Consider the following 72,089-nt stretch of genomic DNA (forward strand, 5'->3'; position numbering starts at 1 on the left):
CATGCTGTATGCAAATAAGCATGTATGGGAAGTCACCTGCAAGTGGAGGTCACTATTCTTACATCAGTGCAAGACAAGGAGTACCTTTCAACAATACAGAAGTGGACAGTAATCTCTTTTTTGCTAATTAGCTGATTTACTTTATTGTCTTAGTTGCTATTTGATCATAATATACATGTTATAACAACTATAATTGTACATTTTTTGTCCACACTATCCAGCTCTTTCTAATGTCTCCTTACACAATCTCTGTGGTGATGTGGTAGCTTCATTGTTATTTGTAACTATTTTACTAAGTCAGTTATCTAAGTAGACTTACTGTAGGATCTGTACATTGTCAATAAGCTTAGACATTGGATTCTTCTAGGATACTTGATACTGCATGCTTGGCATGTGAAATGGTTAGTCAGTAAGCAGTAATGTAGAAGTGAGACTGTATGCTGCATACTATACGCTAATCTCTTTCTGTTGCTCTGTACTAGCATGGAAAAAATATTCACAAACACATGTAGCAGCAGTGAGGCTACAATTCAGGCAGCCTCATAAGAAAGATTCACAGTCATAGTCAACACGAAAATGAATAACTACAATCGTAAAACCAACAAACCAACTTGGGAATTGTGCACAGCATGAATTCAAGAACTTTCACACATTTCGCATCCCTACTGCCCTCCATTCACAATTTATTTATTTATTTTTACACACATAGTTCTGTAGGACCAAATGGAGGAGCAAATCTCCAAGGTCTTGGAACGTGTCAGTGCATTAATTTACAACATAAAAGTTATCACAGATAAAATAAAATGTTTATGGACCCAAAAAAGATAAGCCATAGATTTATGAAAAGATAGTCAACAATGTACCACAGGAATCAGTTCCTCACCAGAATATCAGAAGTGTCACATGTGGAAACTCTTCAGTTTTGATTTGAAATCACATGGATTGTTCCCAAGATTTTTGAATTCTTGTTGTATCTTATTGAAAATGGGTGCAACAGTATACTGTACACCTTTCTACACAACAGTCAAGGAATTGCGGTCCCAATGTGGATTTGATTTCTGTCTGGTATTAACTGAGTGATAGAGTCTAATTCTTGGGCATAAGGAGATCCCCTGACTAGTGAACAGGGGATGACATGAGGTTCATGAACTTACACCATTTATTCCCCAAACCACTCACTCGTTTCTGAGCCAAAAATACGCTTTGAGAATGTGGAGAGTTACCCCAAAATGTAACACCATATGTCATAAGTGAATGAAAATAACTAAAATAGACCACTTTTTGTGTCTAACTATCACTTACTTCAGATACTGTTCGAGTAGTAAAAATGGCAGCATTAAGTCTTTGAACAACATTCTGAATGTGAGCTTTCCATGACAGTTTACTATCTATCTGAACACCAAGAAATTTGAACTGTTCAGATTCACTAATCATATGCCCATTCTGTGAAATTAAAAAGTCTGGTTTTGTTGAATTGTGTGTTAAAAAATGTAAAAACTGAGGCTTACTGTGAATTATCATTAATTTATTTTCTGGAAGCCATGGACTTGTACCATGAACTGCACTATTCGAAACAGTGCCAGTGTTGCACACAACATGCTTCCTTACTGCCAAGCTAGTGTCATCAGCAAACAAAAATATTTTAGGATCGCCTTTAATACTAGAGGGCATATCATTTATATACATAAGGAACAGGATAGGCCCCAGCACTGATCCCTGGGGAAACACCTATTTGACTGCACCCCATTCTGACCCCACATCACAGCCATTCTAATCACTGTGGATAGTGATTTTTTGCTGTCTGTTGTTAACATAAGAGGTGAATCAATTTTGAGCTAATCCCCGAATACCATAATGGTCCAACTTCTGGAGAAATATTTTGTGATCAACAGAATCAAACGCCTTAGTTATATCAGAAAATATGCCTGGCATTCAAAACCTTCTGTTTAATCCATCTAGTACCTCACAGACAAAAGAGAAAATGACATTTTCAGTTGTTAAACCATTTCTAAAAGTGAACTGTACATTTGATAGCAAATTATATGAAATAAAATGATCAATTATCATTACATATACAGCCTTTTCCATAGGTTTAGCAAACACTGATGGCATAGAAATACGTCTAAAATTGTCCATATTATCCTTTTCTCCATTTTTACAAAGGGACTTTACTACTGAGTACTTTAATCGTTCACAAAACTGACCATCCAAAAAAAAAAAAAAAGTTACAAATATGACCAAGTACAAGGCTAACACATGCAGTACAGTACTTAAATATTCTGCTAGGTACTCCATCATATCCTTAAGATCTCCTGCTTGTCTGATACACAGAGAAGTATCTCAACCGTCAGGCTCAGAAAGGCATTTTTCAAGAGAGTTATATGATTTGCTGGAGAAACTAAGTTTTTAAAAGTTTTGTCTATGGCTGTACTACTGTTCCTTTGCACCCTGTTTGGATAAAACACACTCTGCATCAGATCATATGAATTTAGGAGATCTTCCAACATCCATTTTTCTTGCACAATCACACACAAAATTAGTACTGAACTCACCACTTATATCCAATTTTTGATACTTCCTATAAAGTGAACCAAGAACCCTCTGGGGCTTAAGTAGAAATGCTCTGAAGTCAGAGTTAAGGGACCTATAAACAACAACAATTAGCAGTTTAGTTATGCTAAATTCAACTGCCCCTGCATAACCACGCAGTGCCGAGAATATTTCTACAGACTCAAATGGAATACCGTTTCTTACACACTTTCACCTGTGACAGGTTTCATTAGTAATTTTGATATGCACTGTATAAAATCTTCCACTTGCGTGACCCTGGTGCTCCTCTCAAGTAGGTTCCCTAAGCAGCTGCTACTAGTTGTAATATGTTGGTTGGTTGGTTGGTTTGGGGAAGGAGACCAGACAGCGTGGTCATCGGTCTCATCGGATTAGGGAAGGATGGGGAAGGAAGTCAGCCGTGCCCTTTCAGAGGAACCATCCCGGCATTTGCCTGGAGTGATTTAGGGAAATCACGGAAAACCTAAATCAGGATGGGCGGACGCGGGATTGAACCGTCGTCCTTCCGAATGCGAGTCCAGTGTCTAACCACTGCGCCACCTCGCTCGGTGTTGTAATATGTCCCATGTAGAAATCTTACAGCTGTAGTGCCTCTATTGTCCCTCTCAGCTTGTCACCAAAGCAACAGTTTGTGTTGCTTAGCCAGTTGCTGTGGCCGAGTGGTTCTAGATGCTTCAGTCCAGAACCGCACGCCTGCTACGGATGCAGGTTCAAATCCTGCCTCGGGCATGGTTGTGTGTGGTGTCCTTAGATTAGTTAGGTTTAAGTAGTTCTAAGTGTAGGGGACTGATCACCTCAGATGTTAAGTCCCATAGTGCTTAGAGCCATTTTTAACCATTTTTTTGTGCTGCATGGGCCTTAAACTGGTTCTGAGGCCACTACCTACTGAAATAGCCATAGCTACACAGATTACTGAATGCAGCAAAGTTTAAGGAAGTCAAGTTGTAGCGAAAAGTCACAATTTCCTTAACTCGAGTGAAGGTGTGGTGGTCCCTTCTGATGAGATTAAGAATAATGATGAGGCAGATAGAGATGGGGATTAGTAATCATGATGTCATGATAATGATTTTGGTTACTAAAGTTGATAAATCAGACAAGAAGGCTATAAGAGTATTTCTGCTAGAAATAGCAGATTGTTAACATCCCACCTACACAATGAATTGGCATAATTAAGTTCCAGTACAATGGATGTAGAGGAATTATGAGCAAAGTTTTAATGGATTGCATATCATACTCTGTCCCATCTAAGTGGAGTAAAGATGGAAAAAGTCCACCATGGTTTAACAATGAAATTCGGAAATTGCTGAGAAAGAAAACGTTGTTGCACTCTCAATTCAAAACAATACACGCCATTGATGACAGGTAAATGTTAATACAACTTTGATCGTCTGTAAAAAGACTGATACGCAAAGCTTACAACAACTAAGACCAACATACATTTACAATAGAGCTTGCCGAGCAGCTAAAGAAAATTCTGGTCCTACATAATATCATTAAGGGGACCTAAGCCTTCAATCCAGTCAGTCATTGACCAGAATGGTGCGGCTGCAGAAGACAGCGGAAGTAAAGTTGAAGTTTTAAATTGCACATTTAAAAATCATTCACACAGGAGAATCACAGAAACACACTGTCATTTGATCATTCCATGACGTTGGTGGTGGGGGCTGATGCGGGGAAGGGGACCCAATAGTGAGGTCATCAGACCCATGAGATAGAGAGGATATAGTAATGAGCATCCATGGTGTACAGAAATAACTGAAAGAGTTGAAAGCAAATATGTTGCAGGTCCTGATGGAATCCCAGTTTGGTTCAACAAAGAGTACTGGTTCAACAAAGAGTACTCTACAGCATTGACTCCTTAGTTAGCTAACATTTATTGTTAACCTCTTACCCAGCACAAAGTCCCAAGTGACTGGAAAAAAGTGCAGGTGGCTCCTGTATATAAGAAGGTGAACAGAACAGACTCGCAAAATTAGATACCAATATCATTAACGTTCATCTGCTGCAGAATCCTTTAACATATTCTCAGTTTGAACGTAATGAATTTGCTTGGGAGGGGAAAGCTTCTATCCACAAATCAACATGGTTTTAGAAAGTATCACTCATGTGAAACTCAGCTTTCTCTTTTCTCACATCGAATCCTGTGGCCCATAGGTGAAGGGCAACAGGTGAATTCCATATTCCTTGATTTCCGTAAAGCATCTGACGTGATGCCATTCTGCTGACTGTTGGTGAAGGTACGAGATTCCCAGGTATGTGAGTGCCTTGAAAACTTCTTAAGTAGCAGGACCCAGTATGTTATCCTCAACAGCATGTGTTCAAGACATGTATATCGTCAGGTGTGGCACCAGGGAAGTGTGATAGGACTGCTGTTATTTTGTATACAAATAAGTGATTTGTTGGACAAGGCAAGCAGAAATCTGCAGCTGTTTGCTTATGATGGAAGGTGTCATCTTAGAGTGACTGTAGGAGGATACAAGATGACTTAGACAAAATTTCAAGTTGATGTGATGAATGGCACCTAGTTCTAAATCTTGAAGAATGTAAGTTAATGCAGATGAGTAGGAGAAACAAAAACCCATAATGTTAGAGTACAGTATTAGTAGTGTGCTTCTTGACACAGTCACATTGATTAAATATCTAGTCATAACACTGCAAACCAGTATGAAAGCGAATGAGCATGTAAGGACTGTAGTAGGAAAGGCAAATGGTTGACTTCAGTTTATTGGGAGAATTTTTGAAAAGTGTGGTTCTTCTGTAAAGGAGACTGCATGCAAGACAGTAGTGCAACCAATTGGTGGGTACTTCTCGAGTGTTTGGGATCTACACCAGCTCGTATTAAAGGAAGATGTTGAAGCATTTCAAAGGTAAGCTGCTAGGTTTCTTACCATTAGGTTTGAACAACACAAATATTAATGAGATGCTTTGAGAACTTAAATTGGAATCACTGACTGAAATGTCACATTCTTTAACGCTATTGAGAAAATTTAAAGAACCAACATTTGATGTTTACTGGAATGATTCTGCTGCTACTAACGTACATACTGAATCAGGTCAATGAAGATGAAAGTAGAGAGATTAGAGCTCATAGGGAAGAACATGGACAGCTGTTTTTCCCTCACTCTACTTGCAAGTGGAACGGGAAAGGAAATGACTAGTAGTGGTACATGGTATCCTCCACCATACTGTGGCTTGTGGAATATGTAGGTAGGTGTAGATGTAGATGTAGAATTTCTTATATACTGCAGGCATATGGGCATTAGGCCATATTCTAAGGTGTGTTCCTGCACCTAACGTTTTGCCTCTCAATATTGGAGACATCATCAGAAACTATAAAGATACAGTCAGTAGTTTCAAACACCAACAAGCTCTGAAAGCCAAACTGTTTATACATAACTGCACAACAGTTGGGTTGTGATGTCATCCAACTGCTGCTTGAGACCATGGACTTAGCCAATTTGTATTCTCGGACTTGTACTCCCAAAAAGTCAGCTATGTTTACTTTATTTAGCAGTAAGTTCCACGTGAACTTGTCACTGGAGACTGGCAACAGCTAAACAGCTTTCTCTAGTACAATAGGTTTATCAAGGTGCAATCATAGCTATGCTGTGATGTAAGGAGAGAGACAATAGAAATTAAAAATACGCAAAACAACTTTAAAATGAAAGAAGAACGATTCGACATCAAGAGAACTGCGTCAACTCTTCCAGTGTACAAGCTCCAGAACACAGATTGCCACAACTCTGTGATCATAGGCAATTCAGAAGCTTAAAACCTTCAAGTATAGCTTCAGATCAATCATAACTTCCACTCTAGTAACAAGCAGGTCAGTCACATAGAGTACTGATGGTACAAGAAAAGGAGGCTACACCACAACAAAGATTGGCACAAATTACAGCAGAATGTCAAATTGCTAACACCACTATTGTGACCACTAAAAGATAAATGCTATATTCATAAATAAAAACATGGAAGAGAAAATCAAGAAATCATCAGAGGTTTCCATGCTTGTTTTGTGTAATGAGTCTAAATTTGACCCACCAGAGAAACAAGGGAATGTGTAGCCTGTTGGAGAGAAATAACCAGTCCCTGCTTGGGAACATCAATTGCCATGTGTCTGAAATACCAGCAGCAAGATAAGATGGGAACATACAAAAATTATTAACCAACTGGTTCCCATACTTCAATTTAATATGAATGGGATCAGGACACAAGTGGATGAGCTGAAATTATTAGTATAGGGAAGGCATTTGTGCTTACGCCTACAAGAGATGCAATTTAAAATGAATGTTACCACTATGTTAGGAATATAAAGCCTCCATCAAAAGCAAAACTTCACTGTCAGCAAGACTACTGTTCTGTGAGCATATTTAACAACAAGGAAATCCATTACTTGCTTCTCCTCCTTAACACTAACTTGCAATTAGTTGCTGTAATGGCAAGTGTGCCATACAGAGAGACACTACACTCTGTACACAAGTTCTCTGTATAAGAATTATGAAGTGACTTTATGGAATGGTTCTCTTCAATTTGCTTCTTACTTTTAGGATTTGAAGATCAGTGCCCAGTCATCAGTTTCCTAAAGAAATTCTCAAAAAATCAAGAAAATCGTTTTTGAATAGAAGAAAATTTCCAAGAATTGGCAAAAAATTGAACTGTGTTAAATCCATCAGCTGTAGCTGAGTGCTTAGCATGTAAGTCTCATAACTCCAGTGTTACTAGTTTTATACTCACAGGCAGTATGTTCTTCTTTCATTTAAGTTATTTATTTATCATCCAGTCAAAATGTTTATTAACCAACATTACTCCATATTTTGTTAATAAAAACACATCTTTTTACTCTAAATACTAATTGAATGTAAACTCCAATATTCACAAAAAAATTAAAATTTGATACAAAAAGTGAAAAGAAAATGTCACACTTTTTTTTATTACTGATTTGTACACACACACACACACACACACACACACACACACACACACACACAGAGCATTTTGCTTATGTGTATCAACTTTTTTTTTAATTATATGGTGTAGAACTTTGCTTCTGCCGTTTTTTCCCAACATTTGAGTCTTTAATTAAACGAACTGGCTACACATGTATCATTCAAAGTACTTTCCATCGCTGGTCACTACTTTCTCCTATCTTTCAGGCAGTGTACAAATCCAATGTCGTAAAAATTGTTCATCTTTTGAAGCGATCCACGAATCGATCCAATTTGTGACTTCTTCATGAGATCGGAAGTGTTGGTCAGCCAGGCCATGCGCCATTGATTTAAACAGGTGATAGTCAGAGGGAGCAGTGTCTGGAGAATACGGGTTGGGTAGGACTTCCCATTTTAACGTTTCCAAGTACGTTTCCACCTATTTTTCAACTTGGGGTCGAGTGTTGTCATACTGCAAAATCACTTTATCCTGCCTCTCACTGTATTGCGACCATTTGTCTTTTAATGCTCTGCTCAAATGCATTAATTGCGTTCGATAACGAGCACCTGCGATTGTTTCACTTGGTTTTAACACCTCATAGTACACAACGCAGAGCTGGTCCCACCAAATGCAGAGCATGATCTTGGAGCCTTGAATATTCGGTTTGGCTGTTGACGTGGAAGCATGGTCGGGATATCCCCATGATATTTTGCGTTTAGGGTTGCAATAGTTAACCCATTTTCCGTCCCCAGTCACATGCGATGCAGAAATCTCTTCCGTTTTGGCCTCCGAAGCAACGGTTCACAAACACAAACGCCGTTCACCGTCTCTTGGTTTTAGCTCACACGGGACCCAAGTTCCTTCTTTCCGAATCATGCTCATAGCCTTGAGACGGTTTGAAATGGCTTGTTGTGTCAGTACCACTAATCATGCCAATTCTTCTTGAGTCTGACGCGAGTCTTCACTCAGCAATGTCTCCAAATCTGCATCTTTAAAACATTCTCTCTTCCACCACTATGCTAGTGTATGACGTTAAAATCACCGTTCTTGAAGCGTTGAAACCACTCACGACACGTTCTTTCACTAACAGCATCCTTACCATACGTAGTTGAAACCATTCGTTGGGGCTCAGCTGCTGTTTTCTTCATATTGAAACAAAACAGTAACACCTCCCGCAAATGACGAGAATTAGGCTCATAAATTGACATTTTCAATCAAGAACAACTCTATGATGCAGGCACAAATCGACTAATGTTTGAATGAGGTTGTGTTGACCAAGGTCCAAGCTAACTGCATGACGTCTGCAATCTGTTTCTTTCGACTGCTACTTAGGCCGTGTTCTATGTGAGCGACAGAAGCAAGCGACTTCTTGATATGTGACACTCCAACGAAAAGCAGCAGCATTGTGCGAAAAGCTTGGGTGTCCTGCATGCGAGCGACCATGTCGCGATACAAGATGGCTGCTTAGAGCCAATCAGCTGTTTCTATAAAACGGTGTCCCTAGCCTGTAGAATTCTGTAGTGGGAGAGTAAGGCTACAGAATTACGTTTACTTAAGAAAATGAAGCGAAAAGGAATGCCGTGCATGAAATTAACAAAGGGAGGAATTTCCATGGAAAATTTGATAAATATCATCAACTGCAAAGATCACCAGACAAATTCTTTGATTACACGTGAATGAGCAGAGGAGCATTCGACTATCTCATCAATAAATTAAATACGAATGTTTTTTACATTATCAAGAATTTTTAACCGTCCAGTAAATTCGGAGGAATGACTACTACAAGACTAACTATGCTAAATACAAGTATAAGTACACAGATTGATAATACTGACCAATAGCTAGCTATGGTGTAGGGTTGGTGCATAAGTTTGTGATAACGTGTTAGGGAACGGTCCTCTGTTCGATTCCCCCCCCCCCCCCCCCACCCATTCTCATATTTTTAATGACTCAGTTACAATTCTCTACACTAAGTTTTATGTATACTGCTTACCCTGCATCGCTAAATATATTTTTAAGGTCTTGGCAAAGAGCTTTATCTTCACACCTATCCCAGTATATCACACACATTTAATTTGTAATAAATTACAATGAACCATGAAATTTTACAGATATCTGATGTTTCGAACGTAATTCATCAGCAGTCAATGTTAAGGCCAAGCCTTTAAATTACTCTAATTAGTCTGTAAAAGTAAACCTTACAAAATTTTTGAAAACTAAGTCAAACGTTTTGTGTAATGATTTGTCTAAAAGTGTGAAATAAAACATTAGGGAAATGTTTAGTGCACCTCATTTTCTGTTCATGGTTTCGAGCATCAGTCAAAGGTACATAGAATGTTTCTCTGATCCACTTATTTCTTTTACACAAATCATTTCATAAAATATTTGACTGATTTCTTTCATTTTTCAGTTCCAAGTTTTATTCCGAAAGCATGATCTTAATGACTCATCGCTTGCCTTCCTAACGTACTTGTTTTGAAGGAAGCCTTTTTGACATTTAAATACCACACCAAAATATCATTTTAGGTGCGGAATAGCTAGGTCTTAAACAGATGAAATTTTTGATAGTCCAGCAGCAGCTTTTCATGAAATATTTCAATATTTCCTCAGCTTACTAATGAAGTTTTCGTTTATTACCCCAATTACTTTCAAGCAGTTAAATATTTTCATGCCAAAGTAGACCTCATGCTGGTCACTTTGATGTCCTGTTTACCTGTTCCTCTCCCTTTGTTTGGCTATGAAAATGTAGACAAAACCTCATGTGTAAGTTATAGGGAGTCTTGTTTTCACTCTGCTCACGTGTTTACAAAAACGTTTCGAGTGTTAATCATATGAGAAAATAGTCCTTTCTGATTGCTGTCATATCCAAAATTCGTCGTTTCGATATCTTGAATCTTTTATGAGATACGACAATTTTTTACTACCTGAAGTGCAGGAAAGGTTCGGACGCAGCGCGAGCGACCCGTCTGCTGATATAACAACCAATATCTCAAGAATGAAGAGAGATATCATTCCGGTCTCAACTTTAAAAACAATTGAGATATATTGGTTACATTTCATACGCAATAATGTATGGTCTTAGATGAACTATATGGAAAGTCTACACAGTGTGACTTTACCTCAGCAGATTCTTAAAAATTTCGTGCAGCCATGTAGGGGAGAGTGGGGGAAATACACACACCTAAGGAAAAACCGATGTGAACCATTCGTTACATCATTAAAACCTACGAAAATAAGTACACACCATACAATGGACATTTCTCCACATATTCCAGTCGTCTGTAAATAGTTATAAACGGTACCTTAAATTTGAACATTAAAATAAAAAAAAAGTGCAAATTCGTGGTATTCCCCACCCCTTAGGGTAGTAACACGCAAAGTACTGGGTAATAACACGTGAAACAAACAAACCATATAAATGTACAATACTTGCTATGTTTATTTGCTTATTAGTTACTACAAATAGTAAACAGTATATTTCAGAACGAAAGAATGTAATTCTAGAAACATCTCTTATAATTTTCGTTTTTTACCTTTTTATTGATGTGAAAAGAGTTCATTTTCTCATACATTAAAGATCGTACTTGTAACCTTTTGGAGTGTTCCAGCCACTATATTCTTCATGACTCCATCTGCTACAAGTAATACATCGGTACCATAGTTCTCCATCGTTCCCAAACTCTCCAAAAACTAAACGGACATCTTCTGAAATCGCCAATGGATCAATATCATCCATTTCATCACAAATGTTCTGCAAGTCCAGATTTAGGTCATCCCCGCTGCTACTTTCACTTTCTAGGCGGTGTTTCTTTTTATATAATGTCTGTTTCTTCTTCGAGACTTTTTTAACTTGCAGATTTCTGCACTTATCTGCTTTACCCTTAAGATTTCTTTTCTTATTTCCTTCAGCTTTCTTTTTCATGGCTTCTTTTTGTTTCTTTATTGATAACTCCGTTATCAGTTTGTTCTTCTCTTGAGCTGCTGTAAGGATCACTGACTTTCCCATAGGCTTTCCCATGGCTTGTTTCATCTTAGGAAGAACTAGTTTTTGTTTTGAAATAGGAGATACGTCAAATACACTAACTTGCTTGACCCATGCACATTTAGTTGGTGTTGTTGTGACCTCTTCTAGGCCTACTAGCAGTGGAACATCTTCTGTTGAAGATCAAGGAAAACATCTCTGAAGATCTCACATTGTTGTAAATCGTCATGCTGAAATTTGTTTGTATTGAAAGGGCAAATCCCACTTACCTTAAACCCTGACTGCCCTTTGTCCATAGTAGCGACCTCTTATATATGCCTTATTAAAAAGTTCTGCTAACTCATATGGTGTAATTTTTTTGATACACATGTGACTTCATATACATGTCACATTCACGATTGAAGGCTGATTTCAAAGAAGAAAAGAATATAACATCTAGTGGTTGAAGCTTGTGTGGAGGTATGTTTACCATGACAATAGAATGTTTTTTACCAAATTAAAAAAATATCAAGTGAAATGTGGCTGCTGTGATTATCTAAAGTCAGCAACACAGGGTCATCAATAGTTGATTTTACATTGTTCTGAAAATGTTGGATCCATTCGAAAAATAATGACTCATTGGACCAGCCATTGACGGAACAACCATATATTGCTCCAACTGGTCCACCTTTACTTAAGAGATTTGACATCCTCTTCCTGGGGAAGATAAACATAGGGGGGATGTAGTTACCAGCAGCACTGGAACAACGTATCACAGTCACGTTTGTCCCCCATTCCCAAGACGTGGCCCACCTATTTGTTTAACACTTTTAGGAGCCAAAATTCTCTCGGGCTTTTGTACAGTATTTATGACAGTTTCATCAGCGTTGAACACTCACCCCTCTTTAAATTTATATGTTTCAAAGACATGTTCTAAGTTTTTCAAATATGCATTAATCTCTTCTTCATTAAATGTCTGTATTCTGTTAATGCTAGTTGCTTCAGGTTTTCTCATGCTAATACTTGGGTTTCTTTTTAAAAATAGAGCTAGTCAATCCTTTCCAGCTAACTTATATGACTTATCAAAATTGTTTGCAATGTTGTTAGCCTCTGCATACTCAAATGCAATCTTTCACAGCTGGATGCATGTAATGCCGTAGAACAGCTTGGCCATTCTTATAACATGATCCATAATCTCATTTTTCTGTTCTGTCGAAAATGTTGGGTTTCTCCCAAGTTTTGGACCCTCGGTATTTAAATGTTCATTCTCGTTTGCAGAGTGGCTTCATTAATCCTGAAAGCTCTTGACACTTCTCTTATTTTTCTTCCAGATTTGATGGTATCAAGAGCCTTACAAAGTTCCTCTTGCATCCATTTTGCTTTCTGGGTTTTTCTTTTATAATATCTACCCACCTGAAATTTAAAAAAAAACTCCTTAGTTTTGAAAATATAACCTGCAAGGGGGAATACCATGCACTTCAGTAGCTGTATGGCATTACCCCACTGTAAGTTTGATGACCAACCTAAGCATAACTCGGTACCTAATTCAAATAGCGGGACAAATCTACAATTAAATTAAAGGTTTCATCTGGGGTTAGTAGCTGATACGCAAGAAGTATATTAAACCAACTTATAGCAGCACTTACCTTGCAAAATACAGCTGACCAAAATTACTTGATACACGCCAAAAGTAAACAATACTTTACTGCTCCAACAATGCCACTGAAAAATGGCTGGTGTAAGCCACATAGTAGATGTTACTCTTGCCGGCAGGTTTTAGCACCAACTGGGAACAGCTTGCGCCATTCAAACTGCGTAAATCACCCTGCATGGGATTACCCACGTATATGTAATTCCCCTCCTTCCTCTACCAAATTTCGTGCAGCACAGTAACTATGGCGAATAACGAAAATACATTGACATTTATCGTTTGAAGAAATCAACCTGTAGGTTGCAGAAGAATCAAATTTTTTCACTGAATAATTTTCTTAAAATCGCGTGTTAAGTAATTCATAGCTGCCATCGCTTCCGCTCCACTGCTTTGGCGAGAAGACACATGGCTGTTGCTCACTGTCGCGCGTGCTGCAACAACAAGATTAATACAGAATGAGATTTTCACTCTGCAGCGGAGTGTGCGCTGATATGAAACTTCCTGGCAGATTAAAACTGTGTGCCCGACAGAGACTCGAACTCGGGACCTTTGCCTTTCGCGGGCAAGTGCTCTACCAACTGAGCTACCGAAGCACGACTCATGCCCGGTACTCACAGCTTTACTTCTGCCAGTACCTCGTCTCCTACCTTCCAAACTTTACAGAAGCTCTCCTGCGCAGGAGAGACTGGCAGCAGCGAGAGACTGGCAGCAACACAGATGTCGCTCATGTAGGACACTTCTGTAACTACACGTGTGGTTGTGTTTTGTCACCTGAAGCTGTCACTCACTTCTGTCACTCACGTAGGACATGGCCTTGCTGTTGTCGCCAACTCTCGGCAAACAGTAGAAGCAAAGTTGTACACCTTGTAGTGTCAGGTTATTAGTTATTAAAATAAGAAAAAAGTTATTTTAAGAAAACAATTATGATTTAGTGTTACTTAACCAACATTTCCATTCAATAATAAATCTAACATTTAAATAAGAATGAAAGAATGCTTGGGACAGGAAAGTTACAATGAGCACAGTTGGCAAAATGGTAATTTCACATATGTTGTGTTGTGAAAGTGAGAAGGCTATGTACAGTAAAGTTAAAGCAATATGAAATATAGACACTTCAAGAATGCAGCAGTTGTGTCAAGAATTTTATTGTTTAAAACATCATAAAACTATGGACATGGCGAGTAACATAGGCGCTCTACAGAATATAATATTTGAATTAAATCATCACCAGTCCACAAAGACATCAGACACCATGCTCAAATTCAAGATACGGTCTATTTTGCTAGACAAATGCATATAGTTTTCTTTAACATGAGATTCATAAGTCAGTGGTGAGTGAATAGAGCAGACAAAATGCAACAGGATGGCTTGTAAGAGAAGACGTACAATTATCCAGAGGATAGTAAACCTTTGGTGTTCACTTTAACAAAAATAAAAGAAATTATCTAATTTGTAACAATTTTGATGGATGTGCACATTTTGCAAGAGAATTAAAAAAATGTAAGAAGAAAGAACATTGTTTTCTATGGAAGAAAATTTTCACGAAGAAGAGGAGTGCCATTTCAGAAACAAAAATGAAGTTTGGAATTCAAAAATGAAACCTTCCAAGCTTTTCCTTCACTGCAAGAGGACAACCCGCAAGGAAAAAATGTTCTTTAAGAACAAAGAGAACATAAAAATAACATTTTACCTAAAAGACGTCAAGAAAGGAAGAAAGAAAACATTAATGACAAGAAGAAAGAAGTCATCACTGAAGAGAATAAGGAAGCAGATATCAATAAAGGAAAAAGAGGATGAATACAGACCAAAATATAACTTATTTCAATAACATGTTAAGTAATGTAGATTGGAACAATATTCTGACAACACATTACGGTTATGGTAAATTCTGAAGTGAGTTATACTACATTCTCAACCATGCCAGTGCATTAATAAAAAAGAGAATTCAGTCCCTACTGTGACCCAGAACTCGATATCACGTTCAGTCACTGAGGCTAGAGAAAACTAAGATGGTGTGAGTATGCTACGTCAATTGACTTGAACAATAAAAAATTAAATGAAGAGTTCAAAAAGTATCAGAAATACAACGCAGACCTCTTAAATTCCGAAAAACAGAAAAATTTTGAAAGTGTCATTCAAAACCCAAATAATATTTTCAAAACATCATGGTCGCTAGTAAATAGAGAAATAGATAAACAGGTAACTCAGGGAAACATACAACAGAATATCACTTGCTGATAAGTGGTACAACAGAAGCTGACCAGAATAAGGTAGCAGATCAATTTAACAATTATTTTGCCTCTGTTGACTCCTGCATAAACAATCAGCTTAAAAATCACAAATACAAATCCAAAGGAACACCAGTGTCAGCAAGTATATTCTTGACACCAACAAGTGAAGACTAAAGAATTAAAACAGTGAGTAGCTTCAAGAATTCTCATGCAGCAGGATATGATGGTCTTCATCTGGACACTCTTAACAAATGTAAGTCTTTATCAGCAATTATCAACACTCTAATGAAAGATGGTTTATATTGAGACAAGTTGAAAATCGCTCGAGTTGTGCCTATTTTAAAAAAAGGAAACAAGAGTGTAGTACAAAACTATTGATCCATATCTGTTGTTCCAATGATATTCAAAATCTTTGAGAAAGTAATGCACAAAACAATCTGGAACATCATCATAACCAAAGAGGTAATTTCCAAGGGGCAGTATTTGTTTGGCAAGGGGCATCCACCACTACAGCAGCATCCAGCTTGATCAAAAAAGTCACCCAAGCAATAGACAATAAACAACATGTATGTGGCATCTATCTAGACTTACAAAAATAATTTGACTGTGTTGATATGAGCATATTGCTGGACAGACTGTGGAACTATGGCATTCAAGGCACAGCCCATAATCTGAAGACATCCTGTTTGAAAAATAGGAAGCAGTTTGTTTCTATTAGTATTAATGAGGGAGCATACAAATCAGACAGCACAAACATTAATTTCGGCATCCCACAGGTGTCTATACTGGGACCACTTCTTTTTATTATTTGTGTTAATGTTATTCAGTCTATAACAAACTCTGCTACAGTTATCTTATGTGCGGATGATACCATATTAATATGCCATAATTCTAGCTATTAACAACTTGAAATGGAACCTAATATTGCACCAGGCATAATGCTGCAGTATTTTAAAGTAAAATCACTAAAATTAAATACAAATAAATCAGTCACTATTGAATTTCATCTTGGGAGGCAAAAAACTCATGTAAACTAAATTTTAATGGTCAATGATTACATTAAAAAAGATTACTTGACCAAGTTTCTTGGTCTGATCATTTAAATGCCGGCTGTGGCGGCACTTCAGTCTGGAACCACGCAACCGCTTCGGTCACAGGTTCAAATCCTGCCTAGGGCATGGACGTGTGTGATGTCCTTAGGTTAGTTAGGTTTAAGTAGTTCTGAGCTCTAGGGGACTGATGACCTTAGATGTGAAGTCTCATAGTGCTGAGAGCCATTTTGATCATTTAAACCTTATTTGGATAAACCTATCTACTACCATATATGTCTTAAGAAAACTGACTTCTTTTTGTAACATTACTGCTGGGAGGGAAATATACTTTGCACTATTTGAATCGCATCTAAGCCATAGGGATCCAGCAGTAATGGTAATAAGAAAAGAGTACTTATCTTACAGAGGAAAGGTCTTAGGAGTATGGGAAAGAAATATGCCAGGGAATTGTATAGAAATTTGTTTAAAGAATTTAAAATACTAACTGTTCATAGCCTGTATATACTTAAGAGAATCATTATGGCAGTAAACAGTAACAAAAGACCTAATAAAGAAATACATGGCCACAACACTAGAGGTAGAAAGGGGCTTCACAATATCTCTCATAGAACCATATTTACGAGGAAGGCCCACACTATACAGTGAGATTATATGAGTAGATCCTTTGCAGTTTTGAAATAGGACAATGTTCATAATTTGTACTGTAAAAATCAGGAATAATATCTTAGTATATCTGTGGGTATCACCCTGTTAGTTCATTCCCTTTTTTATTGTTTTGAACTCTGATTATTAATGTTTCATATGTGAACACTTTTTAATCACACTTCACATAAATCCTATACAACTGACATAGAAAAATAATAGGGAGAGCATATCTGGTGTGATGTGAAAAAGGTATTGAACAGCATATTTAGTACAAAAAAACAGTGTTTCAGTATTTTATGTGGATGCTAGACAAGAAGTTGCTTATCTTTTGGAGAGCATGATGAGAACTCTAAGGAGGAAATTGAACGATGTGGGTGGATCCACTCGCCACACTACTGTATGGCTGTATCCTGATGGATCAATTGACTTACAAGAGGTCATAGTTGCTGGGTGATGTACTCGAGCATCTGTCAGCTACATCTGTTTTGTGAATTGATTTATGTATAGATGCTGATTTGTATAATAGGTATTTTTCTTATTTTTTCTGTAATATGTTATGTATCAGATACCTTTATACATCTATTTCCATCTTTGGCATCGTTTTGTACACCTTTTGGCAAACCTTGTAGTCTGTCACAAAATATGGTAAACACACTGTTTCCAAATTTTGTGAGGGGGATAATGTAATGGGACACCCTCTTTTAACATCACCTTTCTTTACAGAAATAAGCGATACCAAAAAAAAGTATTTCCGAATCTTTAAAAGGTTAAAATTATGTCAGCTGTTTCACCAAAGGAATTTCATATGAATTTGTATACAAAGTGTTATATTTCAGGCCAAAATATGTAACAAGAAGTTAATCTGTTAGTACTCTGTACGTACAGTTAAAATTACACTTCTTTTAGAATATTTCAGGACTCATTTATAAAATAATGATATAACTTGGTGATGAATCATCTTTTGTCAAGTTAGTATTGCTGAATGTAGTGGGCATGCCTTTGATGGAAACACACTTGTTTTTCAATTTTGTCAATATCACTGTAATTGTTTGTTTCACGAAAAAGAAGATTGTGAAGTCGGGGTGATATGGAAGAATGAGAGAAAATAAAAGGAAGTTGTAGCAACATAAACAATTTCATCAATAATTCAGATCAACTGGAACCCACAAAATTAATATTTCAGCCTCTGGAATGTTCCCCTAGATGTGAGAACTGCAGCCAACAACAATAGAAAATGAAGGTCAGTAAAAGGTTTTTTTTTGTATGTATTACACCTCTTAAAGCTTTCAAAACTTTTGCAGAGGCAGAGAAATTTTATGGTGATGTGTGTGAGGGGAGGTAGATTACACCACCCAACTCACTTGAATGTCAATCAGAGTAAAATGGAGCAGAATTGACATTGAAGTGTTGTACATTAGTATTGTGTGAGTAAGTTGAGAATTTTGGTTTGACAGGAGGGATTCTAGGATAGTCTGTGTAGTTGCAACGATCCCTCTGTTTGGATGCCTTTGTGGTAATAGCATGTGCCTAGTAAGTAGAAGACCTGGGTTTGAATCTTAGTTCAGCATCAGTTTTAAACTTCCCCCATTAATTTCAATCAATGTCTGCTTTGCAGCAAGTTTCTGTAATTCCATCTTAACAACAAAATTAGTCACCCACTTCCAGCAACATTCATCTGTTGCACACAAGAAGAGAAATGGGAGACCAGTCAATCTCTCCTTACCACAGTCGTGCGCACACTTCAGAAGGCAGACATCTTACTCTAGGTATGAGAAACACCTCTCAGGCTCTCAAGTTTTAGAGGGGAGATTTTTAGTTGTGTGAGATAGTTCGTTCCTGTGTTTTCTTTTCCAGAAGTATGTACACCATTTTCTTTGATTGCCAAGCATTCTGCACCACAGAAAATTAGTTTACCACAAAGAAATTTGCTTTCTGATGTTCTGTAGTGGTCATAATAGTGTGGATGCTTTTGGCAATGTCATCCTACATTACACAACACCATAATATGAGCTAGATACAACTTCAGCAAAATTGTTAATTGGAAACCACCACCACTACATTATTGGGTTGGCTGATGAGTCATTGGAGGCAGCTGTGAACAGATTACACTCGGTTATACCACAAGAGTCATGTGTGTTCACAAAAGGTTTGGAGAAACTAGAGTTAAGGCTTTGTTGGTGGAATGTGATGTGTATAATACTTAGGACAGCAGATGGCCCTCACTTCATGCACTAATACTGAAAATGTGTCTTGGCAAATATGAGCCAGTGACTGCTCAGTTAAACGTGAAGTTGTTTGGTTAACGGAGATGTAATTGCCATTTGAAAGAGTTCCCATTTGGCACTAATGAGCATAAAGGACCGTGTTATTCAGCAAAGAAAAGAACATCAACGTGTTATAATGTTTTTATAACCAAATTTATATACAGAATATTCTTACTGGTTTGTTTGGTTATTCTACTCTTTAATAATTACATAGAACATTTTTGTTGCTGATGTCTGAGTCCAAAAAGTTCATACCTTTGTTTCTGAAATAAGATCGTGCCTTTGTTGCTCCCTTCATTACAATCAGAAATCTGAAATAGGTGGATAACTACATCACCCAGCACACAAAATTTGTCTAACGAGAGCAGTTTCCTTGAAATGAATTGACAGCCTTCATTAGGCTGATTTATGTGCCCTAATTGTATATTTCAAATATAATTTGAGCTATAAATAGTCATCAACAGTAACTGGTCTCTACTTAGAGGAATATACTGCAGAAGTAGTGGGATTCTGAATAATTTACAAATCAACTTACATAGCTTAGGTGAGTGAGTTTACAGCACTCATTTCAAGGAGCTAATGCAGAAACGTAAGATTAATCACTACTCATCTATTCCAATTTTGAGAGCTCCAGTTGTGGAGTGATTCAATAGAATTCTTAAGGGTAAGATGATTAATACTTTGAGGGCCAGTCACTTAAAAAAACATCAGACCCATAAAACCAGCCATTTGTAGCATTATTTAAAGTGTTACTTGCACATATGTAATTGATACATCTTCAGGAAGAAACAGAAGAAAGAAACTTCCAAATACCACGATCGCTCTAGTAGCTCATTAATTCAGATTACCATTTTTGGCAAAACGATCTTACCATCTTTTAATCTTATGCACTACAATTCAAAGCATCTCGTCCACGTATACAACACTGTACGACATGCTGTACTAAAGTAATCATGGTAATTTGAAGTTTGTTACTTCTGTTTCCATACCAAACTAAATCACCTACAGAATGGAATAATGTCAAGCATATACAGTATCTTTAAGAGCAATATTTGCTAGAAAAAGACAAAGCTTCAGGATTTATTTTTCATATTTGCTTTAATTCTTTGATAGATAACAAATATTAAAATAATGGTGACTGAAAGTATAATTACCCTAAAAATAAAAAATAAAAGAATGAAACTGCAAGGCGAATTACTGAGCAATTTCTTCCTCTTGAGCTTCCAACATTTTCTGCGTACTCCTCAAACATGATGCATTTAAGGCAGAATTACAGAAAACTGTAAAACTTAATACACTATGTGATCGAAAGTATCCAGACACCTGGCGGAAAAGGACTTGTGGCGCCCTCTGTCGGTAATGTTGGGATTCAATGTGGTGTTGTCTCACCCTTAGCCTTGATGACAGCTTCCACTCTTGCAGTCATAAGTTCAATCAGGTGCTGGAAGGTTTCTTGGGAAACAGCAGCCCATTCTTCATGGAGTGCTGCACTGAAGAGTGGTACCAATGTTGGTCGGTGAGGCCTAGCACGAAGTCTGTGTTCCAAAACATCCCAAAGGTGTTCTGTAGGATTCAGGTCAGGACTCTGTGCAGGCCAGTGCATTAAAGGGATGTTATTGTCATGTAACCACTCCGCCACAGGCCGTGAATTACGAACAGGTGCTCGATCTTGTTGTAAGATGCAATCGCCATCCCCAAATTGCTCTTCAACAGTGGGACGCCAGAAGGTGCTTAAAACACCAATGCAGGCCTGTGGTGTGATAGTGCCACGCAAAACAACAAGGAGAGCATCCTCCTCTACGAAATACACGACCACACCATAACACCATCACATTCAAATTTTACTATTGGCACTGCACACGCTGGTGGATGACATTCACTGTGGGCATTCGCTATACCCACATACTGCCATCGGATTGTCACACTGTGTACCGTGATTCGCCACTCCACACAACGTTTTTCAATCGTCCAATGTTTATGCTCCTTACACCAAACGAGGCGTCGTTTGGTATTTACCAGTATGACGTGTGGCTTATGAGCAGCAGCTCGGCCATTAAATCCAAGTATTCTCACCTGCTGCCTAACTGTCATAGTACTTGCAGTGGATCCTGATGCAGTTTGGAATTCCTGTGTGATGGTCTGGATAGCTGTCTGCCTATTACACATTACGACCCTCTTCACCTGTCCTCGGGCCGGCCTTTGTGGCTGAGCAGTACTAGGCGCTTCAGTGCAGAATTGCGCTTCTGCTACGGTCGCAGGTCCGAATCCTGCCTCAGGCATGAGTGTGTCCTTAGTTTAGTTAGGTTTAAGTAGTTCTAAGTCTGGGGGACTGATAACCTCAGACGTTAAGTGCCATAGTGCTTAGAGCCATTTGAACCATTTGTACTGTCGGCGGTCTCTGTCAGTCAACAGATGAGGCCGGACTGTATGCTTTTGTGCTCTACATGACGCTTCACGTTTCCACTTCACTGTCACATCGGAAACAGCAGACCTAGGGATGTTTAGGAGTGTGGAAATATCGCATGCAGACGTATGACACAAGTGACACCCAATAATCTGACCACGTTCGAAGTCTGTGAGTTTCGCGGAGTGCCTCTTTCTGCTCTCTCACTATGTCTAACGACTACTGAGGTCGCTGATACGGAGTACCTGGCAGTAGGTGGCAGCACATTGCAACTAATGTGAAAAGCGTATGTCTTTGGGGGAGTCCGGATACTTTTGATCAGATATCGTGGTTATGGGCACAGAAAGCTGAGTAAAGCCGGAAATAAGTTCAGTTGAAATTTTTTCAAATGATCTAACAGTGTTCAGGAAGAATAGATTAAATATTGTTGGTGGTGGAGTGTTTATTGGTCGGAAGTAGTTTACTTTGTAATGGAACTGAAGTAGATGGTTCCTGCGAAATAATACGAGTAGAGGCTATACTTGACAATCGGACTGAACTATTTATTGGATCGTTTTACCGATGCTCCCCGGCTCAAAAGCTATAATTGCTGAACAGTTCAAAGAAAACTTGAGTCTCATTTCAGACGGGTAGCCCACTCATATACGAGAGGCAGTTGGAAAATAAGTTTCCACTTTTGACTGTGGGCATAATTGTGTGATATGGGCGAAAGACAACATGGCAGTTGATTGCGCACGTGCAAGACACCGATACACCGTTGGGTAGAGGTCGACTGTGATCAAGCAGATGGCAATGATCTTCGGTTTCGGATTGTGACGGGGGATGAAACGTTGGTCCACCACTACACACCCTAATCGAAGGCCGCATCCATAGAGTGGAAACATCCGTCATCACCTGTCCGATAGAACTTCAAAAGTACTCCATTTGCAGGTAAAGGGCTACTCACCGTTTTCTGGGGCGCCAAAGGAGATTTGCTGCTGGACTTTCTGGAGGATACAACCGTCAATGCTGCGCAGTACTGTGCCACTCTGTCGGAATTGAAAGAGGTGATTCGGAAAAAGCGGCCTGGCCTTCTCAGATCTGGCGTTCTGCTGTTGGATGACAATGTGAGACCACACACGGCGACAGCACGCCAAACCATATTGCAACTCTTGGTTGGGAGCGCGAACACCATCCGCCTTACAGTCCGTATCGGGAAGCCTAACACACACATCATAGTGGTCCAGAACCACTCGGAAGTGACGTTAAAATGAAGTATACGCAAACGCTTTGCACACTTGTCGATTGATCGAGATCTGTGGTCGAATCGAGTTAGCGCGCAAAGCGTCTGCTGTGTTCTTCACACTTCACTAATTTCACTTCTATACTGACCGTGTATCGTGTTTGGTTGCGTGCTATCTAGCGAACGAAATGTGTCGGGTGTATGAAACCATCATCCACGAAACTCTGAAAGATTTCAGAGGATGGCCTGATTTCGGGCTATTGTAATTCGTTGGAGGAGATAATAATTTTATGTTAGAATTGGCTTGGCAAAAGTGTGCCCCAGTAGAGACATTAGGAACTTTAGAAAATAACTTTTTCCTGCTGCCAGTTCAGATTTCATTTTGATAACTATTATATGTCGCTTTCCGCGATCTGGTTCCAATTTTTTAGGTTTTTTTGGTGTATTATGCAGTTTTTTCTTTGTTTTCGATGTGAGGTGCAGCATTGCTCCATTGGTAAGTTACCTTCAGTGTAATATATTCAGGTAGAATATTGTAATTAATTATCGCTATTTAGGAAGTTAATGGCAACTTTGTTCCAAAATTCGCCGTTTCTGTGTTCATCTATGTATTACAGTAAAAGAAACTGAACATAGCAGCAGCTCTCACAAATATCACCTCTAGTAAAAGACATAATATAGAAGAGACACACACATGAAAATGGGACTCAGGTCCCGGGAACTGTTGTGCAAAAGGAAAATAAAAAGCACTTATATTTGCAACCAATGTGACTGCCAGAGTGTGGACATCCGTATTCCACATAATCGTATCCTGAATTTTCCAGGAATTTTATGTAGTTCTTTCTAACTGCAGTATCAGTTCCAGTGCATAATTGCACAAATCCCTTACTGCTGTTTTCTTTGTGCTGGAACTGAGCTGACTTTCATTGAGGTACTGAATTCAAAGTCCCATAAGATTTGACACACATTTGAACATTTTTTTTTTGTTTAGGAGGCTGCTTAAGTATGTGTGGATGATGTTGGAACTGTATTGGGATTATTGTATCATATCTGTAGCTAAGTCCATCAGGTTCTAAAATTTTCTCTGCACCACACTGGAATTTTGATGATAGTGGAAGCTGTCTTAATCTTTAGAAGTGCTCATTGGTGACTATGGGTCCTCATAGAGTATAGAACCTCAAGACACTTTGAAGCCCTCTAAGTTAAAATTCTTTTAGAGGTGTTCTTTCACATCTACACTTTTTTCTTATTGCCCTGCTTGATTTTATTTTAATTTCTTCCATTAATCTGACTTTTACTTGAGATGTTGATGGGAGTGTGTAATTACATCATTGATTTATTTTTCTTAGTTTTTCCTCTTACAACATAGGGCTTGGCATGAGGCAAAATGCCTTCTGGAGATGTTATCTCAGTCTCCTACCGGCTGGTGTTGACTTATTTAGGAGGAGGAATGTTTAGGTCTGCATTTATAACCTTGTCAGGAACACCAATAGTAGAAATTGATGGTAAATTAAAGTTGTGAGTCTGTCAGTCAAATAAGCCTTAAAAGTGCTATTTTATTTCTGTTGGTGATGACTAGTAGGAATTCTGTGTTAACCAGCCCAGATTGTTATTAATTTTGCTCTACATGTCATTATATAATTTCCTTTATCATACAATAACTTAAGACAACAAGTTGTAGCTTATGGCTTGTATGATGTGGCAGAGTATGAAAATTATGCTATTGTTTTTTTCCATTTGATAAGTGTGCAGAATAAGTTGTGGTCCTTAATGAGAGTGTCTCATGTATGTAATGGAAGTTTCATGAATTCTGTGAACAGTTCGTCCTCTCATGTTCTCCTTCCCAGGTCTTTGTTGCAGATTCCCATCCCTTTGCAAATTAATGTGCCAAGGTGCATGCAGGTTTCGGGATTAAGTTAAATAGATGTTGTATTGAGAAGTAATGTAGTCAGAGGTCTTTCTTCCACTTTTGTTATGAGTTTGACAGCTTGAAACTGATATTTTCAATTCTAGGAGAAAAATCTGTTTGTAATTTCTACAAAAACTTTTTCATGAACGTATTAACCAGTTTCAGTTTTCATCAGTTCTACTGGATAATTATGATTGGTGATTGTCTTATTCTTTGTATATAAAACCTGCAGTCCATAGTATGCATAATTATTATGCTTAATAAAGCTTTTGTTGACATAATGGAAGGCATGCTTGTAATGGGGTTAACTGAAGCACTGAGCAATTAACCCCAAAACTAGGTCACTTAACTTCATGTGCACTTGGAAAATATTTTTCATCATCATAATCACGAGTGAAAGAACATTTTGTAATCACAATTTTAATTGAAGTCAGCAGTAACATAAATCATGGTCAGTGAATAACAATAGAATAGAAGCAAAAGAGCAAACAATTTAACTCCAAACCTTGTTAACTCATCAATGGTTAATAACATAACACGTGCTTACTTTTGCTGTCAAAAACATCAGATGTGATAACTGAATTTTGTGAAGACTAAAATTTCCCTATTAATTTTTTTTTTCAGTTAACCTTCAGTGTAGTTACTCTCAGTTTACGCTGCTGCTTACTTTATTCTCAGGTAAAAATACTTCTCGATCAGTTGAAAACTGTGGGGGTTTTCATACTGTGTGAGGAGCAGTCGTTTTAAAGAGCCATCTTCAGATCTTATGAAAAGTAAGTTAACTGCTGCATTAATTACTTTCTGTGGTTTGCTGTTTTATTTTGTATATGTATACTTGAAGGAAGAACTTATATTGATAGTATATATACTTTAATTAGACATTTCTTTCTAAGTTGCTTTAACAATTGATGGAATTGACTGTTTTGTTATTGTTAATAGCTTGGGTGATATGCAAAGCAGAATTGTATTAATTATTTTACTCTATGTTGTTGACTTATTTGTCATTTGTTATCGATTTTCACATCCATACATGCAGTAATTTTTGCACACTTGCATTCGATAATAGTCTGATTAAAATTATTTGTTGGTTGACAATTCCTGTCGTAATTGGTTTCCTCCAATCAGAGTACTCAATGTGTCATGTCCAAACTATCTCTATTCGCCATTTCCAGACTGCCACAATAGCTGATCAATCCACTTCCATTTTCTTGTCTGATTTTCTTGGTGTGTTTGAACACCATGCAATCATTTGCTGCCATGAACCAGATCAGCCTTACACAACATCTTAAGACAGTAGGCATAGCTACCTAGGTGAACAATATCTTTATGATTCTAGAACTAGCTTTAGCGTCAACATATTGTGAAAGGCTGATCTGGTTCAAGGCCGGATCGTTGGGATCAAATAATCTTAAATGAGTGCAATGTAAAGTGGTGGCATAGTGTAACGGAACACTCCTGATGCATGTGAGGATGTGGATTTGAGTCTTGTCAGACTCTTTGATATTTTTTTGTATCAAAATCTTATCAAAATTACTTCATTATTTTTATTCAGTTAAGATGTTTGAATGCAATTTTATTTCTTACTCGTTGTCGTTTTTGACAATGTATTCACTTTTTATTTCCTTATATTTCTTCTTCATATCATTCTTTTCTCATTTGGAATCAACTTGTCACTTGTAACCCGTAGCTAAGTGCAAACCAGGACTGCTCATCAGTTGGTAAGTTGGCAGTTCATGCAGCTTGTGTGAGGGTAGTTTCAGGTGCCATAATTAACGAAAAGAAGAAATTAGTTTGCTTTTAGCACTGAAACAGAATTCTTTTGTCTTGAGTTCGTTTAGAGAATAGCTTCAGCTAGTTTCCTGCCTCATGCTTAGTGTTGGATGTTTCACCATCAAGCTAGGCCAGGCGATGGCATTAGGTGTGAGGCTCTGCTGTGACTGCCTGTGGCCACATGGCATTATATGTATTAATTGTTGTGAACAAAGTGAACATGATTACAGTTCTTCTGTAGAATGCTGACAGCCATTTTCTAGGATATATTGCGCATCATGAGGTTATGGTTAGGTTATCAAATGAGTTTAAATTCAGGGGTATAAAATGTCATATCTGCCACAGTTATGCCATTGGTCACTCCAAAACCAGTTGTCGGAAGAGCATGTCGTATTCCTGCCATTTCATAATGGCCACTTGCAACTCTGCACAGAGTTACATGTATACGTCTCCCATCCTTTCATAATCGCAACCTGTGCTCTGCCTCTACTGAGCTTAACCTACGTTTTTTTTAACATCAAGATTAAATTGAACAGCACTTGCTGAGTGACCCTCTCTGTTTGTTGTCTACAATTTGGCAGCAGCCAGTGTGCCAATACTGTAGTAACAAGTGACAGTTGCCAACTAACAAATAATTTTAATGAAGCTATACCGCAGTGTTCATGTTGAAATGGTTTTCGATAATTGGGGTGTTTATGTGTAAAACAGTAGTCAGCTCATTGAACCTACTGACAGGGCATGTCTAGCATAATTGTCTTCCTAGTTAAGTTTATTTTTTTGTAAATCCACATTTACAGTAATTAGATTTACTGTTCTTCAATCTCCTTCATTCACAAAGAATATTAATTCCACATTTATTGGAATCACAAAAAACCACTTCACTTGCTCAAAAGCAGTATGGTATCCTCATTTGACATGGCAGATAATTCCATTTCTTTGCTAGATACAATAGGTGTGACATCCAGCAAAATTTTGCTCCAGCACTAAGTAAAATATATAGACAATCAGCTTCCATCAGTTCATAACTTTATATTTGACAATACATGTGAGCTTTATTCAATGTTTCCTTGTATTGAATTAAGTTAATTAACAATAACATGTTAATGATTTAACAATAACAATATATGTGTTTTTGTCTGTGAGAAATATACTATCAACTGTTCCAGGTAAGACAAAATATTTCTTTAAGCAAATGCAAGGACATGTCCCTATCCCCTTTTTTGGTTCTGCATTTGCTGTTGTGTGAGTGTGTGTGTGTGTGTGTGTGTGTGTGTGTGTGTGTGTGTGTGTGTGTGTGTGTGTACGGTTCAGGCACTGTGTTTCCAGGCCAAAATATTATAAAAGTAAGGAGTCTGGTGTGCCTGAGCTCTTGGTGATATCGTGCTGTGTTAAGATATACTTACTTTCCGTAAAATAAGTTTGTTATAGGGAAAGTCTATTAAATAAATTTTATAGTAGTTCTTTACCCTCTTTGGGAAGACCATGTGACTCCTCAGAAGAGATTGAGGATCATGGATACAAGGAAAAGCAATTGCCCAGCTACTTTAAACATGAAATGTATGACGGTGTATCCCGACTGCATTATGCAATCGGTAACTGAACTGAGGAATAACAAGGCAAAAGTGAGTATCCAATCTGGGTTTGGCTTGGAGAAAATTTTGCATGATCAGTTGACAGTACACTTAAAAAAAATTTTTTTAGTGCTCTTAATTAAGTAATTGCTACATTTTTGTCTTACAGGTTCTTGCAAGACTACGTAAGGATTTAGCATTGCCATGCCCAGCTAATTAGCAAATGGGTACATACATCCTTCACTCCTAAAGGAAATAAAACATTTAGTACTCAATGGAACGACATCTCTAATTCACTAAGTTGGCTCTAGATAGATTTGTTGATAACAATTTCACTGGGACACACATATGAGGTGAACTGAAAACTACCTTTCACACCATGGAGAAAATGATTTACAGTCACATTTATCAGACCCTGTATGGCACAAATAAAGTATTGTTTGACGAGACTTGACTGCATCTTGCAAGCCTAATAAGAAAGTGCCATCCGCAGAATTCTGTTGTGAAATCAAATAATAAAGATCTTCCACTGTTTCTGCATTAAAAACAAAAGAGCTTGTGAAAGATCAGTGAGTAGGAGATCGGACAGTTTATTTTATGTGGAGAGTGCAATGCCCAAAAATTGTAATTATGTCGTGAACTTTGATATACCAGATTGCACATGGGAAGATTGTCTGAGATATAAATACCCATCCAAGCATTTCTGTGCAATATTTATTTTTTACCCAGAATGGCATTTGGATAAAATGCCAGAAAGTTACAAGAATAGCCCATTAATCTGTCTTGATGCAATGTATGACGTTTGCTTCAGAAGTGGCTCTTCAGTAATTTCGCATGGAGGCAAATATAGTTGGTGTCGTTGAAACCCCAAATATTCTTTTGCTGCAGTTTGTAACAAGGGAGCTGCGTACATACAACTGTAGCAACAGTGAAACATTAAAAAATCACTCAGCAACTGTGTGCAAGATTTGCAATTAGTAAACCCTGAAGTTGTTGGTCTCCTATTAGCAGTGCCATCTAGTTCCAAACAATAGAGAAGAAAGATGCCAAAAACGATACATGATCTGTCTTAAACACATTGTAACTTTCCATTTGAAGGGTAAGAAATGACAGTTTATTTGTATTTTACATAGCTCTTTGTGTATGTAAAATACAAATAAGCTCTGTGATTTCTGATCCTCAAGATGGAGTGCTATGAGGTCATAATGTTGGTCTGATTTTAAACTTTGTTGCACATTTGAATTTCAAAGTAGCAGTAGATAAAATATTATAAAAAGCGTAATTGCTACACTTGTGTGTGTGTGCGTGCACACATACACTTTTGAAAAGTGTCTTGTTGCCCTAAAGATAATGTTCCAACAGTCTTTCTGGTGTGCTTTTGTGCAACCCACTATCTTCACTATTTGGTGAGTAGCAACAACTACCCTTTTCATAATATTGTTACATTCCATCCTGGATTTTTCATTGTTCATCAGATAAGATTTTTCTCAGGAACTAGACAAGATGATAGTGTAGAACGAATTTTTAAAATATGAAGTGAAAGATTTTAACTTTAAAGTTAGGGCATTCAAGTATGGCACAATTTTGAGATTAGAAAAGGCGTAAAAAAGAAAACAGATGTATCTTAAAGTGCCATTAAAACGTCATATGACTGAAGTAGGAAAGATGTTGCATTTCTTTTCCAAGTTAGAATGCACTTGCTTCAATGTCTAGTGATTCACATGAAACAGAGGAAAATATAAAGACTGCTCTGTTAATTAACATGTGAGATGGCCCAATAACTCCGGCAGAAGAGTATAGAGTTTCCTTGATATAGTATCTGGTCAGCCAAGTCATTGGGGACCAAATTAGGTAAGAATTCAGTTTTTTTAATCGCATTGCAACCATAATGTATATCAGTTACATGCATATTAGATATCTGCCTTCTTGGTTCTAATGTTCTTAATAACTTTACAGAGGAACAGCAGATACGACACACAGAAGCAGATGCTGTTACTGGAATACCAGTAATGTTTCTTAGATTCAGTTATAAAATAGTTCTGAGCATTGCAGCTGGTGAGCAATGTCATCTGGCACCAAAAGAAGAGTATTCAATTTTGGAATTGTGCCTTGCAAACTTCATGTGTATCATGTTACATAACTGTTACTTGGTCTTAATGTTGTTAATTTATTTGTTAGCTTCAGTTATGATGGATTTCTGGGCAGTCAATCCATGGGAAAATTCACACCAGATTGCATCAAGACTGTTCTATTACAGGGATAACTTGGAAGATTGATAGTGTTGCTGAAGGAAAACAATGCATTTAGCGTTTCACTTGTGTATCAATTTGTCATTTGTTGTTGGACATAAATGTTTGCAACTTGATTGTAATTTTTGAACAGTTTCTCAGCAATCCAAGAATCTCTTGTAATGAGAAGTATACATCGTTACTTGGGTAAAGGAAATACAAATCAGGGTCAAACAACTACCTTATTGACTTTCCACAGAGAAGTATTTTTCACTACTGCTACTTAAAAAGTCATATGTGTGATAAAGTTTACTTACAGAACTTGGCATAAAGATCTCCCTTATTTGTATTTTAGATAGATCTTATTGTTTGACCTTCAAATGGAATGCTATGACCTCCACGTGATCTATTCTTTGGTAGTTAATTATTTATTAAGGCACAAATACATGAACATTACAATGAGAGCGGTCTTTATGCCAGGCCCTGTAAAATTAATGGCAAACCTACTTAATACTATTGTTGGGAATTAGATGGCATAGCTGTGGGGAGACCACAAGCTTCAGGGTTTGCTAACTGCAAATCTTGCACACAGTTCCTGAGTGATTCAAGTAATTTTCATAATGTTTCACTGTTGATATAGTTGTATGTGAGATTAAAAACCTGTTTACAAAACTCCCTCACTTCAAATTGCTGCAAAGAAATGGTTAAGGTATCATTGTGATGCTCTATATTTGTTTCCTCGACTGTATCCTCATTGCTACTGTCTTCGCGTGAAATTACTGCAGAGACAGTTCTGAAGCCAAACCCGCGCATATCATGAAGACAGATTTGTGGGCTATTCCTGCAGATTTATGGTATTTTATCATAACCCCATTCTGGAGAGGAAATAAAGATTGTACAGAAATGCTTGCATGGGTATTTATATATCTGAAAATTTTCACCCATGCAGTTTGGTAGAGCAAAGCTTACAACATATTTACAGTCTCTGAACATTGTACTCTCCATACAAGACAAACTGTCCAACCTCACATTCACTAATCTTGCAGTTAATTCAACTTTTGCTGATGGATATCACTGCATGAAATGTTTCACAAACTTGCTTTTTTCAATGTAAAAACAATGGAACATCTCTGTTATGATTTGATGGCAGTATTCTGCAGGCAGTACATTCTAATTAGGCTTGGAAGAAATCTATCTCTTATATCCTTAGTAACCCTCTTCAAGGTCCTGTCTGTATTCCATTTTAGGAAAAAACGTTTAAAATCTTGTTCATGGTTTCAGCCCCATTTGTAATGTCAATGGTGTCAAAATTGCCCTTGTCCTCATAAGCTTCCACCCTCTTTTCATGAACTGATAGCCATTGCTGTTAAACATACGGTGATGCATTTTTGTTTCTCTGAGAAGCCTCATTATCTCTTCTGTATCATCTGTAAATTCTCTGTTGGTTGATTTTCAAATTTCTTGCCACATGGTCAGGAGTCTCTTCATGTCATTTGGTATATATTCAGCCATCTTCCTCAAGCCTGTTTCTGACAGAAAAGGCACAAGTAAACTTTTGTCTGAGGAAATGCTTGTTCAATTGCATTGGCGGCCAAACTCCCCGAATGGGGCCTCTCGGCCAATAATGCCATACAATCATTTCCATTTATCTCCGACTATGAAAAATCAGTAACCCTGTAAATGGGTTTCCAATCATTATGCCAATCCTTGAAAATGGCTAGCATTTCATGACTGGATCTCCCATTTTCAACCTGAATGAAAAACAAAACCAAATAGCTCGTTTACAACTATAAAAAGATAAAGGCGTATCATATGTTGTTGTTTTGTATGTTGCAAATGACAAACAACTATCCTTGTACTTCTTCAAAAGATCTTTCTGCTAACAGCTCTGATATAAAAATGTAATGGTTTCACTCCTCCACTGGCATCTGTACCATGTCTGTAATAAATCATGTGATTGCTTGATTCCTTGTGCCACTCATCAACCTGATTCTGCAATCTAGTCTCGTCAAACAATGCTTTATTTGTACATCACAAGATCCAAGATGTGTGACCATAAATTTTTTTCAGTGGGGTAAAATGTAGTATTTATTCTACCCAGTGAAATTATCAATTAATGTATCTAGAGCCAACTCTGTCTATATGATGTCATTCCATCGTGCACCTGAATTCGTATTTTCTTTACAAACTTTAATTAGAATGTGTGTGTGTGTTGATTGGCTGAAGAAGCAAAGAGAGAGTCAGAGAGAGTCTTTCAGCTATCTTTGAGACTGTTAACGTAGCTGGTTTAGAAATGAGTTTCCTGATTGATATGAGAAACTGTTTTCAAATTTTCTCTACAAACTGTAAACAGTTCCTCAGTTGGTGATTGTGGAGGATATTGCCATAGACATAGTATTGATCCACTGTCAGGTGGTAAACCGAGGATTTCCTTCCAGTATGAGCCAAGTCAAGTAAAACTGTGCTTGGAAAAATGTTTTCCATTCTTGAACTGAGTATTTGTAACACATTACGTTGGATTGCAGTCCATTTGCCAACACCTAAAAATGTTTAGTGCTTCACTGATGACTATTTCAATTTTTGAAAGCTATTCCGTGTCAAGTAAGTTAAATTTTGAATTAACCATTTGAGCTTAGTATTTTCTGTGCGGAAGATGGATTTATGTTCATGTAATATTTCTAATGTAGATACTGGTAAGGTGTAGTCATATGTAAATGCCCAATAAAATAGATTGATTTTTTTGTTTTGTTTGTTTCTGTATAATAATCCCATTGCATGGTGACCTGATTTGTGGCTATAAGATATTATCATTTCATGGGAAATGAGGCAATAACAGATCAGAAATTGTGTACAGCAGATAACTAATTATCAATGCCTATAATCAGCTAAAAGTCTGGATTTCATTATAATTTCATTCTTCGAGAGCTGCACGATCACCAGTGATATCTATACAGATACCAGCTTCATATAAATTAGTAAGGTTTTAACTGACAATTATTCACCAAAGCTAACAAAACAGCCTGCATTCAGTAGTAGTACTACATAATGGTGATGCCTCAGTAAAAACCTTGAACCTTTTAACAGATTTAGTTTAGCAGGAGCAAAGCATATTCTTCAAGGTATGTTTCACATGCAATGAAGGAACCTCTCAGCCCTGATGTCATGTAATTTTGCCATGTGCTGCTAAGTTTTCCTTTTAGATTTATTAAATTTCTTAAAGAGGCTTCTGTTACAAACACTAGCGATCCACATATGTACCATATGTGACTTATATTCCTTACGTATCACAACCTTATTTCAGCTTCACCCCGTCATTTCTGGGAATACCATGGAAGAGTAGATCTGTTACTCCAAATAGTAGCTACATTAAGGAATATTAAGAAAAGTCATTTACATACTAGTGAAAAGGAGGCAGGGTTCCCCAAAAGTATAAAGGGTGTCACTGGATTAAGTTCTTTCCATATTCTTTGTGGAGATTTCATCCAGCTGAATCCTACTGTAGAGATATGACTGATACCTCACTGCAAGTGCCTTGGTTGTGAATCCAGTTTGTGTAACAGCTACCGGTAAGTGTAATAGACTAACCAAAACCATTAGTGTTATATGACCAGAGCAGAAAATGCTTTATTAAATGCACAAAGCACTGGTAAGTAACTACCTTCGTTTATGGACCATTTTCCAAAAACATACACATTGTGTCAAGGCATTCCGATTGTACATCATCTTTCTGAATATTTTCATTGTAGCGGGAAGAATGGGGATTGTTTAACTTACCTTCATGCTAAGGTGCATTAGATTGTATATAAAATTCATGCAAAACAGTAGAGTTGGAGTATGAGCTCTTACTTCACCTGATTACTATAGTGAGAGAAATTAATTTGAATATATTATAGGAGACAGATGAGGACTAGGTGGGAGATGGACTAAGAGACTAATTCCACGTGGTGATGAAAGACCTGCACCCAAACAATGCATCTGAAGTAGACATTCCCTCTCATTTGTAGAGATCCTTCAGACAGCCAAATCAAAGTATTGCATGTGGTATGCTAGATAAGAGACAAGCGAAATACATTCACATCTCAGAATGAAGTAATAATTCCTATTCCAAAAAAGCCAGGCACTGAAAGTTGTGAATATTACAGAACTATCAATGTGGCAAGTCATGGTTCTAGTTTGACACATATTAACTGCAGAAGAATGGAAAAACTGGTAGATGCCAACTGACCTCAGGAAACATCGCTTTGGTATCCAGAAAAAAGTAGCAACACATGAGGCACTATAGATCCTAAATTCTGCAGGTTGCAAGGATAAAATACAAAGACTAAAATTTGCACACTGATGAAACAGTAATATGTAAAGACTTGGAAAGTGTGAAGTACTGGGGAAGGGAGTGAGATAGGGAGTGAAGTATTGTAGAAGATGAAACCACCATTTACAGTATATGTGTTTAAAGGGATATTGTTCCTGTGCAACAGGAGTTTTGTGTACAGTCCTTACTGTGATCCGTATTACTAATCTTTTGAGGGGAATGGAAATATTAAAGTAATGGTATACAAATTCAACAAAGGTTTTTTACTCATCAGTGTCATCTTCAAGTTCAAATGATTCAACATCCATTTAAAATGCTTGGCGGTCCATTATGACACTGTCTGTAGTTCTTGCCAGTTCATTACACATAATTGGAAGATTCAACAGAGGAAAGAAAGACCTGACATAAAAGTAGCATTCACTGAGCTAATGGATATGACAATTGTTCTACCCTGACAATATTTTACGTCTAAATTATTGCCATAGGAGTTACTTATCAACTGAATTGGGTGTACACAGCTACGATCAACATAATAAACCCCCAATAAATACAAGTGGTATCTTTAAGTACTCATCTTAGCAACTGATATGGCTACACATCTATGCTGATAACTGTAGCCACGTTTAACATTCTCGGATGGATTTCACTACATTAGATTCAGTTCTTATTCTATAGACCCAAAAATGGGACAGTTCTTATGGATGTGGAATACGTCAAAGGATAACATAAAAAACAAAGAACATATGAATATAACACTTCCCTGATCATTCATCGGGAGACTGTCAAGATATGTGCATACATTACAGTAAACTGGAACTGCCAATATTTACAGAATTAATATACTCAGATTGAAACAGTTATGCACTTTTAACAAATTCATCATACACAAAACAGCTAATCTAGACTGTTGCGACCAATTGCTGTAAAACCAAATTTAAGACAATTTTACTTAAGCTGGTCTAACAGTCCCTGTTAAGATACTCATCTACAGAGTAGGAGCTGCCTGCCTAAAAATCTTTCAAACTGTTTAAACTGTGCTGTTTCTGAAACAAACTTTTAAAGGTTGCTAGCAAATTATTGAAAATGTGTGTTCCTGTATACTGGACCCCTGTTTGGACCAAGGTAAGCAATTCAGGTCTTATTGTTCCTAGTATTTTACTATGTGCTGAGCTATTGTTTGGAGATACACACACATTATTTGCAACAAATTTCGTTAAGCGATAAATATACTGAGAAGCATTGGTTAGAATACCCACTTTCTTGATCAGGTTTGTACATGATTATCTGGAATTTATACCACAAGTGAGGAAACTAATATACTGTGATATGTCAAAGGCATTTGACTGTGTGAATTACAATATCCTTTTAAATAAATTAGAATATTTTGGTGTTACAGGAAATGATGCAAAATGGTACAAATCTTAACTCTGGCAGGAAACAAAGGGTATTATTATGAAAGAGAGATGTATTAAGCTATCAGGCATCATCCAACTTGGAACTAATTACATGTGGGGTCCCACAAGGTTCCATCTCGGGGCCTTTACTTTTCCTTGTGTATATCAATGATCTTTCATCACTAACATTACCAGATGTCAAGTTTGTTTGTTTGCCAATGATACAGACATCAAGTGAAGTCTTAGAAAGATCGGCTAATAAGATATTTGTGGACATTAATCACTGGTTCCTAGTCAATTCCTTGTCACTAAACTTTGAAACATTACACTACATTCAGTTCAGAACTTGTAAAGGGTGTCCCACAAGTATATGCCTAACATACGATGACAAGCAGATAGAAGTGGACAGTGTTAAATTCTTGGTGTTACAGCTTGATAATAAATTGAACTGGGAGGAGCATACCACAGAACTGCTGAAGCATCTTAACAAATCTCTATTTGCAATGTGAATGGTGTCAAAGACAGGGGACATAAAAATGAAAAAGCTGGCATACAATGCTTGCTTTCATTCCTAATGTCACATGGAATTATTTTTTGGGGTAATTCATAAAGCCAAGCTGAAGTTTTCCATGCACAAAAGGGTGCAATAAGAGTTATATGTGGTGTGAACGCAAGAACATCCTGCAGAAGCTTGTTTAGGGAATTAGGGATACTAACTACTGCTTCCTAATATGTTTATTCCTTAATGAAATTTGTCATTAAGAATATATCACTTTCTTAAACCAACAGCTCAGTTCATGGAATCAATACCAGAAATAAGAATAATCTTCACAAGGATTTAAAGTCACTTACTCTTGTACAAAATGGTGTCCATTTTTCAGCAACACACATTTTTCAGCAACTTGCCAGTAGCCATAAAAAGCTTAACCGATGAATTTCAGTTTAAGAGAAGCCTAAACGATTTATTGGTGGTCAACTCCTTGTACTCCACTGATGACTTATAGGACATGTAGAGGTTACTGAGTGCATAAAATTTTGAATAGGAACCCATTTTGAATAGGAACCCATGTCTGGAAACATATCGTTTCCATTCTACAACAGTTTCAACGCAGATGATTATCTCATCCACACCCACGTGAGGAATGTACTTGGGCGTGACCCAGTACAATTGTTGCAATCTATTTGAAACGAATACTGACTCGTTCCTTTATTACTTACGCATTTGTATTACAACTTACACCGTATGGTTTACATTAGTCGACAACAAGAACCCAGCATCTACGGCTCCAGCCGCAATGTGGCCATGCATTACAACAGCGGCTCTATGTGGCAACCACCAACGTTCTTACACACATTGTACCTCTGAAGCATGTTCTGATACACTCTCTCCATCCCACCTGGTGTCTCTTCAATGTCTTGTGCAGCGACGAGAACTCGTGCCAGCAGATCTTCCTCTGTCTCTACAGGTGTCTCATAAATTAGGCTCTTCATTTGACTCCACAAGAAGTACTACATAGGGGTTAAATCTGGCGATCGTGGTGGCCACGCGGTTGGACCACCACGGTCTACCCACCTTTCACCATATCGTCTGTTGAGATGTCTCCGGACAGCCAGTGAAAAGTGAGGTGGTGCTCCATCATGCTGAAACCACATTTCCTGGCGGACATTCCTGACGGACATTCAATGGCACAGCTTCCAAGAACGGGTCCATTACGTGTCATAAGAAGACTAAGTATGCGGGACCAGTGAGCTTGGATGGAAGGACGTATGGTCCAATCACATGACCGTCCAGAATACCTGCCCACACGTTAATTCCAAACCTGTCTTGAAATATCTGAGCATGCATGGCATGTGGGTTTTCGTCCACCCAGACATCGCTTTTTCGAGCATTCAGAACGCAATCCCTTGTGAACCGACATTCATCTGTGAAGAGAACTCAACGTGGAAACACGGGCGCGTCCATGCAACGGTGCAGGAACCATGTGCAGAAGGCGACGTGTTGTGGAAAGTCTGCTGAACCCAAAGCGTGTACCCTTTGTAAGTGGTACGGATGTAATTGTCGCTCATGCAAGACGTCCAAGATGGTACTGTGACTAACAGCCATTGCACGCGCAATTGTTCGTGGCCTCGTTGACGGGCTATCTTCAATGCAACGCAGCACACCTTCTTCAAATTCGGGAGTGTGGCGTCGCCGTGGAACACCACAGTTCTGCCTCCTCACGGGAAAGGTACCCGTTTCTCGTAGCCGTTGTGTAACATGGGCAAACAGTTTATGCGATGCCGTGTGACACTGTGGAAAACGTTCGTGATACAGCTGACTTGCAGCTCTTCCGTTACCTCCAGCTTCGCCTTACACAAGGAGCATGTCTGTGTATTCCGCAAACGTGTACTGCACCATGTTCCTCTATCAGTGACGCACAGGTATTGACTTGCTCTCACAGCAAAGCGCACAGTAAGTGACATCTGGGGATCGTTTCACGTAGAACACGTCATCGTGTCTACCCTCTTGCATACCAGGACAGGGAACTCTGAAACGTTTCTCTTGCCCTAAGCAGACGTTGACGAGGTACACATCTGAATTGAAACTGTCGTAGAACGGAAACGATACGATTCCGGACATGGGTTCCTACTCAAAATGTTCTGTACTCACTACCTTCTACATGTCCTAGAAGTTTGTAACGGGAATTTCCGACCACCCTGTATATAAGTACAATCTAACTTCTGCACCATTTCAGTGCAGTAAAGTGTTCATTGTAAATAAGTATTGTAATAGTTCTATTATATGTTTATTACCTTATAAATAAAAAAACATTTTTTAAATTCAGTGCATTAATGCGACCTTAGTAAATGAGTGTTTGTAAAATGATTCTTTCATATAGTGTTCATTAAAAAAATATGACGATAATTCCACTTGGGACCTATGAAGGTACCTCAGCTTATTTGTTTCAGTTGTAAATATTTGTCATGTGTTATTATTTTTCTGAAATGTTCTACTTTGTGGAGCGCCTCCTCACTACGGATCAATTGGAATGAAAGTAAATCTGATCTAATCTTATTACATGCTTCTGCAGTCTAAATGTTTTTGCTCAGTCTGACGAGGTACCTCAAAATATGAAAGCAAACAAAGTATGCAAGTTTCTTCTATTTATATCCCTTGCATCTGACATCATTCACATCGCAAATACAAACTTGTTTAAGTGCTTCAGCAATTTTGTGGCACTCCCCCTTCCTAACTGAATTTATTATTGAGTTGTAACCCCATACATTTAACACTGTCAACCGCTTCTATTTGCATGTCTTCATACATTATACACATGCTGGGAACAAATATTTTACAGGTTCTTATCTGCACGTAGTGGGTCTTTTCAAAGTTTAATGACAGCGAAAATTTGATTAGTAGCCATTTCTAAATCTGTACTTGACTTGCTATTTATTGCATTGTTTGTGTTATGTGCCAACAAAACAAACTTAGCATCTGGCAGTTTAACAGACAAGAGGTCGTTACTGTAGACAGGAATAAACAACAGATTGAAGATGGTACCTTGAGGAGCATCACATGTAATTTCTTTCCAATCAGATGAAGACAATGTGCTTACTCTGCATGTATTTGCAATGACAGCCTTTGTTTCCTGTTAGTTAGGTCAGTCTCGAACCATTTTGCAGAACTGCCAGTGACATCACAATATTATAATTCTCTTGAGAGAAAGCTGTGATTCATAGTCAAAGGCGTTTGACAGATCACAGAAAATGCCAGTAGCCTCTAATTTGTTATCTTATGAATTAGTCCCACAGTATGTGTAAATACTCTTCTCTATATCAGTAAGCATAAGGAACCCAAACTGTGACTTGGATATGTTGTTTGCAGTTGGATGCTTAAGAAGATTCTTAGACACAACCTTTTCAAACATTTTTGGAGAAGCCAGCAAAAGTAAAAATGATCAAAAATTTTTTACAGTATCTCTTTAATCCCCGTCTTGTAAAGAGGCTTAACTTAAGCATATTTTAGCCAGTCTGAAAATGTTTCACTGATAAGAGATTGATTACACAAGTAACTTGAGACACATCTCAACTCACATGAACACTCTTTTAATAACTTCACTAGAATACTTTAAGAATTTTGTAATGGATGCTACTTTTTACGGACAAGTGAGTGTCATTTCCATTTTACTGAAGTTATTTGCAGGGAGTGGTCTCAGATGGTCAATTGCACTGTTATCTGAACCTGATAACCTCAACCTGTCAGTAACAGAAACAAAGTACTGTACCTATTTAAGAAGTTTGCAACACTACATGCATTTGTTACTAACGTCTCATTTATTTTAATTTGAAGTGTTACTGGAATTTTCAAAATGCAGAACCTGTATGTATCACAGCATCAACAACAAGTTTAAATAACGCACGGCTTTATCTAAATAGGAAGTCAGACTGCTACTTACTTTACAGATGACAGCAGAAACTATTTTCTTTCACTGTTATCTGAAAGGTAAACAGTAGCCTGTCTTCCTAACCACAGTTAATGTAACATAGCTGTTACTGCAGTCTTTTTAAATCTGGTCCTTGCTAGACAGTAGTGTATCCTATTTTATCAGTATTTAGGGGATACCAGATGCAAAGCAGTAGTAAAACAAGTGTTTTCTGGAGACCGTTTCTTAATCAAAATTGTGTCGCACAATAAATACCTTACACTTCACACCATTTGAACATCTGAATCAAATCTACAGTGACTTTGCATTATGTGGTGCAAATCGTAGAGGTACCATGATACTGGAAGGGTGCACAACAAATTTTTATATGCTCTCACAGTAAGAATGGTTACAAGAATGCTTTATGAAAAGGTTCATAGTGTTCTGTCGTTTGTTAAGTGTTAGTAAAATTTTCAAAAACTGAACAGTCACAGCCATTTGAGAAGAAAGTCCACATGAACTGGATTCATACACAAAATGAAATATTTCATTCGGCTGTGAAGTGTGCATATTTAACACTTTCAACACTGCCCTCTTTACACCTGGCACTTGGCTGTGAACTGGCATATTTAGTGGATGTTTGAAATTAAATTGCAAATAACAGAAAAATGATAGGAATATTGTTATTGCATCATTTAAAAGGAAAAAGTAAGAGCTTTACATGAATGTGAGTGTATTTTATAATATAAAATACAAATGGGTGTTATAATTAAAAAAAGAAAACATAAAAATGTCGTGGATAAAAAAGTTTTACGTGATCTCTCTCTTGAGTAATGCCATTATTACTGTATCTAAATTTAAAACAAAATATCACTGAACTGTCTAACTGCAGGTGCCTGTAAACTAGAGTATTTTAGTAGTTCATATGTAGTTAGCCTTTGTGTGAAAATCCTGGAAACACTGTGGGAGCAATGGCCAATGCCACAGGCCTTGCACCACCATCTGTTTTCCTTCCTGATGCGCTTACCCGTCTCTTTCTTACCCCTGTCTGAACATAATTTGCAATTCCTAGTAGTATTCACCTTGTTTGCAGTGGGTGGGACCTTCTCTGGAAAATGCCTTGCAAATGTCCTCTCAATTTGTGAGGATGAAGCGGCTTGGTTCAAATGGCTCTGAGCACTATGGGACTTAACATCTATGGTCATCAGTCCCCTAGAACTTAGAACTACTTAAACCTAACTAACCTAAGGACAGCACACGACACCCAGCCATCACGAGGCAGAGAAAATCCCTGACCCCGCCGGGAATCGAACCCGGGAACCCGGGCGTGGGAAGCGAGAACGCTACCGCACGACCACGAGATGCGGGCTGATGAAGCGGCTTGTTGGTGAAAAATATTTCCGCCCTTCTCAGCTAATTTCTTCCCCACTCTGTGAATAAAGTCTACTAGGGATACATTCTTCCTAGTATTCTCTTTACATAAAATAAAATTGTTGACAGTTGACATGATAAACAAGTGGAAAAACAGCTTTTACCACCACTTCAAAGTTTTTCGGGCAAACAGATAATAGCTGGAGAACTGATCTGCTCCGTCAACCCAGCTTTATTCTTATTGTAATCAATAATAACGTCTTACTTTACAATTTCTGCTATTCCACCTTTGGCCCTCACTTGAATACTAGTGCTGGTAGACTTATGCTTTGTGGAAAGATAAACAACATCTCTTTCTGACTTCCACTTCACTGCCAAGAGATGGAATTTCGTTTGAAAAACAAACTTTTTTTTTTTTTTAGTTTTAGTGTTCTGAATATTCGTCGCAAACCTTTCCTGTTTTTCATTACAGTTCCCACTCCAAGAGCTTTATTTTCCCACAACATGTCCAAAAGAGATGGACTTGTGTAGTACCTATCCATATAAATGCAATGTCCTTTGCCAAAGTACTGTGAACACAACCTTTTTACAAGTCCCTGGATACTATTGTCTCCCATGCCCGGGTTCCCGGGTTCGATTCCCGGCGGGGTCAGGGATTTTCTCTGCCTCGTGATGACTGGGTGTTGTGTGCTGTCCTTAGGTTAGTTAGGTTTAAGAAATTCTAAGTTCTAGGGGACTGATGACCATAGATGTTAAGTCCCATAGTGCTCAGAGCCATTTGAACCATTTTTGAATACTATTGTCAACACTGCCTGCAGAACCTGTACATGCATCACAGTTTAGCATATAACCGGTTGATGAATCGCAGAGAGCATACAATTTTATTCCATATTTATTGGGTTTGTTTTTCATGTATGCTCTGAAGATTTTTCTACCACGAAAGAGACACTTGCCTCATCTATTGTCAGATTCATGCCTGGACGAAAACTAATTTTGCTTTTATTCACAAAGAAATCAAACAAAGGCCTCACTTTGTGAAGTGGGTCGTGCTTTTCTTCGCCTCTGCTAGTGAACGTAGCATTGTCATTCAAGTGTAACATCGACAATGTAGCGCAAAATCGATCGCGACTCAACAATTTACTCGCAAATCCTGTCTCCAGAAACGGGTCTGTTGACCAATAATCACTGATTTTCGGCAATTTGACGACGCACATATGCAAAATAATACTGAGAGACAAGTAAATCTCTTGCAATTTTACTGCAGACCACTTATGCCAAACAGAGTTTATTTTCAGGCTACCTTTGCGTTTCATTGTCGTAATAACGTTTCCAGCGTACAGATTCGTTTCACTTTTGATGAGCCGAATAACGTCGTCATCAAAGAAGTAACTAAAACATCGAAGCTCCTCAGCGGCATCTTAAAAATGCGATTCTACGCCGACTACTTCCTGGAGATCCCGCAGTGCTGGCTGAACGTCTAGTTCCGACCAATCTTGCTCTTTGTGCTCAGTGAGCCACACACGACCAGGTACCACAGATGGTGACGGACGGTCTGTACCATTGTCTACATAGAAAGAAAATAATGCTAAGATTGGTACTAAAAGGTGCTAAATGCAAGTGAAGTAATGAACACTACTCACAATACAAAATGCGGCAATGAACTCTTCACTTTATGAACAACTGACACATTTACTTACCTGAATCATCACTTGTACTTTCGTCTGGAGAGTACGAATCCTCGTTGTCAGAATTGTCAATTTCACATCCTGCATCCCCATAAAGAATATCTAAGATCTCTGCCTCCGTCAAATCACTCTGCGATATTTTCACGATCGTAAACACCTGTGAATGAACTGCAGTTAACTTCGTCTTTGCAGTGCTCACAGCCGCTCCCAGGATGAGATGGCCGATAAGTGCTTGCCTCTTGCGGAAGAAGAATGAAATACCTCCACATTAGTTGACGAAACTGCTTCGGAGACGCGCTAAACGCGCTTACAGAGCCAAATAAGGGCTCGCCCGTACGGTATACGGGCGCCGTCGCCAACGTCAGGGCGGCCGAGCCCGTATGGCGTACGGGCACCGTGCTGTAAGTGTTAAATTGCCAGGAGAGTGGAAATAATGTGAAAGGTTTAAGATAACACACTTTGTAACACAGCTTGTCATTTACTCTTCTTTCTTCCTGCTGAGAAAGCTGTGAACTCCGTAGCAAACTGCCTTTTAGCTTGTGAAGTCACGTCATTTACCCATTCTTCTTAAATCGATATACAGTTTTTGTGTGAGGACACTGCATTTCATTATTCAGGCACAACACACAAGTATTCTTACTAATTTGACTGTGGTAGAATGAACACAGGAAGAAGTTTTTTAAAGAATTTTGTGTTGCCATTGGAGGTTTCTTGCATGATCCTTTAACGCCGTTTTTGCATTATCGAGATTCATTTCTATGACCATAGAAACCGTTACTAATAAACAAGATTAGAAGCTGTCCTGTAAGGTATGTAGCCAAGCAACCACCACTTAAATGTACACAAAAGGCTGCTTTTTCTGAAAAGTTGTTTAATAATTAACTAAGATGAGTGCAAAAGGCATTAACTTCCCGTGAGGCATAATGTAGAAAACATATCTATTTTTTAACGCAAGTAACAGCTGAACTGCGTAATCGACAACAAATGCTATTTCTAGTAAGCAATGGCAATGTTTAGCTATTCTCTACGGTTATACACGATGGTTTATGGAATGTGTTACGGAAATACTGCATTTATTGTTAAGGTGTAAACGTGACGCACAGCTTTTATGCCACCTATTTGGTCCTCGACGGAATAAGCAGATCAATCACAGCGTGGTCAAGAAACAGGTAAGCCGGCCGCGGTGGTCTAGCGGTTCTAGGCGCGCAGTCCGGAACCGCGCGACTGCTACGGTCGCAGGTTCGAATCCTGCCTTGGGCATGGATGTGTGTGATGTCCTTAGGTTAGTTAGGTTTAAGTAGTTCTCAGTTCTAGGGGACTAATGACCACAGATGTTAAGTCCCATAGTGCTCAGAGCCATCCGAGCCAAGAAACAGGTAAAATCCGATAAGGTGACAATCCGTACGATTTATTTACTTGTACGTAATTTATAAATATACACTCCTGGAAATTGAAATAAGAACACCGTGAATTCATTGTCCCAGGAAGGGGAAACTTTATTGACACATTCCTGGGGTAAGATACATCACATGATCACACTGACAGAACCACAGGCACATAGACACAGGCAACAGAGCATGCACAATGTCGGCACTAGTACAGTCTATATCCACCTTTCGCAGCAATGCAGGCTGCTATTCTCCCATGGAGACGATCGTAGAGATGCTGGATGTAGTCCTGTGGAACGGCTTGCCATGCTATTTCCACCTGGCGCCTCAGTTGGACCAGCGTTCGTGCTGGACGTGCAGACCGCGTGAGACGACGCTTCATCCAGTCCCAAACATGCTCAATTGGGGACAGATCCGGAGATCTTGCTGGCCAGGGTAGTTGACTTACACCTTCTAGAGCACGTTGGGTGGCACGGGATACATGCGGACGTGCATTGTCCTGTTGGAACAGCAAGTTCCCTTGCCGGTCTAGGAATGGTAGAACGATGGGTTCGATGACGGTTTGGATGTACCGTGCACTATTCAGTGTCCCCTCGACGATCACCAGTGGTGTACGGCCAGTGTAGGAGATCGCTCCCCACACCATGATGCCGGGTGTTGGCCCTGTGTGCCTCGGTCGTATGCAGTCCTGATTTTGGCGCTCACCTGCACGGCGCCAAACACGCATACGACCATCATTGGCACCACGGCAGAAGCGACTCTCATCGCTGAAGACGACACGTCTCCATTCGTCCCTCCATTCACGCCTGCGCGACATCACTGGAGGCGGGCTGCACGATGTTGGTGCGTGAGAGGAAGACGGCTTAACGGTGTGCGGGACCGTAGCCCAGCTTCATGGAGACGGTTGCGAATGGTCCTCGCCGATACCCCAGGAGCAACAGAGTCCCTAATTTGCTGGGAAGTGGCGGTGCGGTCCCCTACGGCACTGCGTAGGATCCTACGGTCTTGGCGTGCATCCGTGCGTCGCTGCGGTCCGGTCCCAGGTCGACGGGCACGTGCACCTTCCGCCGACCACTGGCAACAACATCGATGTACTGTGGAGACCTCACGCCCCACGTGTTGAGCAATTCGGCGGTACGTCCACCCGGCCTCCCGCATGCCGACTATACGCCCTCGCTCAAAGTCCGTCAACTGCACATACGGTTCACGTCCACGCTGTCGCGGCATGCTACCAGTGTTAAAGACTGCGATGGAGCTCCGTATGACACGGCGAACTGGCTGACACTGACGGCGGCGGTGCACAAATGCTGCGCAGCTAGCGCCATTCGACGGCCAACACCGCGGTTCCTGGTGTGTCCGCTGTGCCGTGCGTGTGATCATTGCTTGTACAGCCCTCTCGCAGTGTCCGGAGCAAGTATGGTGGGTCTGACACACCGGTGTCAATGTGTTCTTTTTTCCATTTCCAGGAGTGTGTTTCCAGTTCTCCGCTACAGTGTACATGCGATACCAGCCACATCTCTTTCACATTACGGTCATACATCAGCGGATCACACTCGTTTCAACATCATTCAGCAGACACGTACCGACGTGTTAAGAAACATTCCAGTGTGGTTCGAAAAATTTCACCTAACTCGATTCGACCACGGATCTCAATCAGTCGACAAGTGTGCAACGCGTTTGCGTAGACGTCATTTTGACGTAACTTCCGAGAGGTTCTAACCACAATGATGTGTGTGTTAGGCTTCCCGTCCCGATCGCGCACCAAGTGACTTCCATCTGTTTCCTGCTTCGAAGAAGACTCTCCAGTGTGGTTCGAAAAATTTCACCTAACTCGATTCGACCACGGATCTCAATCAGTCGACAAGTGTGCAACGCGTTTGCGTAGACGTCATTTTGACGTAACTTCCGAGTGGTTCTAACCACAATGATGTGTGTGTTAGGCTTCCCGTCCCGATCGCGCACCAAGTGACTTCCATCTGTTTCCTGCTTCGAAGAAGACTCTCGGCGGAATGCGCTTTGGCAGCAATGCTGACGTCAAACAAGCCGTTCAACGTTTCTTCCGTATGCAACGCCCTGATTTTTTTCCTGGAAGGATTTTTGAAGCTTATAAAGCGGTACGACAAATGTTTCAATGTATTGGAAATTATGTAGAAAAATAAAGATATGTCTTATCTTTAATGTCTCACTCGCTTTTTTTCCCTTTCACACACAACTCTGACCACAGTCGACAGAGGAAACTTATTTTCCAACTCCCCCTCGTATTTATTGTTGATGATGACTTAAATCTACCTCGATATGCTGGAAAAATTATACTTTTAAGGCTGGCGGCAGCCATAAAACGTCATCCGGAATTGTACTGAATGCTTTCTCAGAAAATTATTTTGAACAATTAGTTCATGAGCCCACTCCAAGCGTAAATGGTTGCGAAAGCATACTTGACCTCTTAGCTACAAATAATCCTGGACAAATAGGGAGTATCGTGACGAATACAGGGATTAGCGACCACAACGCAGTTGCTGCTAGGCTGAATATCGTAACATCTACAGCCATCAAATACAAACGCAAGGTATATCTATTTTTAAAAAAGCTGATAAAAATGATCTTAACGCCTTTTTAAGAGACAGTCTTCACTCCTTCCGATCTGATTATGTAAGCGTAGAGCACATGTGGAATGATTTCAGAGAGATAATATCGATGACAGTTGAGAGATATATACCACATAAATTAATAAGTGATGGTACTGATCCGTCATGGTGCACAAAACGGGTCAAATGGCTGCTGCAGAAGCAACGGAAAAAGCATGCCAAATTTAATAGAACGCAAAATCCCAAAGATTGGCAAAGTTTTGCAGAAGTTCGAAATGTAGCGTGTACTTCAATGCGCGATGCTTTTAATAATTTCCACAACGAAATTCTGTCTCGGAATCTGGCAGAAAACCCAAAGAGACTCTGGCACACCAGTGGCAACACGCAATCAATACCTTCACTGCGCGATAACAACGGTGAAGTCCCTGATGACAGTGCCACCAAAGCAGAGTTATTAAATTCAGTTTTCTGAAATTCCTTCACTAAAGAAGACGAAGTAAATATTCATGAATTCCAATCAAGAATAACTGCCAATATGAGAAATATAGAAGTAGATATCCTCGGTGTAGCAAAGCAGCTTTAATCACTTAATAAAGCCAAAGCGTCCGATCCAGATTGTATACCAGTCAGGTTCCTTGGAGAGTATGCTGATACAATAGCTCCATATTTAGGGTTTATATACAACCCTCTCAGTCACATAAAGATCCGTACCTAAAGACTGGAAAATTGCTCAAGTCATACCAATACCGAAAAACGGAAGTAGGAGTAACCCGCTGAATTACAAGCCCGTAATACTAACGTCGATTAGCAGCAGGGATTTGGAACATATACTGTGTTCTAACAATATGAAGTAGGCCTATGTCGAAGAAAACACTTTATTGTCACATAGTTAACACGGATTCAAAAAATATCGTTCTTGTGAAAGACAGCTAGCTTTTTATACTCATGAAGTAATGAGTGCTATCGACAGGGGATGTCAAATTGATTCCACATTATCAGATTTCCAGAAGCCTTTCGACACCGTTACTCACCAGCGTCTTCTAACCAAACTGCGTGTCTATGGAATATCGCCTCAGTTGTGCGACTGGATTCATGATTTCCTGTCAGAAAGGTCACAGTTCGTAGTAACAGACAGAAAGTCATTGAGTAAAACACCCAAGTAATATCCGGCGTTCCCGAAGGAAGTGTTACAGGTCCTCTATTGTTCCTGGTCTATATTAACGACATAGGGGACTAACTGAGTAGCCGTCTTGGATTATTTGCAGATGATGCTGTTATTTACCGTCTTTTAAAGTCATCTGATGACCAAACCGAATTGCAAAATGATTTAAATAAGATATCTGTATGGTGTGAAAAGTGGCAATTGACCCTGAATATAGAAAAATGTGAAGTTATTCACATGAGAACTAAAAGAAATCAGCTTAACTTCGATTACGAGACAAGTCACACAATTCTGAAGGCTGTAAATTCAATTAAATACTCAAGGATTACAATTACAAATAACCTAAATTGGAACGATGATATAGATAATGTTGTGGGTAGAGCAAACCAAAGTCTGCGATTTATTGACAGACCACTTAGAAGGTGCAACAGGTCTACTCAAGAGACTCCTTATACCATGCTTGTCCTCCCTATTCTAGAGTATCGCTGTGTGGTGTGAGATCGGCATCAGGTGCGACTGACGGATAACACCGAAAAAGTTCAAAGAAGGGGAGCTCGTTTCGCATTATCGCGAAATAAGGGAGATAATACCACAGACATTATTCCTGAATTAGAGTGGCAATCATTAAAACAAAGGCGTTTTTCGTTGCGACGGCAACTTCTAATGAAATTTCAATCACTAGTTCTCTCCTCAGATAGCGAAAACACTCTGTTGGCACCCACCTACGTAGGGATAAATTATCATCACGGTACAATAAAAGAAATCAGGGCTCGCAAAGAAAAATTTAAGTGCTCGGTTTTCCTGTGCGTCGTTCGAGAGTGTAACGTTAGAGAGACAGCTTGAAGGTGGTTCACTGAACCCTCTGCCAAGCCCTTTATTGTGAATAGCAGAGTAATCACGTAGATGTAGATGTACATGACTCACCAAAATGGTTCAAATGGCTCTCAGCACTATGGAACTTAACATCTGAGGTCATCAGTCCCCTAGAACTACTTAAACTTAACTAACCTAAGGACATCACTCAGATTCAAGCCCGAGGCAGGATTCGAACCGTAGCGGTCGCGCGGTTTCAGACTGAAGCGCCTAGAACGGCTCGGCCACACCAGCCGGCCCATGACCCACCAATGAGATTGCGTCTATCTGTATATTGTAACACTAAAAAAGTATCTTGAAAATGAGCAGTTAAAAGAAATCATATATTGTCCACATGATTGAATGAAACAGGATGTATAATGTCCACCATTTACATTTCAGTTTGCTTTTGTTTCATCTACTTTGACACTACTGTTGAGTTACACTTTTGTCAATGCTTGTCACTTGTGCCTCACTGTTCAAAGTTTTAGTCAGCATTGTTGCCTTCTGGTATTGTTTGACACCGTTTTAGCAAAATCACTATTGTTAATACTGCACAGCAGCAGTATTCTTTTGTGTTTCGTGTGTACTGCATCCAGCGGATTTAGAATAGGAAAGTGTGACTCTAGGGGAGGAGTATAAAGATCGTGGAACAAGAAAAAGAATGAAGAAGAAATGACAATAGAAGCGGAAACTGAAATCAGGTAAATCTTCTGTTTATTCCTTTTTACTAGAAAAATGGAATTTGTTTCCATAACATCCATCAGTAAATAATGCCATGATAAATAGTATTTTCTTATTCTTTTTGTCCAAGAAATCGTGATAATGATCCTCATTTAATGAATTTCGATACTCCCTGCCAACATAGAGAGGGTCGTTGCAATTGCTGTTCTATCCCAGTAAACATTCTATGTAGAACCAAAATAAATGTGTTGGCTACGCCAAATAAAAACATGAACCTCCAGAAGTTAGTATCTTCTGGACATAAGCAGTCCAAAGCATTGGCGTATTCATGGAGAGAATGCCAAAGTAAAACCAGCAGCTGTTACAGTGAAATATCACGTAAGCCGGGAGTTTGATACAGATTTACCCTATTTTTCATTTTAATTTTTCTTCTTAATGAAGAGTATCTCTGCAGATAATAAACAGGAAATGATCCAACAGACTTTGGAATACTTGCAGTTAATGTTCCTACATGCTAATCTAAACAAAGGACATTATTATATCAGAAAGTTAAGTAAGTAGCCTAACTATCACACACTAACAAGGACTTTTGTAAACTGCAGGTGAAATCAGGGAGTGAGAAAATTATTGTACGTGCTGCAATTTTTTTTGGAAACGCTTCGGTACTGGACAAACAAGATTAAATAACATTGCAAAAGGAATTGCATCTGGGAGATGACTAACAGATAGAAAGGTGGGGGGGGGGGGGGGGGGTTCATCATAAGATTACAAAGTATGAAACTAAAAGAAAGCATATGGTAGAATTATTATCAAAACTGGAAGCCACCGAAAGTCATTACAGTAGAAACAAAAGCCAGCGATTGTATCTTTTGTATGGATTAAATATAAACAAGCTTTTAAAATTAAAGTGGAATCGGATTCGATATCCCAAAACGGAATTAACTGTGAAAACGGCATTATGTTCCATTCAATAGTTTAGTATATATCAGCTTTTCGCTTTTCCTGAAAAATTTGAATCAACGGACTTTATACGTTTTGGTTTGTTGCTTCTCATATCTGCTAGGATATTACATGTCATGACCTACAGTAGAAAATTTCTCCAAAATCAGAATTACAAGTAACTGAATACCGATTCACCTAATTGCAAAAATCATATGAAAAAAGGAAACAAAGCTTTCATAAAATGTCTGACTCTTGATAAAACACATAAGCCCTGGATTACTTTGTGAGAGAGTGCATGTTTTGGCTGCATACGCACAATGACTTGCAGATGCTATTCAGGTGTGTGTGTGTGTGTGTGTGTGTGTGCGCACTGGTGAAACATCCTGCTGCTCTCTACACCTTCACCTGCCACAGTTAGCTTTTGACAATCATATGCATTCGTTTCTGATTGGCTCTTTTGTTTGTAAGCGCATTGTGATACTTTTGGGCATAACATTAAAAGAACAAGATAGTAGTTCTGAGTGATTGTTTCCATCACACATGTAAAAATGATTGGATATTTTTGAGCATGAGCAATATGGAAACTCTGAGCTACTACTGACTGGCTTTACACATTTCAGGTCATTCAGGTAGATTTGAACATGGCAGCAATTTAAATTAGTCAGATCATTCAGATACTTTCGTGCAGAGTGCCAGTAAACTCTATTCAGATAATTCAGATACATCTGAATATGTCCTAGATGGCAGCTCTACAACTATACAATGATTGGCTATTTCGTTTTAATGGCTGCTAGCAGAAGTGGGCTAGTTTCACTATCTTGGATCGTTACAGCAGAGGCATTGCAACTTATTATTGGGTCCATCTACCAAAAAGTAAATTCACCATAAGAGATAACTGAAGCCTGAGAGAAAACCTGAGATTACTAGTAAAAATGTCACCCACTCATACTGTTCATCACGCTAAGAGATTTTTATCATCCCACAATCGACTGCACTATTTACATCATTGAGAATTTCCACAAGAAACTGGTATGACTGACCATGAGGCAGCTGTAGGAATAATGATTTCCAAATTATGTTTTTCTTCGTCTTCTTTTTCTTCTTGTTTTTGCCTTTTCCTATTTATTCTAAGCAGTCAGCTTTGTGGTATGGGTTGAGGCAATGTTGGTTGTGATTTGTGCACCTATGCCATTCTTGACACCACCACTCCCTCCAGAAGGGAATATGTGCATCTTTCTTGATATTTGTGCACCGTGTGTCTGTAGCAGGATGTTAGTACCTGCCTCGTATTTAAGTAACTGGATGTGCAAAAATGCGTAAAAGCCACATACAGGTTTGGTTGCACTGCAGATGCAAAGCTGCTCATTTTGTTTGCTAGGTATTCAATGTATGCCTGCCAGTTCAAATTCTTATCTGCATTTAGACCTAAGAATTTGACGGAATCAGCTTCCTCTGTGCGTTGATTCCTGTGCACAATCTTAATCTGCTCACATTTTGACTATTTGATTTTGATCTGCATCATGTGAGTCTTAGATATGTTTAGATTCAACCTGTTTACCTGAAACCAAGTTTCTAAGGTACTGAGGGTTCTGATCACAGATTTGGGAATTTTTTCCAAATCATGATCTTCAACTAAGACAGAAGTATAATCTGCAAATAGAATTCGTTCAAAAATGGCTCTGAGCGCTATGGGACTTAACATCTGTGGTCATCAGCCCCCTAGAACTTAGAACTACTTAAACCTAACTAACCTAAGGACATCACACACACCCATGCCCGAGGCAGGATTCGAACCTGCGACCGTAGCGGTCACGTGGTTCCAGACTGAAGCGCCTAGAACCGCATGGCCACACCGGCCGTCTAAACAGAATTGATAGGGAGCTTATACTTAATGGTAAGTCATTAACATTTATTTATTTATTTATTTACGTCCTGAATCTTTGTGGTACATGTACCATACCTTAGATGTTGGACAAAATGATATTACATTAATATACTGTTACATTGGTGTATACATTACATTTATAAATTGTTACATTTTTATATTGCTATATTGTTACATAACATTTTTATATTGTTACAACCAACTTACTTTTCAAGATATTGTGTTACTGAGTAAAAACAGTTTTCTAAGAGATATGATGTTACAGGTTTTTTAAAGCTATGAATTTAGTTTATGGCCTTTAGGTTACTTGGCAGCTTATTAAGCAAATGTGAACCTGAGTGATATACACCTTTCTTGCACAGTGTGGTATAACAATGATGTCTGTATATGCCATTATTTGCCCTTGTGTGGTGTTCATGTAGAAATTAATTTTGAATAAATACATTTCCATTTTTTAGCATGCTTTTTTTTTTTAGGAACATGACAACTTCTAGTACATAGATACATGGTAGGGGTAGAATCCCCAGTTCTTTAAAGAATGGTTTGCATGATTTTCGGCTGTTGGCATTTTTCATTACCCTCACAATCTTTTTTTGTTTCCGGAATGTTGTTATGCAGTGAGGAGAATTTCCCCAGAATATGATGCCGTATCTTAATAGGGAGTGTATGCAAGCGTAATACACTGCTCTAACTGTTTCAGGACTTGTGTTGTTCCATATAATCCTCATCGCATAAGTAATTTTGGATAGTTTAGAATTTAATGAAGTGATGTGGGAATTCCATTTAAGATTGTCTTGTAAGTAGATTCCAAGAAATTTTGCTTCAGTGACACTGTTAATTCTTTGGTTTTCCATTGACATGTTTGGTTTTAATGGGTTTTTATTTTGTTGTGTATGGAAGTGTAAGACGACCGTTTTTTGAGGGTTTATCAGTAATTTATTCCTCATAAACCACTCTGAGACATTTTCACTTGTGACTTTAGCATTTAAACCTAGAGCCATTTCATTTTGACCTTCAATTAATATGCTTGTGTCATCTGCAAATAGCACTGGTTTGGAGTGTTGAACGTGTAGGGGGAAGTCGTTTATGAAAATTAGGAAGAGAAAGGGACCTAAAATTGAGCCATGTGGTACACCGTGGGTGAATGTGGAAGGTTTCGATTGATAAGCTTGGAGTTCGTTTTTTCCCATGTGTTTTACCTCTGTTATCTGAGAGCGATTATCTAGGTAGGATTTCAGCCACTCGTGTGGCAGGCCTCTTACACCATACCACTCTAACTTTCTTAGGAGAATTTCATGGTCTATTACATCAAATGCTTTTGTTAAATCCAGGAAAATTCCCGAAACATTTTTGTGATTATCCACGGAATTTAAAATACGATTTATGAGGCTAAAAGTGGCTGTTTCAGTACTGCACTGAGGCCTGAAGCCATGCTGACATCCTGAAATCATATTTTTTTTGTTAAAGAAATCAGTTAGTTGTAGCAGAACTAGTTGTTCAATGATTTTTGAAAAACCTGATAGGAGTGACACAGTCCTGTAGTTGACCATCTGCTGCCGATCGCCCTTTTTGTAAAGGGGTACAGCTTTTGCAGTTTTTAACTGTTGTGGGAAAATACCACTTGATAGTGAAGAATTGCATATATCTAGCGGTGGTGCAAGTATCTGTTCAGGTGATACTTTTATAATATAGTCTGGCACATCGTCGACTCCGGCTGAATATTTGTTTTTTAATGACTTTATACTGTTTAACAGTTCTTCCCTACTTATTGGACGGAGGAACATGGATGTATTTGTTACACTATTTCCAGAAATTTCCTGTAATAATTTGTTTGATGTTTTTCCCATTTGTTCCTTCGCTAACTCACGAGCAATAGTGGTGTAGTAAGAATTGAAGTGGTTAGCAATTAATTTTGGATCAGTGATCTTGCTGCCCGCCTGTGACAATACAATATTTTTGTGTGTTTCCACCTTTCCAGTAAGTCTCTGTACCGTATTCCACATTGTCTTAGCTTTGTTTGATGATTCCATAATAAGTTTGTCATTTTCCCTTAATTTTGCTTCCCTTATTACACGACTCAGAGTTAACTTGTATCTTTTGAAGTGGTGAGCAAATTCAGGGCTGCTATCTGTTTTTGATAGTGCAAAAAGTTCCCTTTTTCTTCTACATGATATTTTGATCCCTGATGTAATCCAAGTTTTGGGTTTGCTGGGGCCTTTACAAATTATTTTCTTTTTTGGAAATGCAATTTCGAAACAATGTCTGTAAATTTCCATGAAATTATCCAGCTTTTCATCTGTGTTGTAACTGTTTAGATTTTATTCCACGAGTGGGTACTTAGCATATGTTTGAAGTGCTCAATATTTTGCATGCTGAATTTTCTCTTGTAGATAACACTTCCATTCCTAGACAAATCAACACTTCCGCATACGGCAAGTAGCTGTGCATTGTGGTCACTGTAGCTGGTATTAAAGTTTTCTGAGGTGTGCATGTCAGTGTTTACAAAGATCGGATCAATAAGTGTAGCACTAGTTTTTGTTACGTGTGTAGGAGAGTTTATTTTAGTGCACAGGTTATATTCTTGAATAATATTAAGGAATTTTTCTCTTTGGTGGCTGTGTGTTAAGAGGTCAATATTAAAATCGCCACACATAACTATAGTTTTGCAAGTATTTTTAAGTTTCCCTAGTCCAAGGTCAAGTTTTTTAAAGAAAATGTTTATATTGCTGTTGGGTGATCTGTAAACACACATTATTACAGTTTTTCCTGATGTTATTTCAATAGCTGAGGCTTCAAAGTGTTTTTCGCTTCCTAAGTGATGTACACAGTCTGTTATCTTATAGTCTATGTTTTCTTTTACATAAATGCAGCTTCTTCCAAGCTTTGATATTGATCTGCAAAAGTAGTTTGCCAGAGTGAAACCGGTTATGTTTGAATACTAATGCGACTGGACCTAATATCGAACATTGTGGAACATCCTGAGCTATATTTCTCCAGTCACATTAATCAAATGAGCCATTCGAAGAGATGCTATCTCTTTGTTTTCAGTTTGATAAGTCGGGCTAATGCCATATTTTTCGAGTTTGTAACAAGCTATGCATGGTTTACAGAATCAAATGCGTCTTTGAGGTCGCAGAAAATTGCTGCCACCTTATTTCTCTTGTCTAATGATGTACTTATTTTCTCAATGAAACTGTTTACTGCATCTGTGGTGTTTTCCCCCACTGAAAATCAAATTGGTTGTTTAGAGTAAGAGAATATTTTGCTATGAAGTTTTGGATTTGTTCAACAGCAAGTTTTTCAAATATTTTAGATAGAACTGCGAGAATCGACATAGGATGATAATTTCCCACGATCTCTCTTGATCCCTTCTTGAAGAGTGGTTTGACTCCAGGAAACAGCACTCTTCAAAATATTGACTTATTATTTGAGCTGGCGGGTTTCCAATTCCGTTGTGCACCACTTTAATAACTTTGATGGGTATTCCATCCCAACCTGCAGATTTTTTGCTTTTTAATGTTAGAATAGTATTTTCTACATCCTCCACAGAAACTTTTAAGAATTTTGTAAATTTTTCTTTGTTTTCACCTGAGCCAAAGGGATTTACTTTGTTGTGATAATCTGTTCCATCTACATCAGACTTTGCTACATTAATAAAGAATTCATTAAAGTACTCTGGTATATGAGCTGTACTAGTTAATTTGTTTTAATAATCTGTTCTGTGCTATTCAAATTCTTATTTAGACTATAAAAAAATATTCAAATATTTAACTGTTATTATCATAACAACTGTACAAGAACTTCTGTGTGACAAAAATACAGGCAAAATGAAAGTTATAACTTAGGCACTGAATGAAGTTACAGCAGAAGAGTAATTCAAGGTTATGTTTGAATGCTAAAGGACATTGAAGATCTACAAGGATATTGGGAGCTGCAGCTGGGTTGGCAATGGTGAACCACCAGTGTAACAACCATGAGGTGCCACTGAGCAGCAACAGCCCTTGGAAGGCAGCTGGAAAACACAACAAGAGGCACCATCGACTACACAGCAGCAGCAAAATTGGTGCACTAGTTTCAAGCAGCAGTACACCACAAGATAAGTATAAACAATAAAAATTGAGCTGTCTGGTATAGAGGTATGTTTTTGAAACTTGAACTTGATTTAGCAAGAGTGTCAAAATGAATAAATCAAATGGATATTGCGTTAATTAAGTCATCAATGACCGTAAATCTTCAGAGAATGAAAACAGCATATGTTCTGTGAATAGCTCTGAAATGAAAGTGGATCACCAGAATTTAATATTGCAAGTTTTAGAGAAAATGAATGGCCGATTGGATGAAATAAACGAAAATATAAAGAATCAAGATGCAGAAAATATTAGTAGTACCAAGTCAATGAAAAGTATATTAACCAAGGGAGACACTGATGCTAAAAACAAAGTTAGGGATAGAATGTAACTCAAGTGAATACATAAGGTACGTTAGCTTTCAGTGAAAGCCTCCATCAGGAAATGAAACATGCACACACATTCATTCACCCAAGTGAGTACACCTCATTCACATATGACAGCCACCTTCAGCAGCTGAAACCGATATACTCTAGATGGCGGTCATACGTGCATGAATTTTGCTTGCTTGTGTGAATGAATGTGTATGTGTGTGTGTGATTTTTCCGTTTCTGATGAAGACTTTGGTCAAAAGCAAATGTGTATGTGTCTTTTTGTAGTACCTGTCTGCATCTCAATGTGTCATCTTTACAGTATCAGCCTATCTTTTCCACATGTTATTTCCATGATGAGTGCTTTATGATTGGAATTCATACTCTTCTTAAGGCTTTTTCTTTATCAAGGTGAACCTTTTTGAGCAAAATGTATTTATTTGAGGCGGAATTCCTATCCATTGTATAATTATTATGAATGCTGAAAAGTGGCACATAATGAGTTAATGCTCAAAGTTGCAAATACACAAATGCAAAGGAACAGGGTAAATACTTTTACTATTCTCTACAACTGATCTATATTTTTGTTTAAAATTGATTTTAGGTACATTTTCATTTATTATGATCATTAAATGTTTGTTTGTTGGAATTCATACCCAGGGAAGGCCACACAATGAAGCTACTCATAAGCAATTAATACTAACCACGTGATGTACACCTTTCATAGTAAAAGGGTAAATATTTTAAAACAGGTTTTAGCTTTTAACTAATGTTTTTGTTATGATAGTTTAGTAGCTGAACACCTTCACCATTTCATTATTATTACTAATGTTATTATTATTATTATTGTTGTTGTTGTTGTTACTGTACACATCATTTTGTTTCCTGTGAATAGCTCTAAAAAAATTTACTTTGGTTTTTTTCCATCATTATTTGCACACTAGAAAGAGGCTGCCTTTTTAAAATTTTTGTTGTTCATATTATTTGTTTCAAAGTTTTGGGTGTTATTGCGATGACATGGCTCACAGTCTCCACTTAGATGTATTAAGTAGTTAAAAATGTGGTCACAGATGTGTGTTACACTGTTATTATATAGTGAATGCAACTTCTATAGCTTGTGTACATGACATCAGGCAGTGTGTACTTGACGAGAGTCTGAGCACAAGGAGAAAGACTTATGCTGTTTGCAGCCCTGACGATATCAAGTTTGTATAGCATGGTACTAGCCAATATTTTTTTAATAAATAGGTTATGTACAAGCTCAACTTTTATTCAACTTATCATGGGAAATAATCAGATATTTAACTGTTATTATCATGAAACTGTAATAGATCTTCATACCCTGTTTCTGCTTTCTCAGTCTGATTCCTGTACTGATTCATATTTTGACTTTGCTGTCCATTAGTAATTCTCATGAGCCCTCACTCTGCTCTGTTCCAGTTACTTCAGGACAGCTTCTTCTACTCTGCTCCCGCATAGTTGCAGTACACTGCATCCTATGCTACTTTTGATTTTTTCTTTTCATACTTCTCCTTTGGAGAAGACACTCTGACTATCCTTAGAAGTTCAGAACATTTAAAAATAACCTACTTGAATTATCAGTAAGCCTGACTAAGTAGCCTAAGCCAACTTATAAACAGCTATACACCCATAAGAGAACTAATGTTCAATGGCTGACATCTGTCAATCGTCCACTGAGTGTCAACCATTTACCCAAATGCAACTGTTCATTGCACCAACTGCCACACATTATCACCCACAGACCACCAGTTCTACTCTATTGGCAGCTGATACAACACATGTGTGATATCATACTAGCAACATAGCTCACTAGAGCTCATAAAATCCTACAATCTCAGGCATTCTACTGTATCAGCCCACTAAAATCACCTCAAAATCCAAGTCCCTGTATATATTATACTGACTTCCTCGTTTTAATAAAGCATGTTTGAAGTTTCTATCCTTATTTAGTTCCCAGTGGCACAAATCAAGGCTTAAAAATCTTTTTTTTTCTGAAAAAAGGTGAAAAGTAACTTTATTCCCAGTGTAATTTCAACTTACCACGTTCTGGCAAGCAGTTTGGATCATTATACAGCAATAGCATCCATGTCACTACAACAACGTCTTACTGGGTGATAGTTACACCATTTGAGGAGCTGTCATGCAACTGAAACTTAGTGAAGACTTGGATGGAGCATAAGGAATGCACACATTCTCTGCACATATTATTGCTAACCTACATATGAGACTTTGATGATGAGAAACTCAAGAATGATTACGAACAGCTATTTCTGATAATTTCTACATGTTCTTAATATGCCTTGGAAATATTTCTCTCTAATGCTAAAGCTACATCTACTGGCTGTGTCAGGTCATTGAGTACCAACTAATTGCCAAGTCATCCCCTACCAAAGGTGTCACTGAGATACCATATAGAGGGCATGGGATCAACATACTATTCTCCTAGCCTTTGAAACCTTCCCAGGCCTTGGAGCTACTACTTCTCACTCAAGCAGAACCCCAGCTGCCATTACAAAGCTGGGTCCACACTGTTCCAGTACTCCCACTGAGGTAGTAGCCACATGTTCAACACATATCAAATGTACTGCAAAATTAGCTATGGAGGCAGACAAATGTTTATTTCTGCTTTAGAGGAGATACTTGAGCTGCGCACATTACATTTTTCAAAGGCAACTGCTGGTGGTGTCTGTTGATGAATTACATTGACAATCTATTTAAATACAAATTCTTTCCTGTGTGTTATTCGCAAAATTTCTAAATATTACCTGTTCATTGGGTCAACAGATATTTGTAAAAGGCGATTTCTAGGCTACTGATATTACTTAACACAGATAATTTTAGATTTAAGATCATAAAAGAGACTTCAATCATGATGTGTCAACATTTCTCTAATCCAATAGAAGAAGCATATAATGCTCAGTAACTAGCTATAGTTTTGTAGATAAATGAGTGATGAATTACTCTCCTATTTTCCATTTTGTCTTGTATTCAATTGAAGGCTTGCTATATGGTATCATATGGATTCCAGATGCAGGCACTGGACAAGGTGCTTCTCTGCTAGTCAACATAATTCCTCCAATAGTTTGGTGTTGTTGAAACCTAGAAGCATGAAGTAGACAGAAAAAATCTGACAATGATTATACCCAATTGAATACTGGTATTCTGTCACTACCATATTATCACAGTGTGGAACAAGTAAGCTAATTTTATGGTTAATGTGATGATCTGGGCTCACATGATTCTTTGGTTGACCTCTTTCCATCCTCAGAATGGATGTGTTACATCCATTGATGCTAATGTCCATGACCAACCTTTATCCCCTAATTAAGGTAATTTGTAAAGCCTTACTCAGATCTAATCTTGTCAGCTGGCTACAGCCAAGAGAGCAATCATTAACCATAAAATCATATTCAAATGTGCATAAAATATTTAAACTCGCAAAAAATTCTTACTTATAAGGATTTCCCTCCACACTTACCGTTCACTCGTATCGCAATTTCTGTGAAATTATTTTGAGTCACTAGTATTTCAATGATTATTGTGGTATTTTTTTATCTAAGGTATTCTGGGATCTTACAGATCTTCATCAAGGGTAAATTAGCATTGTTTGCTCAGCTGGTGTATCATTGTCTTTAGTCAAATATTTACAAGGGCTTGTAATGCCACATATGCTTTGCATTCAGATGACACTAAGAAACTGGTCTCTCGTACCATGTTTATTTGCCTGCACTGTCTACCATTCCCCATAGATTTGCATTTGAGAGGACTTGTGTGCCAGTCTACAACTGTTCAGCTAGATTTTGTTTCTCTGTAGAATCCAGCACCATCTCCTACATACAAAATAAATTGGTCGTTTCGACCCAAGATTCACAGGTTGCATATTGCGATTGAAGCTGACAGTCTCCAAATGAGCTAGAAGACTAAAAGACTCTTTACCATGAGCATGAAGTTTCTCCATATCTCATTAAGAAAACTGTGCAAGTCATGCCTCAGTAGTAATCAAGAGTCAAGGAAGAAGAAGCAAATAGGGATGTTGTCAGTTCTACAGTGTTTTTTTCCCTGTGTGAGAAGCCATTTCTTAAAAATAGTAAGGATCAAGGTGTTAAGTTCAATACGGGTGACCTTTCTGACATCAGAAACTTCTCTGGGAAGGTCAGAGAGAATCTACAGTGAAAAGCAAGGATCTGTGTCATTTTGATAAATATTGTATATTGGCCAAACCACACAAACTGTACAAAAACAGCAAAATGAACTTAGGCACCTGATATTTTCTTCTTCACCTGAATGAATCAGCAATGGCTCAGTATTGCACCTCTGCTAACCATTGTTTTAACTATAACCACTTTCAAAAACTGTCCACCATTACATCTTTCAGGGAGTGTCAGCTTAAGGAAGCAGCGAAAAACAACTAGCAAGAAATGTAAGCAATCAATATGAGGGTTTCAAATTAGACAATTCCAGTACTTGGATTCTGCTCATATCTCTTATATGCTGTCATTGTAATTTCTCTTGTGAATCAAAAACGTGTCATAATTTGACTGACTCAGAAATTGATTCATAAGATTTATTGACCTCCATCGTCCACATTCAGTTCTATTTTTAATTATGGTTATTGCATTTTTTGAAGACTTCCTCGTATTATGATACTGGTGCCTAAAGGAACAACACAACAGTGAACTCAGAAGACAATGGAAGACACTCCATGACAATGACTATAGGATTTATAGCTGAAATATCAGGAGTAATATGTTGGAACACCACAAAAGAACTAATTGCAGAAACTGTTTCACTGAATGCTCTATATTAATATGGCCTGAACGAATCATTGAAATGAAATGGTTATTTTCAGTTACTTGGAGACCATTTGTAGTCGTTAAAGAACCGCATCTTTCCAAACAACAATGAAATGTTTGCAGGTGACAATGTGCCATGTCACCAGGCCACAATTGTTCGCAGTTCAGTTGAAAAACATTGTGGACAATTCAAGCAAGTGATTTGGCCCTCCTGACTGCTCAACATGAATGCAATAAAACATTTAAACGATATAATCATTAATTAAGTTACTACAAAAATCCTGTACTGGCAACACTTTCACATTTATGATTGACTACAGAGGCAACATGGCTCAGTGTTTCTGCAGGGGAGTTCCTATGATGTGCTGAGTCCACACGACATTTACCTGCTGCAGTACACTGGGAAAAAGCAGGTCTGAAACAATATTAGGAGGTATTGTATGACTTTCGTCACCCCAGTGTACAGTTAAGAGAAGGAGTACATAAAATGTTATGATATCTACTTCAATAATACAGTGTTACAGGTAACATCAAAATTATGCAAGCACGAATCTGTTAACAAACCATTTGATGTAAATTATTTGAATCTGCTAGTATTCTCTAGTATTACAACTTAATGTGGGAGTAATTTATCAGAGATTAATGTCATTTAAAATTGATTTCTTCTGTTCTTTTTTTGAGTAGTATGCTTTTTCTTAAACCCCTCAGCTAAAATAATTTTAAGTGCACTGTAGGCAAAAGAATGGACTACTTTTAGGACTCTGTTGAAATATCTGAGGACAAGATATTTGTGGCCTGTTAAGAACATTGGCAACCCTGTTGTGGGGAATATCATTTGATTGTCCAGTCCCTGTGTTTTCTTTCTGTATGGACATCTTAAGGTCAAAATTATTTAAATTCTCTTTAATACTGAGGAGATAACTATAGATATAGAGGCTAGGAACTGTCATAATATTAAGATCTTTGAAATGAGTTTTACATACTTCTCTTAAAAATTGTTACTATACATCTGATAGCCTTCTTGTTGCCACCTGAAAACAATTTCTGAGCCAAAGCAGTTACCCCATCGAAGAATTCCACAGGTAAGGTGAGAGCGGAAAAATAAAAAATATGCATATACCAATAGGGCTTTGCTTATGTTATTCCTGAATTTGTTCATCAGATAAATCACTCAAGATAGTCTGGAGCACAATTTTTCCGTGTTACTCACCTAGGTGAGTCTCTGGTCAGTGTAAAGACCTAACAGTTAGATTATTTTGTACTCTTCACTGGAGACACTAAAACTGAAAACAGTATCTTTAGTTTTCTTATAATTAATTTGCAGGCAATTTGTCTGGAACCAACTAGCATGTGTGTCCATTGCTGCATTTATGTTGTGCCACAGCTTTCTATATAACAAAAATGGTGTAATTAAAGTTTCATCATCTGTGCATAATAAAGACTCATATGGCAAGAATGAGCGGAAATTACCAAGTAGTGACCTCTTTGGCATACCTTTGACAGCAGATACACAGTCTAATATTTTATCATTGTTACTAACTGTTCTATGGCTCAATAAGGTGAACAGCATTCCCTCCAGCTCTACAGTACCAGCACTTGATGATAACTCTACTGTGGGAGACAGTGTCAAGATTTGCTTAGGTGTGGAGCGTGTCAATTCTTCATTTCTTTAAGTTTATTACACCAGTTCAATTTTCTGTTTTTTGTGATATTTGGGACAAAAGGAGTAATCTTTCCTACCAAAAACCATAAAAATTTCTTTGTTGACTTATAATTTGTAAACCATCACAAATAGTAGCCAATTGTGTAAATTTGCTACCATCTTCATGTGCACGGCATCAAGCTTTTGATGAAATAGATGTTATGGTAAAAACAGTTGTGTAGGTAAGAGGACGTATAATTGATGTTATAGCCAGAGAGGAAAAATATCTTTCTCATTCCTCTCGCACACATTCAATATGATGTCACCCCCACACCTGATATAAACAATAATCAAACTGGTATCTTTCCTCAACATTCCTGTCACTGTACTGGCTAATAATTACACTGATAATGCCACAAGTCCAATAGAAGCAGTGCATTGGTACTTGTTCTGTGGCTGTTGATGACATTCTGCACAATTGCTGAGATAGCTGTTTCTGCTGTTCCGCAATCTGAAATACTAGAAGTATACGCTGACATGAAATGACCTGGTCATAATTTTTCTGTGGTATGCTTGTATGAATGTTAGGGTAAGTATTTATTCATGTACTATTCCACTGAGTCATTCATTTGAAACATTCAGGAACACTTACAGAAAATTTTACTCTGCTTCAATGTGTTTCAGGAAGATACCAACCTCAATAATAACAGTAGTTGTGGAATCAAAGGCACAGACAGGGTTGTTCTGGACTCTGATGATAAACCTTCTCACGCTCTTCAGGGATACCTTTTGAGTATTTTGGTACTGGGGATCAGTGGTTTCTGGCAGTTCATTACAGAGTTACTGCATTTTGTTTTCTTTCTTGTTCCAATTAGTTTAGTGTCTTTATTGCACTGAAAACAGTGCTGACAGCAGTAGCAGCAGTAATACTCTCCTTACCTCATTGTCCTCAAGATTGATTTCAGTACCGCACAATTCCACCTAGGATTTTGTTTTCCAGCAGTTTTAGTTATGCAATCATGATAATACACAGCAGTATTAAAGGTATGCTTACTGATGATGAGTTGGATGATATGCACTAGTTTTATGAATTCACTGAATGCAATGTGAGAACTGCACAATGAAGCTGTGATAATAGCTTGTGTGTTCCATCTTAAGGTTGTAGCATTATCTGTGTTTTGTGGTGTACGCTTTGATCACTGCATATAACATACTTCTTCATTATTCTGAAGGTATTTTCACAAACACAAGAGTGACTGCATTAAGAAACCAAATAAATTATAATAACATTATTACTCTGTAATGAATCACCAGAGACCATGACATCCTTATACTAAAATATTAAAAAAGTATCCCTGGACAATCTCTTAAAGCTTATCAGTGGAGTTCTGGTTCACCCTGTGTACTAATAAAGCAACCAAATGGTAATATATTTATGACAACAACAGAACTATTGACAGGATTTGACAAATTGTAACAAAGAGAACTATTTCTGTTATATTATTCACTCATCTTCAAATATTTTACATGTCACTGGTGTAAATATTTACATATCAACTGAGGTGACCGAAGTAATGGGATAGCGATATGCACATATACACATGGCAGTACTATAATGTACATAAAGCATAAGAGAACAGTGCACTGGAAGAGCACTCATTTATACCCAGTTGGCTATGTGAAAAGGTGTCTGACATGAATATGGCCACATGAGAGGAATTAACAGACTTTGAATGTGGAATAGTAGTTGGAGCTAAATGCATGGGACACTCCATTTTTCAAATCACTTGGGAATTCTATATTCCGAGATCCATAATTTGAAGAGTTTGCTGAGAATATCACATTTCAGGCACGACCTCTTACCGCAGATCAAACCATGGCAAACGGCCTTCACTTAATGATTAAGAGCAGTGGAGTTAGCAGAGAGTTGTCAATTCTATCAGATAAGCAACAATGCCTGAAAAGACCAAAAAATAAATGTGAGATGTATGACAAATGTACCTGTTAGAACAGTGCAATGAAATTTGTCATTAATGGGCTATGGCAGCAGATGACCAATGTGAGTGCCTTTGCTGAGTGACATCAGCTACAGTGCCTCTCCTGGGCTTGTGACCTTATCACTTGGACTCTAGATGACTGGAAAATTGTGGCGTGGTCAGATGAGTCCAAGTTTCAGTTATTAAGAACTGATGGTAGGGTTTGAGTGTGGCCTAGACCCCATGAAGTCAAAGACACAACTCAATGAGGCACTGTGCTAGCTGGTGGTGGCTCCACAATGGTGTGGGCAGAACCAATCATTGAGAGGAAATTGTTATTTTCAGTTACTTGGAGACCGTTTGCAGCTATTCATGAACTTCATCTTCCCAAAAAGCAATGGAATTTTAGTGGGTGACAATGCACCGTGTCACAAGGTCACAGTTGCTCACAGTTCAGTTGAAATATATTGTGGATGATTTGAGTGAATGATTTGGCCACCCAGACTGCTTAACATGAATGCAATCAAACATTTACAGAATATAATCAGGAAGCACCAAATACTGCAGTAGTAACATATTCACAATGAAATGAAATGTCGTGTGGCTAGGGCCTCCCATCGGGTAGACCGTTCGCCTGGTGCAGGTCTTTCGATTTGACGCCACTTCGGCAACCTGTGCATCGATGAGGATGAAATGATGATGATTAAGACAACACAACACCCAGTCCCTGAGCGGAGAAAATCTCCGACCCAGCCGGGAATCGTACCCGGGCTGTCACGCTGTCCACTCAGCTACCGGGGGCGGACATATTCACAATTATAGTTGGCTATAGGAACAGAAGGTCTCATTATTTTTGCAGGGGACTTCCAATGAGTTGTTGAGTCAATGCCAAGTTTAGCTGCTGCACTACGCTGGACAACAGGAGGTCAGAAACAATATTAGGAGGTATACCATGACTTTAATCACCTCAGCATAAAGCTAAGTGAAGTAGAACATAAAATTTCATGACATTTACTTCAACAATATTGTGTCACATGTAACATCAAAAATATGTATGCAGGAACCCATTAACAAACCATTTGATGTAGATTATTTGTATCTGCTAGTAGTCTCTAATGTGACAACTTGGTGTGGGAGTAATTTATCAGAATGTAATGCCACTTGAAATTTATTTCTTACATTCTTTTATTTCTTAGACCACTCTGATAAATTAATTTTAAATGCACTGTAAGCTATAGAATGGGTTAGTTGTGGAAGTCTGTTGAAATATCTGAGACCAAGACAATTGTGGCTGCTACAAATATTAGCTAGCGTGTTGTACAGCAAATGAACTGATTGTCCAGTCCCTGTGTTGCCTTTCTGTATGGATATCTTAAGGTTAAAATTATTTAACTTCTCTTTAATACTGAGGAGATGTACATGTAGAGGCTAGGAACTGTCATAATATTAAGATCTTTGAAATGAGTTTTACATGCTTCTCTTAAAAATTGTTACTATAAATCTAACAGCGTTCTTATTGCCACCTGAAAGCAAATTTGGAGCCAAAGCAGTTACCCCATAGATGAATTCCCTGGGTGAAGTGAAAGGGGAATAATCAAAATATGCATATGCGAAGAGGGTTTTGCTTGCATTATGTCTGAATTTGTACAACAGATAAATCACTCAAGACAGTTTGGAGCACAATTTTTATGTGTTACTCACCCAGCTGAGTTTCTGGTCTATGTAGAGACCTATCAGTCAAATTATTTTATACTCTTCATTGGAGACACTAAAACTGAAAACAATTCCTTCAGTTTTATTATAATTAATTTGCAAGCAAAACGTCTGGAACCAAGTAGCATGTCAGTCCATTGCTATATTTATGTTATGTCATGGCTTCTCTATATAATCAAATTGTGTAATTAGAGTTTTACCATCTGTGTACAGTACTGACTCACATGGCAAGAATGAGGGTAAATCGTATTTGATTATAATTACTAATTTATCTCTCTGGCTTAGGCATGACCCAATAAGGGGAAGAGCACTCCCTCCAGCTCTGTAGTACTGGCAGTTGATGATAAGTATACTGTGGGAGACAGTGTCAAGAGCTTTCCTCAACTCCAGAAGAGTTGTGCAGGTTGTTTCCTTACACTCAAGAGAAACGATGTTGTGAAGAGCTAAGTAAATTATTTTCCTCAAAATTCTGGTTCATCTGTTTGTGCACATAATATTCTGTTATCTTTGACATTATTGGTAGGAGTGAGATGGCATGATAGTTATCAGGGGATGCTTTATCACTCCTGTTGTGGATAGGTGTTACAGTAATAATTTTTGGCAACCTGGAGAGATCCCTTCATGACAAATTTGATTGATGATTATAGTTACTGGCAGTAAAATTTCTTATTACATAACTTGAGAGTTCACAGAAATCTTTGGCTTTTGATTTTCTAAGTTTGGCAACTGTTTCACATACTTTTCTGTAAGATACACAAGACCAGCAAAAATTATCAACTGGCTTACAATCTAGAGCTTGGAGCAAAACTGCTTCTTTATTTACATCTTCAGTGAGATTTTTATTTGAGCCACAACTGGTAATGTGTGCATTTATGATGATTGGTTGGATTGGAATTTTGTGCTTCCGTTTGGACCTTATTTTTGTTTTAATAATTTTATGCACTACTTCACACTACTTTGTTGTATATAGTTGTCATTTGCTTTCTTTCTGGCCACTCTAATTTCTGACCTGCTGTGTAAGTTTTCTTCTTAGATTGACTCTGGTGCAATTTGACATAGTGCACAACCTTTTCATCATTGAGTTTGCTCAGGTGTGGAGTGTGCCAGTTCCTCATTTATTGAGGTTTATTACAACAGTTCAATTTTTTGTGTTATTTTGGACAATATGAGTAATCTTTACGACCAATAACCGATAAAATTTCTTTGTTGACTTTTAATTTGTAAACCATCACACATAGTAGGCTGTTGTATGAATTTGCTACCTTTTTCATATATATGGCATCATGCTTTCACTGAAATGGATTTTAAGGTAAAAACAGTTGTGTAAGTAAGAGGATGTATAATTGATGTTACAGCCAAAGAGGAAAATTATCTTTCTTATTCTCCTTATGCTGTTCAATATGATGTCTCCCCACACCTGAACAAAACAATAATGAAACTGGCATCTCTTCTCAACATTCTTGTCACTGTACTGGCTAGTAACCTCAGTAGATCTGTAAGTTGAATGAGTGAGATTCAGATTCCTGTCTTGGCATCTAGAGTTTGATATTCTATGGAGTCCCTATATCATGGTAAGCAATTGCTGGAATGCCTTCACAGCTGGATTCTTTCCCTATCCTAGTAAACTTCACATCTCAAATTATTTATGTACTCTTCAAATAATCATACATTTTCTAGTGGATACAGTATCAGTATCATTTTACTTCCTTCTTGTTTCATTCCCAATTAATGTGTAGGAAGAATGACATTCAATGTGCCATTTAGTATGCAGGAATTTATCTAATTGTGCAGTCATGGTTTTTATGCTAGGTATTTTTGCAACATTTTAAACTTTTCTAGGTTCATTTCAGAATTCATTTTCTCTGAATTTTAAAACTTGTGGGACTCTGATGGATAATGATCATTTCTGTGATGACCTCTTGCAGACTACTCAAGCTTGTGACTGTTTCAAAACGTTTCTTTCAATATTCTGCATCTTCTACATAATTCTGTTTGAGCAGACTACAAATGACAAAATATACAGTGCCACTCAATGTGTATTTAAACTATATTCCTCTGATAGATTCGACATTCATAGAACACAAGTCATTTTTAGCATGTTTTACACAAACACTGAATTCACTGCAATTTAATCAATCTCTTCAATGACAATACACAACTATTCAAATCATCTACTAACTCCATAAGTCAGTTTTCCGTTACAAGTAACATAAAATAGCAAGTGCTAAATCATTCAGTACTCTGCAAGCAAAATAGTATATTTCAGTTTGACAGCATTCTTACTCCACAGCTCCACACAAAATATTGAAGTTGACACCTTTGTCTGAGAAGTTAATAACATTACAAAAACATATTGAACATTATGTACAAAGCCCTTTCGTGATTATTATTTCCATGAAATTACCTATCATATAACAGAAGATATTTGAAGGGGTAGTCTTAAAATGCATGCATAGTTTCAAGATAGATGTTGAGTACTATTATTCTAATACTGACCATATTGTGAAACAGAGGTAGCGACTGCTGAGATAAAGTCCACAGGTAACAAGAACCCATTTCCTGCAGTCTAGTGATGAGTTCTCCTTCAGGTCTTTTAACCAATAAAAAAAACTGCCATTCAGAGGGAAACATTAGCTACTGACATCTCAAAGTGCTTGTTTTCATAAGTCAAGGTTTTGGTTGTCTACCGTATCCTTAAATTATTACAGGGCAATTTGGGATGGTTCCTCTCAAAAGCAAATAGCCAATGGTCTTCCCCATCCATCTCCTACTGGAGTTTATAATCTGTTTCACTGTCAATTGGTTATTAAATGCTAGTGCAGCTACCTTGCTTTCTTATTTTGTGAATGATGTTTCAGGTATTTAACAAACTCTCAGTTGAGCTGTACAGTTAAATCAAGTTCTGTTTGATGCTAATAAATATCGGGAGTAGGTTCTGTTCTGATTTAACATGTGTAATTGAGGCAATGTTAAGTAATGTATCAGTTAATGAGTGATTTGTTTGTTCTCCAAGTAGTTGGATGTCTGTTAAAGATGAAATGTTGTTGGGATGTACCTCAACTTATGAAACGGCCAAGAAAGGGATAAAATCTGTTATGTCACTTCATCTGACATTTTAGAATGTCTAATAAACTGAATATGAATTGACTTAAATATCCTGAATTTAATTCCACAACAATTTACTGAAGATACATAGATGAATAGTGTGGCAACAAAATTCTTTCTGCTTGTGCTTTAATGTGGATAGAGAAGCACCCATGTGTAAGCATGTGCTACGGTTTAGAAGAACGGTCAGTAATCACACCTAAATTCTATCAAAAAATCATTTTGGGCCCCAAGACATCATTTTATACAAATGACTCTTAAAATGAAGAGCAAGTGAGTGAGTGGAAGACTGGCACCTCCACCTAAGGTAAGAAAACAAAGCAGGAAAGAACCAACATGAAAGCAATATTGTTGTGTTTTCTTTGTTTATGATGTCGAGGGGATATGTTTGCTATGTGTTTGTTGCCCAAGCTACCACAGTTAAAGGGCATTAACACTTTCAAATGGTTCACCAACTGAAGTTTACATACATATGTGTCAGATAGGATTTAAAAGAAAAAAAATGGTCCTTTTTTTATTTTCATGGCTGCCCAAAACGATATAATCCTAGACAGGAGCATTTTTTAGATTAAATAGCTGAAGTGCAGTTCATTGGAGACACTATGCAGCAAGAATGTTTCTGGAGGTTTCCTTTCTGATAACCAGACCCAAAAACTTGCTACTATATGGGTACACTAGTATGCTGCATGAAGACGCTCTGAAAACTATTTGGTGCATGTCTCATACTGTAAATAGACCTGAGATAAATTCTAAATGGTCACATCCAGTAATATTAATACACTCTCTGCACAATTTTCACAGGAATAAACTTGCGGTTTAGTCTTGCATCTTGCACTAAATTGGGAAGGACATTCTGTTTAATTGTGGTGCCTTACCCTGTACAGAAGCTTTGCTGGTGGATGGACCCAATTGTAGCTGCACAGTTTTCTGAGCCATCTTCATGTGATGCACTGCAGCTGTCGCATAAGGACACTGCAGTATACACAGCTTTTGATCCAACAGGGACAAGACCCAGGAGCAATGTTGTGAGGGGCCCAGTGCGGTTAGAGGTGGTGGCTGCCTAACACCAGCCTGCCACAACCCAGCTTTCTCCTCCCTGAAACAGCACAAACAAAACTAAGGCACTGTGCAGCTCTGATCCTTAACTGAAGTGTCACATCCAGTAATTCTGATACATCCTCTACACAATACATGGAAGAATGAACTTGGAATTTCACCTTGCACAAAATTAGCAAGGAGCTTGTGTTTACTTGCAGTGCTCAACCCCATACAGGAGCTTTGCTCGTGGGGAAACCAAATTGCAGCTGTATGTTTTTCTGAGCTACCTTCATGTAATTTA

This window comes from Schistocerca americana, chromosome X (genome assembly GCF_021461395.2).
Source record: "Schistocerca americana isolate TAMUIC-IGC-003095 chromosome X, iqSchAmer2.1, whole genome shotgun sequence".
In the NCBI taxonomy this organism is placed as follows: Eukaryota; Metazoa; Arthropoda; class Insecta; order Orthoptera; family Acrididae; genus Schistocerca; species Schistocerca americana.